The sequence below is a fragment of the Lottia gigantea genome (genome assembly GCF_000327385.1).
Source record: "Lottia gigantea unplaced genomic scaffold LOTGIsca_96, whole genome shotgun sequence".
NCBI classification, from domain to species: Eukaryota; Metazoa; Mollusca; class Gastropoda; family Lottiidae; genus Lottia; species Lottia gigantea.
This window is the reverse complement of record NW_008711113.1, coordinates 37,379-109,467: the sequence shown is the minus strand read 5'-3', so window position 1 is coordinate 109,467 and position 72,089 is coordinate 37,379. Positions and strand designations below refer to the sequence as shown.

The window sequence follows — 72,089 nt, the reverse complement described above, 5'->3', positions numbered from 1 at the left end:
TGTGCACAAAGATTTTTTTGTAAACAGTGTGTCAAGGTTTATTGTAGGCTTCAAATACGTATTGTGAAAAATTAAACCTTTTTTAAGTGGATGAATTAATTCGGGGTTAAGTGCAGTCCCGTAGCCAAGGGGGGGCTAAATCAAAACTTGCCTCCCCTAGAAAAATGTACCGGTCACTTTTTAAAATACACCTTTTCTTTTTCCTGAGTCAATAGAAGCGGCAGGTAACTGAGTCTGGTTGAAATGGTTCAACAAAATACTAAGTATTCCTATCTGTAGGCCTAATACAATACATCTGCGGGTGCATAAAAATTCATCACTGAAAGCTACACAGATTGGAAGCATGCTGTAGGTGATACAGAAAAGCAGGACTCCAATCTTGTTCTTCAAAAACTATACGAGCAGAAATTGGCTTTCCTTAAATTATATGCACTGGCTGCAAGCGTTGCCACATTCGGTTCTAATACCACTGTGTGTGAAAGCAGCTTTTCAACTCTTACTCGCGTTGACTCACCACAACGACGATCTATGACTCAGCTTTGCCAGCGCAATCTTGTTCTTCTTGACTTCAACAGGAAGCGTACCCAGAAAATTAACTTGGACGTATTTGTTCAAAGTTTTGCCATAAAACATACCCGACTACGTTTAAATTAAAACGGCATTAAAAATGTAACGTATTATAACTTGTGTGTTTTAACAAAAATAATCTTGAATCTAAAAAACTCCATGAAAGTCTGTTTCCCGACGTTTAATCGTCTGTCAAGGTGCTTTGCTAAATTGCCCCCCTCGATCGCACATTTGCCCCACCAGGAGTACTGGTCAGGCTACGGGCCTGGTTAAGTGTTCCGTATTTAAACTGTTTCACACTTTAAATAAACAGAATGGTGTGAAAATTAATCAACTTTATTAACAGTGGGTCAAGTGTAAAGGTGGACTTAAAATACAAATTATTTCATATCAATATCAATTTATATATATCAGATGTTTTTATAAACAGTGTGGGCTTAACATACAAACTATGGAGTGAAAATAGGTCAAATGACCATCTTAATAGGCGTATCTGTTAATGACAATGATGATATTAACACTTCATAGCTTCCATAGCAATGAGCCATTACAGCTCCTCTTTGACACATTTGTAACTGTTTCCAGGTGAACTTAGTGGAATGAAATCTCTTCAAGGATTTTTTATATTATTATTGAATCAATTTAAACCTCATGTGCAAGGTCTACTGTACCTGAGTGACCTGATTCAAGCCAATCATCATTATCTGACGTTGATGAACAAGTGGAAGAGACTGGATTATCTCCCTTCTCAGTTTGATTTTAAAGTATTTATTTCACAGTAAGTGGCCTTATTCTCATTATTTGCTCGTTGAAAATATTTTCGCTTTTCCAGCCCATAGTGCCCAGTTTCCTACAATCCATTTAAATTGAATTGCAATTTTGTATTATTTTTTTCTGATATTTTTGTCTCCATTGTGATCTAACAACTTTTGACCAGTGGCGGAGTCAAAGGAGGGGCTGCCGCGAAAGCAAGTTTTTCAGGCAAAAATCTCATAACTAGCTTAGATATTTGGGCAATCTCAGATATTTCGCCCCCTCTCGGACGTAAACCTGGCTCCACCACTGCTTTTGACTATGGTCCCATTCTAACTATTTTAATTTTGACCAATCAAAGCTTGTCAAGTGGAATACGTTTTTTTCTAACATTGAAGAATTGTGGGATATCAAAACCCAATAAGACTTCACTATCCCACATTTTTTTTTTATGTGTTTCTTTATTGTTCTGAACATCTGTTAAAATTCTTGACTTCAATTGAACGGTACATCCAAATATGTCTTTAAGGAATCTACTTAACATCTTCCCAATAAAAATCTTCCTGAATCTAATTATAATCTGGATGGTCTCTTGATTTCAGGTATGCCAACAAGCCTCTGATGAACACCTTATCTTATTCCTTGGCCAACTTTGAGAACAACCCAGCTGATTTGAACACCAGCATTCTGACGTTGATGCACCACATTGCTGGGGATGTTGGCAAGATTGAGGCCCTGTTGCAGCTACCCATTATCATCATTTTTGGACAAATGTGGGAAAAATCCTTCAGCCCTGTAAGTTGTCCTCACAATGTTAAGCTATGTCTTATACCTTGACATCGTTAAATACTTTACTTGGTGTACAATCAAATAAAATCGCTGCTTCTACAAAATTTTGCGCTACAGGAAGTGTGCGTGATGTCAAGATATTAGATGTTATTCAATTCAAGTTCATGGTCTCTTCAACATATCTGAAACTATTACATTTTCTATCGTGTTTCACTTTAGCAGGCAAATTTTGTATTTGTAACTGCATTACTAATTATTCATGTTCTTGTATTAGGACCTGAATTTATATATATTCATGATGACATATGATTTTCAAAACCAGCCAATCAACACACACTTACATGATCATTTTTACGGTTTGTTTTGTAAAAATGAACGTAATCATGCACTAAAGTCATGAATATAAGATAAATGGGCAATTCCTTTATTATAAAAAAATGTCATTTAGGTTGGTTGAAATAGATGACCTCAAGCTATTTGGATGTATTGAACCACAGTCATATCTGGTTATTGAAAAGGGGGGCATGGGTTTTTAATTACATGAACTTAATGATTCAAGTTATTCTCAAATCTGATTTTAATTACACATATAAATATTTTGTTTTGATTTTTTTCTGTTGGTTACTACCCTCACCATCCATGATCTGTTCAAATTTGTGTTTGACCATATTTTGATTTGTATGAAAATATTTTTTGTTTATTTTGCAGGATTTTATTGATTTGATAGAGACTGTTCTGACAACATTTTTAAGAATTTCATCTGGTAATCCTGACTCAATGGCTACCCAGTTGTTTGACCCTGGAGTCAAGGAGACTGAAAAAAGGTATGCAAAGATATTTATAGCAAAATTTCTTTCAATCATTGTGTCACTTGTCCATATTTGACATGTCAATATTTCACCTTGTCAATATTTCACATTGTTGATATTTCACCTTGTCAATATTTCACATTATCACTTAAGCCTACCTAGTACTCAATATTTCATCATGCCAATTAACCTTAATTGCCAATCTCCAATATTTATTTTTGTCAATATTTCACCTAGTCAATATTTCACCATGTCAATATTTCACATTATCAATATTTCACATTGTCACTTAAGCCTACCTAGTACTCAATATTTCATCATGCCAATTAACCTTAATTGCCAATCTCCAATATTTATTTTTGTCAATATTTCACCATGTCAATATTTCACCATGTCAATATTTCACTATGTCAGTATTTTGCCCAGTCATTATTTCACCATGTCAATATTTTACCCTGCCAATATTTCACCATGACAATATTTCACCATGTCAATATTTTTCCCTGTCAATATTTCACTATGTCAATATTTCACTACGTCAATATTTCAACTTGTCAATATTTCACCATGACAATATTTCACCATGTCAATATTTCACCATGTCAATATTTTTCCCTGTCAATATTTCAACTTGTCAATATTTCACCATGTCAATATTTCACCATGTCAATATTTCACCATGTCAATATTTCACCATGTCAATATTTTTCCCTGTCAATATTTCAACTTGTCAATATTTCACCATGTCAATATTTCACCATGTCAATATTTCACCATGTCAATATTTCGCCATGTCAATATTTTTCCCTGTCAATATTTCACCATGTCAATATTTCAACTTGTCAATATTTCACCATGTCAATATTTTTCCCTGTCAATATTTCAACTTGTCAATATTTCACGCTGTCAATATTTCAGTGAAATGGTAGCAGAGAAAGAAGAAGACACTTGGGAAGATGAAGATATGGTATTTAGCTATCTGGCTATGGAAGAGAATTGTACTATAACTGATATTGTTGATCATCTTAAAGAATACAACATTAATAAGACAGCTCTTCAGGTACCTCAAATATATCACAAAATAGTTCAACAAAATGTTATGTTAAAAAAAATTGGCAGTGAAAAATATGCATAAATACGCCTCTGAGGCCAAATCCCCAAAATAATTCTGTGGAATCAATTAAATCCATTGAACTTCAATGATGTTACATGTGTCCGCAAATTGATAAATGTCGATTGGCCCTCCAAATTAGAACAGGAGCCGCGGTGGCTCAATGAGTTAGACGCTTGCTCGCTAACCTGACGGTCCAGGGTTCATTCCTGGCATAAGTTGAGATAATACCTTTAGATTTTTCAACCCAGTTTCCCCTTGTCAGTGATGCAGGTACGAGGGGCTGATATGAAAAAAAGTCTAGTTACAATAAACGGAGGCCCCGTGTGCTACAGGCTGTGCACGTTAAAGATCCCTCGACAGTTGGAAATCAAAAAAGAACAGGCTAATGCTGCTCTCTTGGCCAAAATTTCCCTCATTGCACCCTGCATGGTGTTGCCCGTTTTTATTATCTTACATGGTGCAGAAAAGTAGGAAGTAAAACTCCATTCATTTCTTTTCACATCGAAGTACTATCAAAAAATGTTGTATCCCATGATATGACTAATGCCAATTTTGGTGCCATATTGTACTTAAATTTGTTTTGTTGCAGGTTGCTAAGTTACTGTCCACTACTGGAATGGTAACAGATAAAATGATGAATGAAATACAGTTCATACTTCTTGAGGTAAGATTGCTGAATACCTTATACCACTCCAAGATTGAGTTTTTCTACTCAGAATCTCTCGAGGAAAAATCAATAAATATGATTTTTTTGCATATTTTGGAAGGAGAGGGTCCACGATGGCGCTGGCTTTAAACAGCAATAAATTTCTAGTTAATTTGCACCCTCTTTGAATTGATAAAGCCATGTTATTATTTGATAACACTTTTTTGAATGAAAATCCGACACCAGATTTGTGTGCAATTAAATTAAAACCGATCGATTTAAGTGTTCTGTTAAATATTATATGCAAAACATCTGTCATAGTTCTTAGCACTTAATTTGAGAGTTTCCACACAGACGCCTCCTGATATTTTAGCATTTTTCCTGCAATTCTAGGAGAATGGAATGAAGGACATGACAGGAATAAAACAGGAAAATCCAATGGAGATGGATGATGTTCTACTATCAGCTGATAAAACTATTAAACATATTGATACAGAAAGACTGGCTTGGCTTCAAACTAGACTTCTTGATGTAGCCAAAGCTAAAGCTTGTAAGTTCATTTTAGAAATATTTCCTTTACCAGCCAATTATAGACCCCTCATTTCAGCCATCTGTATCTCTTTTCAAATTTAACATCTGACTTCAGGTTCCTGGTTAAATTTTAAAGTAGATTGATACAGAGAGATTTACATGGCTTCAAACTATGTTCTTGATGTTACCAAAGCTAAAACTTTTTTGAATTAAAACCTTTCTTTTCGGGTTCCCCACTTTTTTTTTGCAGAACAACGTCCAGATATCTGATTTAACATAACTTACATGATTGTTAAAGATGGGTTCCCTTTTTTCATTTACGAAAATGCTAATACTAATACTTATATTCTAATGACTTGGAAAAATACCAGTTTGTCTCACATGTCCATAATTAATTCATGATTAGCTAAATTAGAAGAGAATTACCAGCAGAATTTCAATGAGTGACCAATCAAGAAAGGTCAAAAGGTCTTTTTTTGTTTATCCAGACTGTACATTCATGGACATTTATGATTGGTTAAAATTATATTAATTATATGCAGTAAGAACATAATGATATGATTAAGAATACATGATAATTCACTAGAAACACCAATTAATCAAATAGTTTGCTTAATTTGACACTAAAAAATAAGGAAACCCATCTTTAATGTATGTAATAGACGCTTTGAGTTTCATTAAGTTTTAGGATAATTGATAATCCTCTTTTTCTAGATATTCAAGATGAATTTGGTGACAGTCCGGATTGTATTCCATTATGCTGTCAATGTAAGTTTACTATCTTAAAGGCTTCATTTGTTTGTAAAGGGGTATCAGTGTCATAGCTTGCTGAGGATGTTCTACAGATTTTTGCTGAAAATGTGCAAAATTTTACTTGTTTTGATGACATCTCTACTAAAGAGTCCAAATTTTGGCTTGCAATAAGACTTGGAGGCCAAAATATTGAAAAATCCATTCAATTTATGTAATGAACATTGTCTTGTTCGATAATCCAACTGCAATTCAATAAAAATTATATGGATCGAAGTGACAAAGACTAGAAGACTAGCTTATGCGGTATGCATGAAAAATGTTGGTATATTGATTCAGAGCTTGATTGAAAAGATGTGTATATCAAAATTTACCCTATTGTCTGAGCAAAATAAAGGTTTTTTTTTTAATTTTATCCATTAGTTTAATGAGAATTGGAATATCAGCCTCAAAGTAGTACTGTTAGTCTTAGCATGTCTTGATTATATGTTTTTGTTAGTTTACATTGAAAAGAAACACATTTCCCTCATAGAAATTTCAACCCAAAAAGTCACAAATTTTGGCTGAAAATTGTTCTTTGTAAAAACAAATTTTGAAGACATAATGTGTGTTTATGTTTATATTTTTATTACCGCAAGATATCCTAGACTAACAGTACTATTTTGTTATTCCAATTCTCTTAAAAATAGTGGAAAAAATTTTATTTTATTTTGCTCAGTTTGCTACAATGATTCACAGGGAAATAACAGGGTACATTTCGATGCATTGTTTTGTTTTCCCCTGCTTGGGAACAACTCTATTTGCCCTTATCACTTTCTCAGGATACTTATCAATTGTTTTTTACATTTGTAAGTGTTATTTTCAAATAAATTTTTTTTTTTGTCTTTCAGCATTAAAAAAATCAACTCCACTTACTTTGTTTACATCAAAAGAAGAAAATTACTTCAAAGATGACAACTTCCTGTTGCTTTTGGAGCTGATGGAATTTAAAATGGCTGCCACCAATATAGAGATATTTCCAAGGATACCATTTGATTGGAGTGTTGCTGTTATTTTAGAAAAGGCTGAGAAGCTAGGCGAGATTGATCCAGGTTGGTTATTCTTATTTTGTTTTGACTTTGATAAAGAGCTGCAAGAGATGTTTTAATGATTGAATCCTCCAAGGATTTGAGATTTGCATAGATATCTTAACCATTACTTCAAGTGCAGGGCTTAAATTCCAATGGCCATGTGACTCAGTGAGCTCGAAGCTTTCTTACAAACCTAAAGTTCCGAGCATAGGTTATGCCTAAAGATTTTTTCAGATAACGCATTAAGATTTTTCAGATAACGCATTAAGATTTTTCAGATATCGCATATAGATTTTTCAGATAAGGCATTCAGATTTTTCAGATAATGCATTCAGATTTTTCAGTTGCATGGAAAAGCAAGTCTTTCAGAGGGGACAAAAAACCTGACCACAAACTAAGATTCTTCATCAGTTGTAAAAAGAGGAAACTATAACAAAATTGTCCTTATTGCACACTGCATGGCATTGCCACTTTGTATTGCCTTACCTGGTGCAGAAATATTAGATATAGTTACTCCATTTAATTTTATGTGTGTATTACAATAGCACTCATGCATTATGCAACTTGAATCTTTTGCAGAAGATCTAGAGTATCTATCAATGTATACAGAAAACATGGAGATGGAAGGCATGACAGCATTACCAGACCTGAATCTCATGGGAACACAACTATCACAACTTCGGTAAGTACCTTCACATCATACTACAATTTCACCCATTGGACACTGCATGGCATCACCTATCTTCATTAGCACAATCCATAACACTAACAGAACAATTGAACATAATATTCCCTCATGTGAGAATATACAATGCACATTATATACATGTGCGCATTATACACAAGTGAGCATTATACACAAGTGGGCATTAGGCCTATATACAAGTGAGCATTATATGTACATGTGCGCATTATTCACATGTGCACATTTATGCAAGTGAGCATTATATACATGTAAGCATTATATACATGTGCGCAGTATACACAAGTGAGCATTATATACATGTGCACATTATACACATGTGTGCATTATATACATGTGTGAATTATATACATGTGCACATTATATACAAGTGTGCATTATACAGAAGTGAGCATTATTTACAGGTGTGCATTATACACGTGCACATTTACACACAAGTGAGTATTATATACATGTGTGCATTATACACAAGTGTGCATTATGCACATGTGCCAATTATACATGTGTGCAATTATACAGTATGTGTAATGTTTATCTTGCAGAATCAAGGACATGTTGACTCAAGGAAAAACAGAAGAAGTGTCGTGGCTAGATTACGTTAAACAGATGAACAAAATGTAGCAGTTTCTTCTTTATCATCATATTTAATCCCTTAATCATTGTCATTGTTTGAATTCAGTATGGTAAGCAAAAAATACCCTCTTGCCCAATGCCCATTTGTATGCTACCTGCAAAGGCTAATGTAATTCCCCATTGACTGCTTCCCAAAATGGCAAACAAGAAACTCTTAGACAAGATTCCAAAACGCATTCAAATGTGTTTTGTAGCCTTTGTATGATGCATTGGGAACTCTTATAGCTTTTGTTTGGCACCATTCCATCAAAGTTGCATGATCATGTCTCAATTGACGTCTGACAGATAATCGGATTTCTTCAAATGGAAACTATAATTGTCTGTTATACACAAACAAAATCTCTTATAATTGTTTATGTACAGAAGCAAAAACTAGGCAATGTTAAGGATTTTCTCTTTTCCATTAAAAAGGTATGTTCGGGCTGTTGATTTTGAATTCTTCCAAATGTCTTGCTGGATTTTTGCACTAGTATTTTGCTAATGGTTCGATTCTTTACCCACAGAATGTTGATGCGACTTATTTTTTTCTATCGGAGTGATTTTTGCTCCAGTGTTTTGCTAAAGTAAGCGTCTTTGTTAATGGGTTTGATATCATTAGATACCCGCTAAAGTGTCCAGCAAAAATCTTTTTGGAATCAGCAGCCCTGATTTTAAATTAATGGAACTTTGGCTGATCGTCAACTGAGTGAATTATAGAAAAGAACGCTATTATGAAAGGGCAAAGTGGGCAATGGGGTAATTTTCTTTTAAATGGACTCCAATCATAAATATTACTTTATGTTGTCATAAATATTGTTTCGAGTGGTTGATGTAAAAACTTATAAGATATTTATTGCCAATTTTAAAACTTTGTTGGTTTTTCGGAGCCTGATCAAAAAAAGTACTCTTCAAACAGTGAAGTATATTTGCAATGAAACATTTGTACACCATTTTTCATTTGTTTTTTTGCACACCACTTTCAAGAATTATTTGGCATGTTATAGACATTGAATCTAAATTAAAGGGACAGATGCGCCATTTAAATGTACGAAAATCGCAAAATTCCTTCGGGCAAGAAATTTTACCCTCTATTTCTATACATGTCTATATATCACAGAGTATATTAAAATGATGAGTCATCATTTTAACATTCAAACCTAGATAATTCTGGACACACATGTATTTGAAGGCTCGAATTTGGATGGTGATTTGTGAACACTATTACTGAATGATAAAAAAAAATTCCAGTTTCTGAGACTAAGGTACGATTGGACAAAAAATGGCGCATCTGTCCCTTTAAAAAAAACTCTCTCTCAAAAAAAGATACTTTTTTTACCCAAAATTAAATTGGGTAAGTAATTTACCAGCCAAATTCCTTCGATGTTGAATAGCACCACTTAAAGATTCTGATGGCCTAAATGTTTGCACAAAGCTGATAGAGCTCAATTTCAATTAACTGTAACACTTGTCTAAATCTAAAACTGGCACCTGCTTCCTATGCAATTCATTAAAAGTCTCCAATTCAGTGACCAATGAAAAATGATTAAAGTTATAGTATTGAATTCCATTGCTTTTGTTGAATTGTACCAAAACCCATTGTGGATTTCCAATTTTGATAAGTGATGCGGATAGCTGTAATTGAGCTCTACCAATTTTTGGTGTTCTATCCTTAATTCAATTTTGTTTATCTTGCCATTTCAACTATGTATTATGTGATAATTCATTTCTTTTGAAAAATTTGAATTGACCTTTAAGAGGTCAACGGGCGCCAATGGACTTTCAGTGGCTGTCATTTGAAGGTTTTTAGCCAGTGTGGTATAAAAGGGACACTTAAGGCATGTATTTGCATCATTTCAATTACTAAAAAATTCTGATGCGGGCTGCAGTGGCTCAGTGAGTTAGATACTTGCTAGCTAACCTGAAAGTTCCAGGTTCAGTGCAGATTTTTCAACCCAGTTTCCTCCTGTCAGATGGGATAATAAGCTCTGTCGAGATCTCTTAACAGTTGGGCATCGGAAAGCTTATGTCACTATTCTGACAAACTTTCCCTCATTGCACACTGCATTTCATTGTCTGTATTTAGAGTCTTAAACTTTTGAAATTCTTTTTGAGGGAGACTGTTGCTCATTCATATAGAGCGTTGGAATTAAAGGACAAAGTGGTGCAAATAGAAACTTTATGTATCTCCAAATCAACTAGTAGCCTTTAAACCATGTTTGAAACTAATGTCACTTGACCAGTTCTTTCTTTCATGTACATTTCAACAAAAACATTTGTAATTATTAAAGGGATTGTAAAGAGGTTTTATAAACTTTTTATGTGTATCGCGGACACTAATTTTCACAATACCAATGGTTCCTGCGATTCCACTATAACTATGTGCTCGATGATTTCACTAATCGCAAAATATAATTGTATTACATTAGGTCCTTCGTGATAATGACGTCATAAAACACTTAGTTTTAGAGGAATTGCAGGAACCGCAAACGTCTGATTGAAAATTGGTATGGTTCAAATTGATGCTTTCAGTGTCCCCAATACATATGAAAAATGTAGAAAACCTTTTTACAATCCCTTTAAACCAGAAATACATTCCATACTTTACACTAAAATAGCAAAGCAAATATTATTTTTCTTCTGCCAATTCTCAACAGAAGTTAGTTATACATTTTGATCAATGCTCAAACGCTAAAAGGCTTTATAAATGGTCACATATATGGCCTACTTTCATTTTGAATTGGGTTTTTATTTAAATTTCAACAAATTGCAGGTAAGATCAAAGCATAATCTTTTATTAAAAAGGGATAAAGGTGTCTAAATATCTGATTTACAAACATCGAACAAATGGGGGTTGTTGGTTCTAATCTTGATCGGCATGTCAACCCAGCTGTAAATAGGTGCGGATAATCCGAGAAAGATCAAAGCCAAGAGGTTTGGTCAAGGAAAAGCTGGTAGAAAGGATCCTTTATTGTGAACCTAAGTTGTTATCCTTGAAAAATATATTGGTTTGTTTGTTTCTATCTTTTAGACTGTTGTATAGAAATATCAAAAAGTAAAAAGTAAATTTGCGCATTCAACCCCTTTAATGTGAATATTTAGATGCCTATATACCTTTAAAAGTTTTAAAACAACAAGTAATATACTTTTCATTCATTTTTGTTCTCATATTGTTTTATTTGTTGTAAATTTAGTATACATAATATATCATTGTTTTCATTGTTAATATATTCAGTCATATCAATACCTTTATCAGCATAATATACTTAAAGGGGTGGTGTCTATAGAATTTGCTTCGTGTCTGAGCATTTAATATATTTAAAACATCCAAAGTATAGACATCTAAAACATTGAAGACATTTAATATATTTAAAACATCCGAAGTATAGACATCTAAAACATTGAAGACATTTAATATATTTAAAACATCCGAAATATAGACATCTAAAACATTGAAGACATTTAATATATTTAAGACATTTGAAATTTAGACTTCTAAAACATTGAAGACATTTAATATATTTAAGACATTTGAAATTTAAACATCTCATATATTTAAGACATTGCAAAAAATTGTTATTCAAAATATTTAGGACATTGGAAATATTGATATTTAAAAATATATGACAGTGGAAAAATTGATATTTGAAAATATAAGACAATGGAAATATTGATATTTAAAAAATATAAGACATTGGAAATATTGATATTTAAAAATATAAGACATTGGAAAAATTGATATTTTAAAATATAAGACATTGGAAATATTGATATTTTAAAATATAAGACATTGGAAATATTGATATTTTAAAATATATGACATTGGAAATATTGATATTTTAAAATATAAGACATTGGAAATATTGATATTTTAAAATAGTTATGACATTGGAAATATTGATATTTTAAAATAGTTATGACATTGGAAATATTGATATTTTAAAATAGTTATGACATTGGAAATATTGATATTTTAAAATATAAGACATTGGAAATATTGATATTTCAAGATATTTAAGAGTCTTGAATAAAGATTTGGATATATATATGTCATATTGGAGATTATTCATATCTATATAAGTCATTTATATTATATTTGAAGCATTTAATAAAAGAAAACAGCTAAAAACATAGTTCAGAGGATGGTTGGTGAGAAAATAAGAATGTCACTATTGAAATCTTTTAAAATCAGGATTAAAGAATATTAAGAATGTGATATTATGTAAGCATGTGAGATAGTGTGGAATATATTTAAGAATTGTAATTTCTAAGCATAATTTTAAAGGGATGTAGTCCCCCAATTATTTATTTTCATAATTTCCTTCCAATTTCCTCTATCACAAAAACAATAATAGAGGATTATGTCCCTTTAAGAGCTGATATTTAAGATTAAGAATTTTATTTGAATTTTTTAGATAATTTTAAGATAATTGACATTTGAAGCTACTTATGAGCTGATATTTAAGACTATTAATTTTATCTGAATTTTAAGATATTTAGAATTAAGAATTCAGATACTCTAAGCATTGGGCTTCTTAATAGTTGATATTTAAGACTATTAATTTTATCTGAATTTTAAGATAATTCAGGTATGAAGCTACATAAGAGCTTTTTTTAATATGGTATATATTTAAAATTAAGAATTAAGATATTTGACTACTTAAGAGGTGATTTTAGATGCTGAATTTTTAAATAATTCATGTATGAAGCTACTTAAGATCTTATATTCAAGATTTTGAATTTTATCTGAATTTTAAGATATTTATCAGAAACATACTGATATTTTACTATGATAATACTTATATTATCTGAATTTTAAGATCATTTCAAAGGTGTTTTTATACAGTCATTTTTTAGGTAAATCATGAAGGTCATTTACAAAGGTTATATATAAATAGCATTTACATATATATATATTTACAGGTTTAATCACTAAGGTCATTTATAAAGGTCATTCATCAAGTATTAACAAAGTCATTCACAAAGATCAGTTGGTAGAGTGTAATTATGGATCTGCAATGCCGTGGTTCATTCACAAAGGTCATTTAGAAAAGTCGTTTATAAAGGTCATTCTCAAGGGTAAGTTAAAATGCTAGCCTGTTGTATCAGGGAGACTCTGATTCAATTTTCTTTATTTACAAAGGTCATTATAATGCTAGCCTGTTGTGTCATTTGTGTGGTTCATTCATTCATTCAAAGGTCATTTACAAAAAGTATTTACAAAGGTCATTAACAAGTTATAAGGCTAGCTTGTTGTGTCATTTGTGTAGTTCGTTCACAAAGGTCATTTACAAAGGTCATTAACAAGTTATAAGGCTAGCCCTCTGTGTCATTCGTATAGTTTATTCGCAAAGGTCATTTACAAAGGTTACTCACAAAGGTCATTTACCAGTTATAAGGCTAGCCTTTTGTATCAGGGAGGCTGTGATTCGATTGTTGTTAGAGATATTATTGTTGTCCATGATATTCCATATTATCGTTATTGTTATTTATGTCATAAATAAATATTTTAAAATATGTTTGGAATTTGCATTTTCACCTATAGTGCACAGATATTACGAACTCTGTCTAATACCTTGAATGCAATAGTGAAGTCTGTGAATGCAGTCTTTCTATTAAGGGTCTGGTTGGCTGTATCCGGTAGCGTACAAACTAATGCATTTTCAAACTTCCATGATACAAGAAGAGTGCCTTTATGGTATCAAGGTGATAGACGTAGTTCGTAAGTCTCTTTTCAATGCCTGACCTGCACGTTTCAAAGTCTTGATTCCTCACTTGTACACGCATGGTTTCAAACCAATGGACTGTCAATTTCCTATTTACAGTTACCGAAGCCAATCATCCTCGACTATTTCAATCCACAACTTGACATTACCCAAATGGTGAATTCCCTTCTTGACATTCCCCAAATGGTGAGTTCCCATCTTGACATTCCCCAAATGGTGAATTCGCATCTTGACATTCCCCAAATGGTGAATTCCCTTCTTGACATTCCCCAAATGGTGAATTCCCATCTTGACATTCCCCAAATGGCGAATTCCCTTCTTGACATTCCCCAAATGGTGAATTCCCATCTTGACATTCCCCAAATGGCGAATTCCCATCTTGACATTCCCCACAGGTAACATTTCCTTTCTTGATGATGCTAGTGTCCAATGGGCTAGTGTCCAATGAGGGAAATTGGGCAAACAAAAAATAGCCAAGTTTTTTTTATATCAAGATTTTATTGATATCAAAAATGTTACAGTGTTGCAACAATCATGTCTTCTTCGCTAGGTAACACAACGTTGCTACGCACAATGGCAGTTCCCTATGGCCAGCATGCGATTTGGTTTAAATCTCCGAATAACCAGTTATGAAGACTTGCTTATTTTCCCTAGAATTGAACCCTTGTCAAAATTTCGATCAAAAATATCGCATTCCGTATCAAACAAGCGACAAGTATTTGTGGTTTGCGTCCATTGGAAATATCGGCATCGAAACCGCTCCATACATTTCGCAGCACATAGAAGTTTGGTGTGTATTTGTAAGGATACAGCGTCGGGTAGATTGCAGCGACTGTTCTTTACAACGTCATAGTTAGCATGGCTGGTTCCTGAAATGAATACATGGAAGAGTTACTGCCCTTGCTAACGAGAAATACCAGTTGAAGGTAAAGTACTCCGTGACCAACGTCCTTCAACTGATATGTGGGTACGAAAAATGCATATGACTCTGAGCCGCGTCTTTAAAATGTAACATGGATGCTTAAACCACAGAGAACCGTATCGGACTTAATGAGAGTCATCTGTGGTCAGAATGGGTAGATCTGTGAGAAAACGCAAACTGAAACTAACCCTTGTTCAGCTGGTAGCAAACACCAATGTAACAATGTTTATCAATGTTATTCCATACCAGTCCATAACGACATTGAAAATAAATGGCTGTATGAGATTTACATTGAATATAGGCGTAACATGTTGATTTATCTGGGTAATAACCATTATCAACTCCTTGGCAAGCGGCTACATTGTTTTCCATTAACATTCCGGTTCCGTGTCTGAAATTCAAACATTTTTCGTATTCATTTTAAAAAGAACTTTTCTATATAAAAAACGTGTATCGGGGACATTGATAGCATCAATTTGCACCATGCAAATCTGTGGTTCTTGCTATTCCAGTAAAACTGAGCGTTTTACGACATCACTATCGCTGGGCTTCTTATAACATCTTTTGTTATGTGTAGCCTACATCCACACATCTTCTTTTTCTCGTTGATATATTTTGCTATGAATAATTTAAGATAAAAAACTTAAAGCAGGATTGCTTAGTAGTCGAGAAAAGTATCAAGAAATTCTGGTGATGTAAATGTAAGAATTTGAATGGTTGAATATTTATGCAACTTGTAGAACTCGTGGTACATAAAAATTTCTTGAGATCATAGGTGGTAAGGGAAGCCTCCGAAATGCAAACATGAAACAATCTAGTTCCAGGAACCCACCTCCCCCCCCTCCCCCCCAAAAAAAAGAAAGAAAAGAAAAACAAACAGTACAAAAGACTTACCCAAAAAAATCCAAACAGAGGAGCGCAAAATTAAATTGCAATAATCTATTGAACCTGTTCATGTTTTTTTTTCAACTTAGAAGTCCTTTAACAATCAAAAAGACAGTATTTAAATCAGATTATCAAAATAGGTGTTATCCGAACATATAATTCTCATTCACTATGGAACTTTGCCATTGTCCAAAGTTAGTTAAAGGAGCATTGTCGTGTAATTGTATGGAGATCCATTGTAACTTCGTTGACATATTAGCTTTGTAACCTATCTTTCATCTTACAGAGAATTGTGGCAAATGTCCTTGTCTAATATTTGTCAACCTTTTGGGCGAGAAGTTATAATATGCATAATGGTTATGTGCGTTCGCTTTATTACCTAACTGTGGTCTGAAATTACTAAATCTGGATCGAGTTGTCTTCCCAAATTACAGATGGCGCTAGTTAGAGGCGAGTTCTCGGCCATTTTGGATACTTGCGTAGTTGAAGATTTTCATTAATTAGATTTTAAAACGTGGAATAAACCATATTTTCATGTAAGTCTCTTTGTCATCAAGGCACCAGCTAGTTGAAATATCTAAGAGTGTGTCTAAAGTCTCAAATCAGTATTGCGTTCGTCTGTCATTGGCGATTTGGCAATCAGAAAAAAATATAAATATGAAAAATTTCTGAAAAACCAGTCCCAATATTTTTTTGTGTTGTCACTTGTCAAATTATCTCTTATCTTTGTCTCATTTGGTAAATCACTTGATGTGTGAGAGTTACTTTAATTTGGAACTTGTCCATTTTCCCTAAAATCTCAGAATTGAAATTGAAGTCTTATGAAAGATGAACTTTTGCCCTGGCCAAAATTATTATCTATTTTTGCCTGATGATTCATTTGTTGACAAAATGGCTCCCCCTTCCACATGTCAAAATAATGTTTTGCACAATGATATCATATCCTTTTTATGACTATGACCTAATAAATTGATAAGCTGGCCATTCTTCCTTTCAGAAACAACCAAGAAGCTTAGAAAGATAGACATCAGTGGTCTGAGAATCTAATATTGGAAAAAAGGGGGTGGTTCCATCATAATTATTATTATAGCCATTTTGTTCTTAATACACCTATAAGATCTACAGAATTGTAAGTGAATTACCTAAATACTAAATATCGTGGATCACTTAGTTTTGAAGATATTAGGTAAAAATTTAATAAGGGTCATGACACAAGACTGAGAGCAGATAGTCCAGAAATTTGAACATGATAAAAAAGTATTCCATGAAAAACACAACATGAAAGATTAATCAATAATATATCAAAAATTTTTTCTTGTTCTGAGTGAATGTCCATGTACCCATTTGATTGACTGAAACAATTTATGTCATTTGAATGTAGACAAATTTAACACCAGACAATAAGCTATCAAATGACAAATAATTTGATTTTGATGTCATATTTTGTGAAGAAGTCCTGCTTGCCTTTCCTATGGACTGTTGGTTTGTCTGTAGGTCAATGACTGGCACTTCTACAATGTACTTGTATCCCCAAATTAAAAACTTTCAATTTTATTTCAGTGTTAAAGAAAAGAATCTAAAATGGCAGCTGGACCATATAATTATAGTTATATATTTAAATATATTATTATTGGAGATATGGGGGTAGGCAAATCCTGCCTTTTACATCAGTTTACAGAGAAAAAATGTAAGTATTATGCTGTCTTCAAAGGTTTTCAACCTCTTAGAATTATATAAACTTTAAATCTTATACTTAACCAATAAGAGTGTCAGTTCATAAGCTTACTTATCATTGAACTTACCTGGTGTCATAAATATACAACAGAATCCCTCTTTTATCCAATAAATCCATAAAACTAATTACCGGTAAATTTTAAAAAAACATTTTATCCAAGTTAGTGAATTGAACTCTATGTCCATTCCAAAATGTAGCATAATATTATAAACAGAAACTTATTTCCAAATACCGATATTTGTCCCGTTACAGTAACTATGATACTGGTATATTATGACATTGGTGAAAATTGTATGTGAGAATATTTTAATGGCTAATATATAATAATTATGTATAAATTGGTTTTATTTCAGTTATGGCAGACTGTCCTCACACAATTGGTGTTGAATTTGGTACCAGGTAAATTTAATTTTAAATTTCTCACCCACTTCTTGATTTTGATTTTTTGCTTTGACATCGATTTGAGATAGTAACCTTAAAAGTGTTGTGAAGAGGTATTTTTTATGTGTATCAAGGACTTTGATGGCTCCTAATTGCTACATTCAAATTTTCTATCAGATGTCTGTGATTCCTGTAAGTAAAGAAACACTTTACCTGTTTCTATCGCTTATATACGTTATAAAATGCTTAGTTTTAGTGGGATTGCAAGACCCACAGGCTTCTGACAATTGGAATGATGTATATCAATGCTATCAGTGTCTATAGTACACTTTGAAATTTATTAAAGCATGTTCAGTTCAGCAATTAAGCCTAAGCAATTTTTGTCAATAAGTGCTTTTGTATTATTACAGAATAATAGAAGTAGCTGGACAGAAGATTAAGCTACAGATATGGGACACAGCAGGTCAAGAAAGATTCCGAGCTGTAACCAGAAGTTACTATAGAGGAGCTGCAGGAGCTCTTATGGTGTATGACATCACAAGGTACAGACCTTTTCATTGCTTAATAATGCTTTAACAACAGTATTGCATAGTGCTGGGTATTGTCAATCATACCTTGATTTGATATGTCTGGCAATAGAAGGAATTTTCGAATTTCGAATTTTTTATGACTAACCTTATTTGATTTTTAAAGTTAAATAATTGAATCAATAGAATAGAATTTTAGGTCCTACTTTTTTTAATGACTAGACGCTTTTTCCATGTCAGCCCCTCTTACCTGCATCACTTACAGGAGGGAAACGGGGAATAATCTAGACATATGCTGGTATTTGGCCCTCATTCTTCAGGCTAACGACCAAGCATCTAACTCATTGAGCCATCACATGGAAAGGTTTTTCTAGTCTGACAGTTTATTTTTTATTTTTATAGGAGAAGTACATACAATCATTTAAGTAGTTGGCTGACAGATGCTAGAAACCTAACAAACCCCAATACAGTAAGTCACTATCTTCTAAGGCGTCTTAGGCAAAGCAAATGTTTATTGAATTCCAAGGTACATGGTAGTTGAATAATCTAGATGAGATATTATTTTTAGTGGAAAAGTCGTTCTAGGAACATTATATTTCTGTCAAACAAATGGTGGTTGTGGGTTCTAATCTTGGTTGGCTCTTTCCAACTTATACAGACCTAGCTGTAAATTGGTATGGATAATCTGACAATCAATGCCAAGAGGTTTGGCTTTGGGCCAAAGGGTAGACGGAATCCTCTTGAAGACTTGAACCTAAGTTGTTATCCTCATAAAAATTGGTTCTTATTCTTATCTCTACTACGCCATTATTAACATCTATTTTGCACAATTTACGGAAATCATGTGCCCCTAGGAGTTTCTGACTAGCTTTATACATTAAATCAATGATAAGATGTCCTTTTGGAAAGTAATATTTATAAGTTTTTCGAATACAACTAAATCTAGCACTGAAATCTTCAGGTACTTGAGCCCAAGCTAATACTCTGTTTTCATTTCTTATTCTTATTTTGACTATCGAAAAATTGCCCTTTCAAGGCTTTTCGATAGCAGAGTATCACAGATTACAGACAAAATGAGGAAGGATTACCGTAATTATCATAAATAATCAAAAACTCTTAAATTTGATATTTTTATCCTTGAACTGTTTTTTAGGTGATATTTTTGATTGGTAATAAGTGTGATTTAGATGCACAAAGAGACGTCACATTCGAAGAAGCCAAACAGTTTGCAGAAGAAAATGGTAATATAGTACAAATTATTTGCTATGCTTTTATTCAGAATAAAATGATATAAAATATTGGATAATCATATGTCTGATTGAAAATTGGAATGGTATAAATTGATGCTATCAACGTTCCCCGATACCCATATGAAGTTTAGAAAACAACTTATAAAAAATCTTTATCTTATTTTGTAGGTTTGATGTTTTTAGAATGTAGTGCTAAAACGTAAGTAGATCTTGTCAATCAAACAGTCCAGAATTTGAATATGTCACATTAAAAATTTCCCATCTATTTCCTTCCCCACCATTTTAAATTCTGTCTGCACCTACAATTTTTCGGCACACATGGAACACTTTCTGAACTCTGTTCCAACTTGTTTTGTTGAACTTCCATAAGTCCCGAATGTGTGGAAATCACCAATTGAGCGACCCCTTGATTAATAAGAGAAGGTGTCTTGTTAATCTTGTTATCCATTTTAACCACCATGTCTGGAATCTATTTCTAATATTTCTAAGGCAGAAATTATAACAATTAAAATCAGTTTTTTAATAAATCTGAATTATTGACTCTTCTCTCCACAGAGGTGAAAATGTTGAAGATGCCTTTTTAGACACAGCTAAGAAAATATATCAGAACATTCAAGATGGCAGGTAAGGTTTAAATTTGTTAGAAGGTTCATGGGAAGTCCCTTCTTCACTTTGTCAAGCTATTACCAAGGCTATCTAATACCTTGACATTTTTTGGCACTTTTCTTGTTTGAAAATCGCACAACACCTGTGTGCAATGATGGAAAGTTTGGAAATATAGTGCATCATCAAAAAAAACGGGAAAGATCAATTTTGTAATCTAGATTGCGAACATAAAAAACTTTTCTATTAGCAGTGTGCTATAAGGGAAATTGTCTAGGACAAGATCATTCTCTTCTAATATTTTGCATATGATATTCTTTATCAGAACAGATATTAATTGAATCAGTTTTGCTTGAGCTAATCAGAACATGCAATATCTAGAAGTAGTGTGCAATGAGGGAAATTTGGCTCGGACTAGGTCATCCTCTGCAAATTTGGGATATGGAATACTTAATCAGAACAACCAAAATTTTAATTGAATTAGTGTGCAATGAGGGAAATTTTTCCGAGACTCTTTTGAAATGGCCATAAATCATTTGTGTCTCATTTCAGCTTGGACCTAAATGCTGCCGAATCAGGGGTACAGCATAAACCTGCTACACCACGAAACCCTCTCAATACAGATACTCCCCCAAACAAGGAGGGATGTGCCTGCTAGTTAATAGGCGGCATCTAGAACATGTATTGTATTTAAAAATGACAGGACTCAAAAAGATTATTGGGTGGACAATAATTAACTTATCATGGTTTTAAAAAACCAAAAAATGTTTTGTTTTTTTTTCGGCAAGGGCACAAAATTTTTATATTTTTGTTGCCATGCCAACTAAATGAGCCATTCCACATCTGCCTCTTGATAATATTAATAATAATAATTTACTGTTTGCAATATGATCACCATGGTAACTGTTTGAGGAAATTTTTGATACTCGAAATTTAGAGTTTGATTTTTTGACCACATAAGATTTTTTTATTATATTGTTTCAAGCTTACTGGTTACCATTTTTGAATTTTTGCGATATTTGAGACAACACGAAATTAAAGATTTACTTTAAGAATTTGCCAGAAAATTTTTAGATTCCAAATTTGCTCTACATTTGTGCTTTAAAAAATTGAAATCAGTTCAAATATTTTCTTTTGGGTTGCCATGGTGATGCGGGGGCGAAGAAAAATATCTAAAAATTACTAATATTGGCGCGAGTTTCTGAAATGCTAATGATTTAGCTGTGATAAAAAAAGATTTCAATTTTAGAGGTAAAAAAAGTGATGATGTTATTTTTAGTAAATATTTATTATGTAAAAAATAATTGTTTAAAATTGTGTGCTCTTTTGTTTCTTTAGATTCATTTTCACTTTGTAATTGTTTGAATACCGAAAAATTTTGGAGACATTTGAACCAAAACTATCCTTTTAGTTATTCAAGACTATTTTCTTCTTGATCATCCAGTATTCAATAAGGGATGTTGTCTATTTATCTTATTAACCAGCAGATATATTTCAGTAACTGTGTCACTTACCAGAAAGAAAATTTGATTTGTCTGCAATCTAGTGAAAGTGAACTGAATTGCCGTAGGTAATGATGACAGTGTAATGTACTATACTATTGTAGTTTTTAGTCCAAAATTATGCAGTCAGTATTTACTTGCATGCAAAATAGATATCAAATTTCCATTTTGAATAGAGACACTGATGGCTACAATGTAGCTGGTAAACTGAATAATTAGACAATTTCATCTCTTTAAGAGTTTAATTTGCATAACAATTGTATAGCTAAACTTTCATTTTGAAAACTGAAGAGGTTAAAGAATTTATTCCTACAAAGAACATGGTTGCTTTAGAATTCTAAAACTGTTATTTTCATAGGCTTTAATGCTGCCATTTTGGTGGTGTCTAACATTCACAAACTAAATATAGTTCCAAAATACCCAATTATCATTTTTTGTGCTGAGACCAATCGAAAAGAACATAATTTGAGGATGGGGTGTGGCTCAGTCGATTAGAGCATTGGAACCTTGATTTCATTTCCTTGACTATGTTGAACGAATGGTGGTTTTGTGAGAAGCGCTGTAGACAGAAATTGTGTCCAAAGATCTATTTTCAAAGTCCATTTTCCAGTTTACAGTGTCGGCAAAAAAAGTTGCATTTTCGGCTATGTATTGAAAGTTCCACCATAAGTCTATTTCTAAAATGAAATTTTGCATGCAAAATTTTAGAATCTTTTGCATTGCATTGTGTATAAGGTTGTATCATAACTTAACCACTTTAAAAATTTTATTAAATGCAATTTATCATTTATTATAGTAGCTCAAAATCTAATTTGAATAAATTATGTTAATGAACTAATTTCTGAATATTAATGAGTGAATAAATTATAATATTTTTGTTTATATATAAATGTATAGTATAATATACTATTGTACAAATTTTTTATTGTAAATAATAAGTCAAACCCATTTTGTGTAGACCCAAATATTTTTCATATTTATTTCTGGTTGCTCTTAGGCTAAACCAAATTTTATCATTGTTTCATTTCATTCACAATTTTAAAACCTTTACCACCTTATTATATAGGGCTCTTTCGAAGGGAATACACCTACCACTTTCAGGGCTCAAAATAAATTGGATCATATCAGGTTTATTGAAATCATGCTAGGTTTGGTTGAAATAATCTTGGGTTTATTAAAATCATGCTTGGTTTGGTTGAATATTCTTAGGTTTATTGAAATCATGCTAGGTTTGGTTGAATAATCTTAGGTTTATTACAATCATGCTAGGTTTGGTTGAATAATCTTAGGTTTATTGAAATCATGCTAGGTTTGGTTGAATAATCTCAGGTTTATTGAAATCATGCTAGGTTTGGTTGAATGATCTTAGGTTTATTGAAATCATGCTAGGTTTTGTTGAATAATCTTAGGTTTATTACAATCATGCTAGGTTTGGTTGAATAATCTTAGGTTTATTGAAATCATGGTAGGTTTGGTTGAATAATCTCAGGTTTATTGAAGTCATGCTAGGTTTGGTTGAATAATCTCAGGTTTATTGAAATCATGCTAGGTTTGGTTGAATGATCTTAGGTTTATTGAAATCATGCTAGGTTTTGTTGAATAATCTTAGGTTTATTACAATCATGCTAGGTTTGGTTGAATAATCTTAGGTTTATTACAATCATGCTAGGTTTGGTTGAATAATCTCAGGTTTATTGAAGTCATGCTAGGTTTGGTTGAATGATCTTAGGTTTATTGAAATCATGCTAGGTTTGGTTGAATATTCTTAGGTTTATTGAAATCATGGTAGGTTTGGTTGAATGATTTTATGTTTATTTCAATCATGCTAGGTTTGGTTGAGTAATCTTAGGTTTATTACAATCATGCTAGGTTTGGTTGAATAATCTTAGGTTTATTGAAATCATGCTTGGTTTGGTTGAATAATTTTAGGTTTATTGAAATCATGCTTGGTTTGGTTGAATAATCTTAGGTTTATTGAAATCATGCTTGGTTTGGTTGAATAATCTTAGGTTTATTGAAATCATGCTTGGTTTGGTTGAATAATCTTAGGCTAATTGAAATCACCCTAGGTTTGGTTGAATAATCTAAAGGTTTATTGAAATCACCCTAGGTTTATTTCAAACATTAGAAATCACCCTAATATTAATTAAGATTAATAGTCTAGGTTAACTGTGCACTGATTAGATATTCCTATGATTTTCAAAACATCCTAGGTTTTATAAGAAAAGTTTAGGTTTAGTCTAGGATCATTGAAAAAAGTCTAAGTTTGATAAAATAATTCCTAGGTTTAAATTAAGATGCTTAGGTTTTATGAAATAATTTTCATTTCATAACCCTAGGTTTATAGAAAACATCCTAGGCTTAATTGAATAATTTAGGTTAAATTGAATAAGTCTAGGCTTAGTTAAAACTTGAAACAAAGTAAGAAATCTGGTTTAGCCGTTTGTTGTTTTTATTTTAGTACACTTTAGTAACATTAAGTATTTAGAATATGTTTTGTCTTTGTTTCAAATATGCTTAATAAACACATCAGGGTCAATTTCCTTTGTTTTTTCGTCAATTCAAGTCAAGATTTAGTCAAGGGTCTCGATTCAATTCAGAAATTCAACCCTAGAGTCTGCAGATTGATATTCCTGTTGATAAATTGAATTTTTACCGCTAGGTTGGAGGAGATTGCTGATGCAATATTGTTTTTAGAAACTGACTTGAATTAAAGTAGACTACACCTTTGGGTGTAACAGCAGTGTTGAGGTATTATGTAATGCCCTTAATTTGTCCATGCAGTGGTTTAAATAAAAGTTAGAAATCCATGTCGGTCTGTTTCACTCTCATCAATTTAGAGTTATGTCCCTTACCAAGATGGCTGCGCCCGGTTCTGCAAAGTGTGAAAATTTATTAGATATGAAAATTAATACAGTTCGTTCACAGTGATCTGATCTGACATAGCCGAATTTCCATCTATGTCCAATAAACTTTCTAACCCAACCGTTGTCACGTTCTGAAGTTGCCGAATATGATTCTACAGAGGCGTTTCCTAACTAACTTTTGGACGCTTCGAACTTTGTCATTGAAGAAATCTTTTGCGGCATGTTGTTATTCTTCTGAAAGAAATACGAACTTTTTTGTGACTACACCAATATTCTATGTCAATTCTTGTGAGTATTCCTTATTTTATTATTAACTTCAAAATCTGTTGAGACAGCATGGACAAGTTACATGAAGGTCCATAGAAATGAACACCCTTCCCTCAGGCCTATAGATATTACAAGCACAAATTAGGCCTTAGTACAGAGGAGCAAGATGTCCTCAGAATATCATCCTGAGAAACAGCAATTTGGCAATGATTTGAAAGGGAAAAAATGTTTTTGTTAAAAATGAGCCAATGTTTGGAGTAGGTGAAACAATGGAAAACTTCAAAAGATTTTAAGTTAAAATTCCTATCCTACGCCCTATTTATAACTTGGTATTTCACATATTTTCACGGCTTTGTAAACAAAGTAGGGCCGAGATACCTAAGCTGATCTAGTCATTAATAAATTTGAATGTATACTTTCAGCACCTCATATTGGTCATCTATATACAGTAGTCTTAGCTGATTTTCTATCTCGATGGAATGAGGTTAAAGGCCGGAAAGTTTTATTTTCAACAGGAGTTGATGAACATGGATTAAAGGTATTAATGTATATCCTAATACTTTTTGTAATTGTTGCTTTGATTCTGAACATGTAATGAGTATTTTTTTTATGTAACTTTTGTTCATGTATGGCATCCATTTGCCTCATCCAAATTTCCAATGTGATGTCTGTGGTTCTTGGACTTATGCTTAACAGTACATGTTGTAACTATAAGGGCTGGGTAAAATGATCGAAATAATTGATTATCATTGTAAGGAATTAATAATTTTGATTATCGATGATTAAATTTTATAAATTTGTTATTGTGGGTAAAATGTTTAATTTGAGATATTTTTGAAGGAATTCTGTTATTATGGGTTATTATGTTTTCGTACATTTCTAGTACTTCTGAAAATTATTTACATATTTTCAAGATTCAAATCAACACCCTAAAATGATGCAACTGTCACTTTAACAAAAGTGCACAAAGTGCTTGGCATCGCTAGTGAAATATAACAACTGCTCATCTGTTCAAGAGCTCTGAACTGATTTCAATAATATTTTTGTTTTTGTAGATCCAGCAAAGTGCAGCAGAATTGAACAAACGTCCAATAGAATTGTGTAATAAAAATTCTTCAAAATTTAAGGTATAGCATTCTCAAATCATCAAGTTTTCAAACTTACCGCTGGTACTTAAGGCCATAGGTAGTGCTAGCTAGTACATTGGTAAATTGATGCATTGCGATATTGTATATAACAATACATGTATCATATTGTGTGGTCATGTATCGATTCTTGACAATGTCAGGCATACTAGACAATTGTGTATACACATATAACTAGATGTTATCCAAATGCATGAAATGTTGAATTTGTAACTGTAAGCAAGGCAATAACAGGTAACTCTGTCAAAGCAATACTGTTTGTTACTATTGAACAATTTTTTTTTTCAGGACCTATTTAAATTGGCCAATATCAGTCATACTGATTTTATTAGGACAACTGAAGATAGACATAGACAGGCTGTAGAAACATTCTGGGTAAGTAACACTTATAGGAAGAATGGTTATATATATAAAGGTGTCTATGAGGGCTGGTATTCTATGTTATATTGTTTATTTGTAGGCACGGCTAGAGAAGAATGGTTATATATATATAAAGGTGTCTATGAGGGCTGGTATTCTATATTATATGTTATATTGTTTATTTGTAGACACTGCTAGAGAAGAATGGTTATATATATAAAGGTGTCTATGAGGGCTGGTATCCTATATTATATGTTATGTTGTTTATTTTAAGACACGGCTAGAGAAGAATGGTTATATATATAAAGATGTCTATGAGGGCTGGTATTCTATATTATATGTTATATTGTTTTATTTGTAGACACTGCTAGAGAAGAATGGTTATATATAAAGGTGTCTATGATGGCTGGTATTCTATATTATATGTTATATTGTTTATTTGTAGACACTGCTAGAGAAGAATGGTTATATATAAAGGTGTCTATGATGGCTGGTATTCTATATTATATGTTATATTGTTTATTTGTAGACACAGCTAGAGAAGAATGGTTATATATATAAAGGTGTCTATGAGGGCTGGTATTCTATATTATATTGTTTATTTGTAGACACTGCTAGAGAAGAATGGTTATATATAAAGGTGTCTATGATGGCTGGTATTCTATATTATATGTTATATTGTTTATTTGTAGACACTGCTAGAGAAGAATGGTTATATATAAAGGTGTCTATGATGGCTGGTATTCTATATTATATGTTATATTGTTTATTTGTAGACACTGCTAGAGAAGAATGGTTATATATAAAGGTGTCTATGATGGCTGGTATTCTATATTATATGTTATATTGTTTATTTGTAGACACTGCTAGAGAAGAATGGTTATATATATAAAGATGTCTTTGAGGGCTGGTATTCTATATGTTATATTGTTTATTTGTAGACACGGCTAGAGAAGAATGGTTATATATATAAAGGTGTCTATGAGGGCTGGTATTCTATATCAGATGAAGCTTTCCTATCAGACAATGATGTCACCGATATGGAAATAGAAGGCAAGATGTGCAAGGTACCTACTTTTACTCAAATTTTATACCAATTGCTAATTTTGTATTAGTTTTCATCAATATTCTAGATGACTTTGTGTAAATTAAATAGTGTTTTAGCAAATCGTCATTGTCTTAAAAGAACAGTTTGGAATCAGAATTAACGAAACCATTCCCAGTGAGCTAACTCCAATAATTTTACAAATCGGGCTTAACCAGTTCCTCAGACATGATATACACATGGGATATTTTCAAGGTTAGGGCCACTTTTTATGGGAGTTCATCCTGATCTGTGTTTAAGATCACTAGCTTTTGAGAATTTTCACCTTGACAAAAGCCAAATTTGGCAAGACTGTTAGACCATTAATGAATCCGTGGAGACAATACCAGATGTCCTACAATGTCCCTGTGCCCTGTTCCCACCATTGCTATTTTATTTATGCTAGAAAGTGGATCATGTGATTGAAGTCACATGGACATCATAGAATATCCTGATATGTTTTGATGGACTCTTTAATGGTTCAGCCAATTGTGCCAAATTTGGCAATTGAGATGAACTTCCATCAAAAGTGGTATCCTATGACAATTGTCACATCCATCTATCATGTCAGAGGAACTAAGTAGGGCTAGATTTGTCTAGCTAGACTTAGCCAAAAACTAGCGCATGGAGATAGGGAAAGAACCCCTGTCTATTTAAGTTCAATTTGAAATTCTTTCAGGTATCTGTTGAAAGTAAAAGACCAGTGACATGGATGACAGAAGAAAATTATAAATTTAAACTATCAAGTTTTAAAGATGGCATCAGAGACTGGTTAAACACTGGAGGTAGGCAATTGTGTTAATAAATGTTAGATGTACTTATGATGTAACATAAGGCCGAATCCTGTTACAATTTCAGCTGTTAATCCTGTTATTTATTATTTCAGCTGTTAATGCTGTTATTTATTATTTCAGCTGTTAATTCTGTTATTTTATGATTTCAGCTGTTAATCCTGTTATTTTATGATTTCAACTGTCAATCCTGTAATTTTATGATTTCAGCTGTTAATCCGGTAATTTTATTATTTCAGCTGTTAATCCTGTTATTTATTATTTCAGCTGTTAATCCTGTTATTTATTACTTCAGCTGTTAATCCTGTTATTTTATGATTTCAGCTGTCAATCCTGTAATTTTATGATTTCAGCTGTTAATCCGGTATTTTTATTATTTCAGCTGTTAATCCTGTACAGTTTGATGGTATAGTAAGGAGGATGTTAGAAGAACTACAAGATCTATCGGTATCCAGACAAGCGGACAGAATTTCCTGGGGTATAACAGTTCCTGGGGATTCTACACAAGTGGTTAGTTCAAACTTTCTTACTTTAATTAGCTTATGATTTTGACCCATTTGAGACGGCAATATCAAATTCTGATGCAAATTGGAGGGCTGAATTGACTTCGCTCCACACTAGTGTAAATCTATAGGCACTATTACTACTACTCAGGGGCAAACACAGCTTTAATATATATATTTTCAAACAGGAGATGGTTGAGGCATGTAGTTACTATAGGGTTTAAATCAAAACTATGATATTTTAGTTAGTGAAAATCTTTTTGTTTCTATTTTTTTTTCAGATATATGTATGGTTAGATGCTTTGGTAAATTATTTAACAGTAGCAGGCTATCCTAATAATCTCACTACTTGGCCACCAGATTGTCAAATTATAGGCAAAGATATCTTAAAGTAAGGTTCACTTATTATCAACCTTCACAATGAAGATATTACAAACAACTTCTAATACCTTGACATCATTTGGTACTTTTCTTGTATCACAGAAGTTTGTAAATGCAGCTATTTGATTTGTGAAGCGAAGACACTAGACAGCCAATAAAAGCCCTAGAGAGATAGATTCGTAACTTGGAGTTTCTAGGGTTTAATTGGCTGTATACACTTGCATATAATCCAATCAAATCGCTGCATTTGACTTGTGCCTAATGATGTCAAATATGAAGTTCATAAAACCTTGACATTGTGAAGATGTAATTTCATCTTGTATTTCAAGTTCAAGTCTTTGCATGTTCGTTGGTATATCAAATATTACTGGTTATTTTCACAAGCATTGGAATATCTACTTCAAAATAGTACCGTTAGTCTAAGAATGTCTTCAAAATTTGTTTTTACAGAGAAAATTGTTTGGTTGAAATTTCTAGGAGAGAAATTATGTGTTTCTTTTCAATGTAAATTTACAAAGAATTATAGCTTTATCAATGCAAAGACTAACAGTACTTTTTGAAGTAGGTATTTTCCGATTCTCTTAAAATACATGGAAAAAATACCATTTTTTTGTTCGCTTTGCTCCTAAAAACAGGATAAAAATTGTCGTTTTGTAAACTTAGATTTGTTCTTTTCAGGTTTCACGCTATTTATTGGCCAGCGTTCTTACTAGCATCTGAATTACCATTACCTACAAAACTATTCTGTCATTCTCATTGGTTGGTTAACAGAACTAAGGTAAGTTATTTTAACCCTTTCAACACAGAGTGCTCAAATTTCATATGCCCTATGTGTATGATATGAAAGATGAAAAGTTAACCCTTTCAATGCTTGTTGTATTAAAGGAATTGTAAAGAGGTTTTCTAGCGTTTTTATATGTATTGGGGATACTGATAGCATCAATTTGAACCATTCCAATTTTCAATCAGACGTCTGTGGTTCCTGCAATTCCACTAAAAGTGTTTGATAATGTCCCTTATCGTACAGGTGTCTGATTGAAAATTGGAATGGTGCAAAAGTTTTTCTTTTTGGCAAATATTTTTATTTCAAACTTAACTGAGAGTTATTTTGTTAATGTGTTTAGATGTCTAAAAGTATAGGTAATGTAGTAGATCCTATAGATAGAATAGAAAGATATACAGTTGATGGTTTACGATATTTCTTACTCAGAATTGGTGTTCCTGGTAGTGATGGAAGTAAGTTGTCTTTCCTTTGTTTTATATGAACCTATCAACCACTGGAAGGCTTCAAAGAGCTTGAATGAACATCTACAGATGCCAAGAAGTTCAGCATCAATTTGGTATCCCACATAGAAATGTGTTCAGTAAAATAGAAGACACACAAAACATTTCACAAAGTTTTTTACTGGTCCATTTGTAATTGATCCCAATACTGTTGATAATATATACTCTGCCCCTAAGGGCTCCTTTGTGCTCTTGAAACATGTTGGAAATTAGGACTACTTAGTTTTTCTATAGCAGATTATTATTTTTGAATGTTTAAACACATGAAAATGTAGACATATATTGCCATCATCTGTTCTGTCTGTCCACAATAGACATTGCCGATCTTATCCAATCTTGATGAAATTTAGTATGAGATCTCGGACAAATTCATAATTTTGGCAAATATGAGAAATTATTGTTCATGGGTGTTTCAAGAAATTGCCTGAAGTGGGGGTCGAAAATGAGAAACTCTTTAGATCAGTGGTCTGGAGACTGTGCGGGCCAGCAGAAGTCAACAGGTTTGATCTAAGATGAATTTTGAGCCTTTGGAGGTCATAATTTTCACTTTTCACTTCAGAATATGACATTTGCTCATTTGCTGCTTTGTGGGTGTATAACCTTTTGGGAACTACTTACTGTGTTAGTGTTTTACTGTATATGCTGTCTGACATTCATGATTCTATTTCAGATTACAATGATGAATTGGCAGTTGACTGTATCAATTCAGAATTAGTCAATACCCTGGGGAATCTCTTAAATCGTGTCACATCGTACAGTATTAACCGTAGTCAAGTCTGTCCAGCCTCCTCTCAAGAAAACATAGAAAAATATCTGACTAAAGAACAACTTGAGGAATTCCAAAGCTTACGGAATTTGCCAGGTAAGTGGTTTTGTTATTTTTGAAATTCAAAAATATAAAAGATATATATCACCTATAGACTTATTGGTTAATGTTTGTAAACTCCTTTAATAAATATTAAAAGAATTAAAGGCCATACTACAATAATATAATAATAAACATTTATATTTTAATCTTAAAGATGGGTTTCCTTATTATTTAATGTCAAATTAGGCAAACTATTTGATTAATTGGTGTTTCTAATGAATTATCATGTATTCTTAATCATATCATTATGTTCTTATTGCAAATGATTAAGAGTTTTAACCAATCATAAATGTCCATATATTTACAGTCTGGATAAACAAAAAAAGACTTTTTGACCTTTCTTGATTGGTCATTCTCTTTGACCATTCTAATTTAGCTAATTATGAATTAATTATGGACATGTGAGGCAAACTGGTATTTTTCCAAGTCATTAGAACACCTCTACTTTCTATTCATATAAGTATTAGCATTTTCATTTTCATAAATGAAGATATGGGAACCCATCTTTAAGTTCATTTGATGATTATACACATACATTTTCATCAAAATCTGTTAAAAAAAACTGTAGGCTCTAGATCCTTTTTTCCGCAATTGTGAACAGATGGACATGGGTGCCAACAATACCAATCAAATTACTGCATTCCGTGACACAAGAAAGGTGGCTATTACAGTCAAGGTATTAGACACAGTTCGTAATTTTAGCGACAATATAGATAGATGTTAGGTAGTAAGAGTGGAGGCAATCCAACTTTAATTTTCTTGGAATATTTCAGATATTGTAGGTGAGTGCTATGAGGATCTCAATGTGTACAAAGGACTTGAAAAAATCATGAGCTACCTTCATTGGGTCAATACTTTTATTCAGGAACACAAACCATGGCAACTAGCAAAACAAAGCAAATCATTGGACCATTTAAATACTGTTATTTTCGTTGCCATGGTTTCCATGAGGACTTGTGGGATATTATTACAACCTGTGGTTCCAGATCTTTCAAACAAATTGTTGGACAAATTGAATGTGCCAAAATCTCAAAGACACTTCCAGGATGCCACGGACATTGTGTTTTCAAATAAGGATGTGCCGTTAGGGAAAGATAACTCTGTTTTAATAAAGAAACTTACTTAGTAATGGTTTGAATTTTTGGGGATTATAGCGGTTTTAAATTTTCTTCTACCAGGTGATAGAATTGAATTTCAGTTGCCTGTACCACTTTTCGGAATGGAAATTTGACTTAAGTTTTGTGTAATTATTAAATGATACTGAATGCTTGAAGAGGCGAAAAGAGGACAATAGGACAGTCCACGTCTCCAAGCAATTGCTATTTATCAAAGCAGATAGAACAGATATCACTACACAATTGTTAATTTATTTACTTAGTTGCAATTGCAGACAAACTAGAATTCAGATGTTCATTATGAAAAGTGACACAGATAACGGGAATTGAGTTCTATCAGCTGTTAAATAGAATAAAAATATAAGCTGTAAATCTTAGGATAATTATCCAGTTTTATTGCCGAATTTTAAACTCTCATTGCCATTGATTCACCAGTCAAATGTGACTCTTCCGGAGGATCATAAGTTAGTAGATATAACAAATGCTTTTCAATTCAGTCTCGAATTCCTTCAATTGCCAAAGATCTCACAGGCCACTAACCCCTAATCATATGAATTATGATAAACTTATACAAGCTGAATAAATAGAAAAGCACAAATATATGTATTAAAAGTAATGTGTATTTATAGTATCTTTTAACGAAATCGAAAGTAAAGAACTAAATAATACTGCATGAAATGAGTATCTCTCAGAAATGTCTGATCTGATGCCATTGACGAACGATACATGAAACACGTTTTTACACATTGACTCCCAGCACGACTTCAAGAATCTCTAACGTCTTTGTCATCTCTCAATGAAACCATTCAACAACAAAAAGTGAAATGGACAACCAAATATGTACAAGGATGCTTTACATTGTGCATTGTTTTTAGATAACACTACTTTTAAAAGAAGAAAAATCCAAAAGGCTTCTCCGGGATCCTTTGGAGTTTCTCGCTACTTAGATTGGACATCAGGGTTTAAAATTTGAGAGTTTACCATCACATCATCTTTAAGGAAAGTCCAAACAACCAAACTTCTCGTTTAAGAGTCATTCATTAGCAAATGGCTTAAAAAGTCACTTCTTTTTGAAGCAGCAAAATCACCTGAAACACTGATCCTTTATATGGACAAACATCAAAGAATACCAGTGTCCAAAAGACCATGCGATTATTTGATCAAGTTCATGAGAATGCAACTATGTAGTAGGGATCCGATAGTCAGGGAAAGGTCAATGCCAAGGACCAGCTGGTTGTCCGGATCCTCGTGAACCTAAGATATATTCTTTGTAAAAAAAGGTTGTCTCTTTCTTACTATAAAACAACGAATCAGTTCTTCACAGTCCACGACACCAGCACTTGTATTTTTTACTTTACCCACAGCCATTTTGAACGATCCAACCTACCAAACAGATTTGGGAATTCGTATTCTGTATTGTGGAGGAATAGCAGTATAAGGTCTCTTAGTTGTCCTTTTAAAAGATTCCCGAACAGCTCCTTCTGGAGTGTAGATCATACCGTGGTGTTCTTTAAAACTGGACATCCTGTTCCAATTATAGTAGTCCATACTCACGAACGTCACTTTTGGTCGAAATCGCGCGTTTTTCATCCTTGACGACATAGTCGATCTGGATAATCGATCCACAATACCGCCAAGTTCATGTTCAAAGACAACGGTGTTGAGAAGTTTGGGTTTCGTGGGTGAAATCGGTCTGAATGACAAAAGGTCCACTTCTGTATTAAATGAACGTGCTGATGCTGGTCTGGAATTACTTTTGATTGGTACGGACACCGGAAGTGACGGCAGATACACTGAACCGGGATCCAAACGGAATGAATTCTCCATCTTCTTCAAATAACTGACTGAAAGACAAGGAACAAATTCTGATCAAACGTGAGGTTGGACACGTTTTTATCCAGAGCGCTGCACTCTCTTTTCAGTTACCTGAAGGTCAAGGGTTCATTCTTACCACTGGTACCTTTGGTTGCCACCTTGAGGCCTTGTTAGTTACGCAAAGAAAAGACATTTGGTTGGAAAGAAAAGCCTGATCTGTACGTTAGAGATACCTCTACAGTTGTATTTGCTTAATTTTGTCATTCGCTCTTAAGTTTTATAGCCGTCCTGAGACGCGGCAAATAACCTTCCAAAAATCCAGAAGGGATCATGGGTTTCATCTATTTTTATGGTTCGCAATAGTTCCGACTTACCTTCTATGGATTCGAACACACTGTTATGTGTATGACCATTACCCCTATAAATCTTCAAATTGTGTTGGTGATTTACTAGGATTGATGTATTGATCGAGTCTTTTCGGCTGTGAACACGTCTATTAAATTACACTGTATATTGGAGTTAAGGATTTGGTTAATCTTAATCTACCCGTATTATAAATAATACTCATTTATTAATATATTCATCGCAACTGTTGAGTTTGCCGATTGCCAGAAAGTAACTCGAAAACAATGCGCGAGTCTTAGGTTGAGACCAACTTACATCGTTCCAAAAGGTTGCTTGGTAAGCATTCCAAAAGATTACTTAATAAGCATTCTAAAAGATTACCTGGTAAGCATTCCAAAAGATTACCTGGTAAGCATTCCACAACTTTGCTTGGTAAGCATTCCAAAAGATTACTTGCTAAGCAATCTAAAATATGGCTTAGACAGCATTCCAAAAGATTCTAATTTTGGCCTTTTACATATTATTCCAATCAATTCAGCCGCAGCCCTTAATTGGTAGGGTAACTGAAAAAGTATCACTTCCATGCAGCCAAGAGGTTCTGTATGACAGTTTCACCATTCATTTCCTTGTATCCCTCCTTCCCTCCCTGAGATTTTTTCAAACTAAACTGTTTAAGACGGTTTCGATTGTATGGTTATGATGACCGTAAAGTCTTATGGATAATTTCAAGTTTTATAGACATTGGAAATTTGATCTGAATATTAGTCCTAATTATTGTGTCAGCTATAATCCTTTTCAACAATACACCTACTGGGCCCATAATTACTCTGTTCATAATGCCAAAACAGGCCGGATTTATCGAGACTAATCCCAGTACTAGCATGGGTCACCTTGCATGCTTTCGACGTGAGATGGAAATCGTAGAACAGAACACTCCCCCCCCCCCCCTTTTTTTTCAATCGCAAAATCTGGCGATGTCAAGACGCAAAAAGGTTGAAGAAAAGTGGATTTTCATCAAAGTCAGAAGGGTGGATTCTCATTGAAGTCATAAAGTTGGATTCTCATTGAATTCACAAGGGTGGATTCTCATTGAAGTCATAATGTCGGATTTTCAGCAAAGTCAGACGGGTGGATTCTCATTGAACTCATAATGTTGGATTCTCATTGAATTCAGAAAGTCGATCCTCATTGAAGTCATTGAGCAGATTCTTATTTAAGTCCAAAGATGGATTCTCATATATATTCCGATTGAAGTCAGAGGACAGATTCTCGTTGAAATCAGAAGGGTGGATTCTCATTGAAATCCAACGATGGATTCTCATTTAGACCAAACCGGTCGTCACACAATGCGTAATCCTATTACGGGGTTAACTTCCAGTATTGTGGAGTCGACACCTTTACAGAATAATCTGATTAGTTTGGACTTAGTTCTTACATAAGAGACATATTAACCTTAGAGTTGTGTTTCTCACTATTGCTTGTTGCATTGTCTAGTTCGACATCTAGAGGAAAGGTCGGACAACTTATGGTAAGTTTTGGTTTGATTTGCCTCTTATTGGGTATGACAGACTGAATTACACCGATTCATCGTTTTCATCGCTGGAAACTTTTTCCTTGATTCTCACGATGCCTGCTTCTCATTGAAGTCACGATGTTGTTTCTTATTGGAAGTCGTGATACTTCGAGTTCGATTCTCATTTAAGACAGGACTGATTTTCATTGCCATTGTTACAATGATTCTGTTTGAAGTCACGATGTTCTATTCTCATTGAAATGACGATGTTTGATTCTGATTGAAGTCACTATGCATCAATTCTCATTGAAGTCACAATGTTTCAATTCTCATTGAATTCATACCTTATTCTTGATTCTGATTGAAGTCATATTGATTTGTCTTTACGGAAGTCATCCTTTATCCTGAAACTAGTTTACGTCTGCATTAGCGCTGTCAGGTGGCAAAAAGTAGGGCGTAAAACTCAATTTCGTTGCATTTTCATTTCTTTAGTTAGTTGCACTTGATTCTCTTCTAAGACAGAAGTCAAAGCTACCTCGTGCCATAGAGTAACGCACCAGAAGTTGATGCAAACCTGTTAAATCATATCTTTTCCCAAAATTGGGACTTCTGCGAGGATTGTTAACACTTGTCATTTATTGCAGATACGAAAATCGACGTATTTGAATCCTGCAAAAACATTAGAAAACATTTGACGGACATTGAATTTTGCAGTTAAGACCAAGTGAAATATACTTCAGTGTATACTTAAAACATCAATTTTCGTGTGTATTTTCCAACATGGATATCGAACAATCGCGGGTGACTCCTGCCAAGCAAGAGACATTTGTGCACCAAGCACCTTTACCGATGTCCTTAAACCATGTAGCTATCGTGAGATCCAGTCAAAACAAATTGCCAGTGGACAGAGTCAAATCTATAGTTGGAAGAGTCGGCAGACCAACCATCTCTAGCGACCAGAAGCTAGGCATATGGTACCGTTCACCAAGTTACATCGATGAACAGAATTTCACATGGAAGAACATGCCACTGTATAAGGACTACCATACCCACATGTGGACGGATCTCGGAAGTGTTAGAGATTCTTTAAAGAAATAAACACAAACCTATTTAGGTCATGTAGCATTATGCACGTGCGTTTTATTATTATATAATATACATATTTATGGAAACGAAGAGTCTTTTGCTTAACCTTTGATATTCCAAAGATCCCAATAAGCAGAGGAAGGGGCTGAGATAATCATAGCTATTGATTAGGTAATAGGGTTGGCAGTCACAATCGTGGAGGGTCATCAGGTATCATGTCTGGACAGCTTTTGGATATGAAGGGTAAATTTCAAATATGTGTTCAGAGGAAAAGTCTAGGATAATTTTAGCAGCCCATTAGGTAACCAAGTTGACAATTGCAATCGTCGAAGGTCATCTAGTGCAACGACAGGAATGGCACATGCTTTGAGTATACAGTCCATCATTGGTACAGCTGTTGGGAATGAGGGTAAATTTCCAAAAGGTGGATTAAATAGTTGACAGGTACAATCGTACAGGGTTACCTGGTATTTTAACACTTGCTTCATGACAAATGCTTCGAGTATACATTATCAGGATAGCTGTTGGAAATAATCACAAAAAGGTACCGGCATTGATGTTCTCTTTGGAAGTTGGGTAGAGGGCGATTGGGTGAAAGGTAAACCCAATGTATGAATATCAATTTCTTTAATTATAATTTACATTTTCTCTCTACTACAATATACATATATTATTATGCTAATCTCGTGAACAATGACTTATGCTTGGTGATTTAAACCTTAAGCAGGATTAGCCTTAAAATGGCTTAACTAGGCTTTTTGTATTGGTCCTTTTGTGTATGTTATGATTTAGTCTTTGAACAAGCATTCGGGAGGGTTGCACAGAGGTTTCGGTTATGGGGGAGATTTTTTGTGAAATCTTTGGAAGTTTTGGCAACTATACAAGGAGTTTTTGTTGCTATGTTAAGAGGTTTTTTTGCTATGCAAGAAGTCGTGCCATAGGTTTTTTATTACTATACACACCACTATGCTATGCAATTTACATGAGGCCTTTTTAAGTTCAGTCAGTTGGCATGAAGCAGCATGAAGGTAGCATGAAAGTTTTGAAGTAGCATGAAGGTTATGTTCCTATTTAAGTAGGTTTCACAACTTAGTAAGGAGCTATGGTCATCAGTGACCAGTGCCCAGCTCTGAGTATCCTGCTGAAGGTTCCTAGCCACATATAAATTAGACAATATATTTCTATGATAACTAAAGCCAATTAAAATCTCATGAACGTGAAAATGATACGATAAAATATGAAAAATGTAAGAATAAAGCAAAATAAATAACAAAAATTTAACCATAATAATACCATAAATTAACAAAGATTAGACAAAATCTCCCACAAAGTTAGAAAAAAAAATTATAAAAAATTTAATAAATAACATAACAATGCCAATGCAAGGGATTTCTACAGTAAAGGCATTAGGTTTTTTAGACAGAATTTAAGACATTGCAGTGCTTATATACCCATAAACCAAACAATATACAGAGGCCCAAGTATATTACAGGCTAACATTAACATTTTTTCCATAAAATTTCCCTAATTTACCACTGCTTGGCAATGCACAATTCATTAACCTAATCTAGAGCAAAAAATTAGGACATAAAACATTTTATTTCCTTGCTTGCTAATAGTATATCCATTGAAGACATTTATTCATATCAATATCTTTAACTAGCTCACAATTTCACTATCTGTATCACTTATCAAATGCAAAATCTGATACCTAGTTCTCTAACAATTCAGAGATCTGTAATGCCAGTTTTGAAATAAATAAGGCAAGAAAAAATTAACAAACAAACATAAATAAAATACAAGAAAAAGTCAAAACTTATCGCCTTGCCCTATAAGGTTGTTTATAAATTGTTTACTCCATGAAACAACCCTTGTCATGGCTTGGCGTTAAATGAGTTAAAATATTGAAATGAGATTATGGTCCTATGTCATTAATTTATAATAATTGTGGAATGATGAATAAATATAATTTTGCTGGTAAATATAAATGCTATTTTTTTGTGATAGAAACCAAACATCCCTTATTGTATATTGAATCACCTAGCAATATGTCATAACATAAGCCAAAGCAGAAATCAAAAATAAAGTGTTGGTTTTGCTTTGTTTTGGGCAAAAACCATTAAAAACTTTCCTTTGAATGAAAAGAGTAAATTTTAACCATTTTTTCCCAAAATTTCTTTAATATTTCAGTTAATTTCAATCCATATTTTATAGTTTTAGATTATTTTCTTCAAGAATTTTGAAGTAGCTTTTAAATAAACATAATGCATGGCAAACATAACACAGAATTCTGCCTCATTGATATGAGCCACAAATTTTGAAAGATTACATTAGCTTGCTCTACACTATTTAATAAATCCCACATTATATACAAATAAATACTAAATATAACTCTAAGTTAATATCACTTTATGACTTTTGGGGGCACCAAAATATATTTTCCTTAAAAGCATATTCATGGTGAGGTTTATTTGGGAATTCATATTTTTCAAAGTATTTTTTGATAGTAACCAATTTTTGGTTAGATTTTTTATGTACTAATTGCCTGGTCTAATCTTATTGTTTTAATACTTGGTTACTAACCAAAACATTGTTATTCAAAGTCAGGGATGTGTTGATTTATTTGGTATATTTTGAGATAGCTATGAATGTTATGGTTAATTTCATTATTGCAGCAAAGGGACAAAATTTCAAGGAACACAATTTAAAGAAGAATTTTGTCAGATCATCGATGGCAAGTGTAGTAACCTGCAGTAATAGCACGAAACAAAATTTTAGATATTGAGATCTGCATTTTAATATCTAGTACACATATCTACATTATATAGCTAGCTAATTTATATAACTAAGTAGGATTTCTATCACATAGTCACAAAACACTCCACCAAACTAACTGAACACAATTTTACAGATTTGATAATTAGAATTTTTGGATTGGTTAAATTGCTTAGCCAATTTACAGTATTTTTTGCGGTTAAATTTTAAAATTTACTAAAAGGATTGTAAAGAGGTTTTCTAAATTTTTAATGTGTATCAGGAACACTGATAGCATCGATTTATACCATTCCAATTTCTAATCAGACGTCTGTGGTGCCTTCAATTCCACTAAAAATAAGTGTTAGATCACGTCACTAATCTCAAAATATGTTTGTATCACCTAAGACACTTCATGATTAATGACATCATCAATACCGCTACACATAAAATTTTAGAAAATCTCTTTACAATCCCTTTAAATAGTCTTGACTAATAAGCAAAATTGGGTTCAGATATTCACAGTTTATCCAAATCGGCATCCAAATATATTTCTCATAACCACAATAAAAATTTCCGAAGAATTTAAAGAACCAATTATGGTCACTTTAAACAAATAATTTCACACATGTGACTAGAATAAATCCATATATCCCTTCCAAATATGTTCACTGATATTTTAGAGGAATTGGCATGCACCCTCCTGAATAAGTCTACAGGAATTTGAAGGTGTATATGTATATCCCTTTATAATCCTTCTGGCTTATATTTACGGAGGTGGGTAGAGATCAGGATGAGCCTCGTTAGTGATTAATGTCTCTTTCATTTCCACGTCATCTGATTTGACCGTTCCTGTCGAGGCATTGAACATCATAGTCTGTCTGTCGGCCCTGAAAAGGTAATATATAATATTGAAGAATGCAAAATTTTCACTTTTGATCGGAAAATGTGAACAATTAAGTGAGTCGTCTCATTCAATTGACTTGTATCTTTAGAAGTCAGTGATATAGGATGGAGGAGCTGACATTGAAAACTGTCTTGTTGTTCGGATGGGATAATTTGTGCTATAAGCTGTGCACGTTAAAGATTCCTTGACAGTTGGAAATTCAAATAGAAGAGGCTTGTGCCGCTGTCCAGCCAAAATTTCACACATTGCACACTGCACATGGAATTATAGTAAGAAAATCCAAATAGTACTCCCAATTCCGTCAGTTTCTTACAACATAAATACAAATAGCGTAATTTTTGAAAAAAGAAAAAAATTTGACTCACTTTTTACCCAGTGCCATCATACCATATAGAACAGCACAAACCATAATCAGAGCACACCCAAAAAATGTAGTTACAGAGATACACAGAAAAAATGGAAGCAAAGCAGGTCTGAAAAGAAATTGAGTAAAAAAACTGGTTTAAATGCTGGAAAAAGCCATCAACACATTATTTGAAAGAAAAGCAGAGTTATAATTTGAATTCGAGATTTCAACCTAACGTGGCAATTAAGGTGGGCATTACTTTTGCCAGAATGTGCACAGCCTTTTGCACACAAGATCTAACCCTGAACCTTCATTTTAGAGAGCAAGCATCCAACTCACTAGGCACTGCAAAATGGGTACCGATAGAGTATGTGTATGACAAAAATATGTGCTTCTTGGAGGACCTTACTGCAGATCACTACTAGATCCTTAATCAGCTTCCCATAATTAATGTCAAAGGGTTCACTTACGGTCCATAAAGTAAAGCTTTCTGCCAGGGTGGTCTGCGTTCAGAGAAAGCACTAATTTGATTGATAAAATCTAACCAAGGACAACAACATGGTGCTTCAAACATAATCACAAACATTCCTATACACCTAAAAAAAAAAGCAAAAAAACTGAATTTTAATTTAATTTAACAAAACTTTATAGATAACAACAGCTACTGCCATTTGCCCTATACAAGTCTTAACATATTATGCCAATTTCGACCATTTAGTTCTTGTTCAATTTTTGATAAATTATTGACAAATCAGATGTTGTTTGACAAGCACATAAGGTCAAAACTGATCACAATCCAAGCAAAGCTACACTAGTAATAACTTACATCATTAAAATACCAGCAACTAAACACAATGGAGTTAAAGTTATACATGATAGTATACCAGTTATCATTGCCACTGAAAATAGGAAAAGTAGAAATTCGCATAAAAACATGTAGGCTCAAAATCATAGAACCCACAGAACTGTTGTCTCGAACAGGGAATATGGTGTTCCACATCCATCTTTTTTACAACTGATTGAGTTAATGAAGACAGGTATATGCCATGTAGTTTGCAATGAGGGAAATTTGTCCAAGTTGAGGGATCTGAAAAGTGCACAGCCTGTAGGAGACAGGGCCAAGCATCTGGTGGCCTTCCTTGAATGGAACAGAATTCTTTCAGCTAGCAACAGATATTAGAAATTCCATTAAGCTATGACTTTGAAGCAAAGCCATGTTCATATCCATGACCATTGACCATGTTATCTATCGAAATTAACATAAATTGGATATTCATTACAATCAATCAATATTACTATCAATGTTGGAAAATATCCTTTTTTTACATTTTGAGAGAAAACTTAACATATTACCGATGCCACCAATTACTCCAGAACCTTTCAGTAAAAGTTTAAACCACCACGTCGGTGCATTTGGATCTGTTGTTGTTTGAGATTGTAACGTTTGTTGTTCCACCGATGACAGAGGGAAATTTCTACTTCCAGCAGCACCCATTTTCACAATTTTTCAGACGTCTGCGTGTCAACTGAAGCTTTCGGCCATAACTCAACAGATTAAAGGGATTAGGGGCTAAACTTTGACGAATTTGCGTATGATTTGTCATAAAATATCAACGTGTACAAATTTTAATGTTGTCATTCTCACATTACCGGAAGTTCATAATAATTATTCAAGGGACGCAACTCTTGGAATTTGAAAATTCAGACCACAACAAATTTGTTTGTTTGGAAATTGTATCAAAGTACGGTTCTAAAACAACCTAATCTTGTGTATTTAACCTGTGATTGATGCCAATAGGCCTACTATTATCACCGAAAATTTTTTTTATTTCCCTGCAAAACTTGGTGGGATAGTTCTACAAACTTGCAAAACTCAGTCAAAAGTGAAAACATTGTTTGACATATGTCATGTATTCATTCCTTGAGAGCCAGGACTTCTTGATTCAATATGCTCTTAGCTAAATCCATTCCTTTGGATGGATATTTTGAAAGATATATTTATGCCTAAATTATAGGCCTATCAAATTCACACTTTGATGACAAGCTAGGTATTAACTACGTTGACTAGTCCTCTTATGAGGAAATTTGATCCTTAGCCCGAAATAATAGCGTTCAAAAATGGGCTCAAACTCAAGTCGACCAACCCTTACGACAAGTGGTATATTTTCAATATCTGTATCATTGCTGAAGTGAACGCCGGAAAGTACTGGAATTTTGTTGTACATCAGCGGAGATGTTGACCAGAGAAAATGAAAACATTGCTATAAATAAATAAGCCAACTTTATTGTTTCAACTCGTGTTCGACAGGCTACATAAATAGATAATAGTACAGATCACAAAACGTTTGTTTTAAAAGCATCTACATATTCGGATCATTTAAAAGCAGAAACGGTATAACAGAACGAAAGAACGGGTAGCAGTAAACGAAGTTATATGAAAAATATTTGGAAATTTGTAAATATATTGTTTTGCATTTCTACAACTAAGGTTCATATCTACACATCGATTGTTATTCAAGCAAAATTATCAGCGTCACGTGACCTAGCTCAATTTCAAATTCGAGTTTTTCGAATTATGGAAAATTGTTCTTCGGCTTTAAACGAATTTAGGCATTTTCAGCTTCGTACACCCTCGACCAATAATTTTCTTTCATTCGAAAAAAAAAACATTGAAAAGTAACAAAAGAAAAAGTTAATTAAAAAATGAAAATAAATCTAGAAACCAGATCTTATCTTTGCATCCAGCTTCACCTAAATCGTGGACCTACTAGGCTGCAATCAAGGGCAATAACTCTTAAAATATTACGGTAGGCAAAAATTCATTCATCCAAACATGTTGAGATATAAGAGGTGAAAATAAGAGAATGTACAAAATTTATGACAAACGAAAACATTAATATTTCGTTTCTTATTGAAGAGTCATGATCTTTAATTTTAGTTGTATCGGCCACCGGAAGAAGAAGATGATGATTTCACGGTTGTGGTAGTTGTCTTGACGACAGAGCTTCCACTTCCTCCACCTCCAATACTTCTGGTTGATTCGGTTCTGGTTTCAGATCGTCCACCGCTTGAACCTCCACCGACGATGCTGGCCAAGTTGGTGCTTCCTTTAGTTTGGATTCCCATAGCTTGTTCAACGATGTTCTTGAGTCCCAGTCTGAAACGAACAAAATGTTTCCGATTACTTTTGATCTGTGTAACGGGATGATCACTTCGTATCCAAATTTCTTAAGAAGGGCCTTGTCTAAGAGATTCTCGCACTCTCCTGCCCAATAAGGGACAGGAAATAGAACGTACCAATATAAGAATCAAGCTCATGTAAGAAATTCAGAGGAACGAATGATGGGTCTACGTTTCTTTATTTCGCTAGCTTTACAATTACTTCAAAATTTATTGCTCATGTAAGCACTGCACCAGTTTCTTGACTAAGCCTGCTTTGCTCAGTTTCAATTCCTCCCAATAGTCCTGATGATGTCTTCCATTTCCGAATTGACTGAACCAGTGTTCAACTAGAAAGTCCATTATGACCAAATTCCAAAAGAAACTAAAGCTACTAACCTGTTTTCTTCACCCTCCAAGAGTTGTCTGTAGCATGAAATTTCCAATTCCAGGGAAAGTTTGGCATCGGTGATCATTCTAAGTTCTTCAAGACAGGCTTCGAGTTCGGATTGCAGTCTCTGTTTATCGGTCATATGGGCGTGTTTAGCTTCATCTAATTCCAATTCCAAGCTCTTGACTAAACCTCTCTGTTCGTTGAGTTCAGCTTGGAGAGATGCATTCTGAAAAAAGAGGAATTGTCGTTAAGGGAAGGAATCTTGGTAAGCACGAGAATTGGAAAATGCTGGATGTATTACAATTTTAAGCTCTTGCATAAGGTACATAATTAATTTCGTTCGGCCCGAAGGACCTGTTCGGTATATGTTCAAGCACAGGCGAACAATTATATTGGGTCTCCATCATCCAAAACTGAGAAGTACTATTCAAGGCACCTGTACGAACACGATCTATGATGTAGTTGCAAATAGCGATTGAACGACTGAAGCTCGTGTTTCTAGCAAAAGGGAACCATATGGACAACCAGCCAACGATTTTATAATACACAACGACGACTGCAGATGATGCATAAGATTCCAATTCCTTGTGATCAAACGGAAATTATGAGAGGATCTACTTATGTTACTTACTCTGGCTTCTAAGTCGGCAATTCTAGCATTGGTGCTGTTCAAAGTGGTTTTCAATTTCTTGATTTCTTCTTTAGCTTGTTGGGTTTCGAAGTTGTCTCGGACAGCTCCACTCTGGACTTGTCGGATCTGAAATTGACAAAGAGAAATTGTTATTGAACGATCCATTGATGGTTAATAAACAGAACACTGTCACTGTTTGAAGCACCTACAAGCTGTATCAAACGTCATCGCAAAGAACATGCACCAGTATTGAAATCAGCGTCTTTGTACTTCCGTCCTAATCATCCGGTGACTCGTTCAAGATTTTTTTGTTGCGGGGTTGCTCTTTGTTGGATAAGGTTTTGTGAATTTGGAAATAAACCCACCTGGGCAGAGTATCTGGTTTCACAATCTTGTCTCATCAGATCAAGTTTATTGTCATATTCGTTCTGGATATCTCGGATAGCCTTGGACATGTTGTTCTGCCAGAAGTCCTTTAAGTCAAGACCCTTGATTTTAACAGGTTGGGGTTCAGCTGGCATCTTGTCGAGCAGAGCTCTCAAGAATTCAACTTCTTCTTCTAAACCGGAAGCTCTGCAGTCAGCTTCGATATGGGCAGCGGTTTCGTTGTCCAAATCCTTAAAAAATAAAACAAAAGGATTCATTTGAGTTGGTAGTTACATCTTTCTGTATCGATGGCATCTCAACTTGGTATCACCTTTGAATGTGGACATCTTTATGAGACTTTGCATTCATCTGATTGTGTCCTAAAAATGTCAGAATGCCCTGAAAATATAGTTTTTAGATTACAAAACACGACAATGAAATTCAGATGGTGGATCAGATGAAATATAAACGTACGGTTCTGAGTCTTCTGTTTTCTTCGCTTCGTTGGTTGTTGAGTTGTCGAACCTTATCATTTTCATTTTCCAAGTTGGCGATTCTGTTTCTCAAGGTTTGGAGTTCTCCTTCGAATCCGCCGATCTGGGCAGCCTGGTTGTCGATGGTTGCTCGGTAATCTTTAGCATGACTTTCAAGAATTTCGATTCTGAAATAAAGCAATGATTGATTTTTATAGTAAAGGCAAGTTGAGTAGACAGGAACTGTCGCAGAGAACTACAAGTACAAGGATTTATTAGTAAAGTCAATAAAAATAGTATTTATGAAGTATTTCAATGGGAGTAAGACAAGGCGCCACTTTGTGACTTACGTTGTTTTTATTTTGTGCAGATGTATTTAGCCCAGTCAAGCAGGATACATGCAGATTATTATTATGATTATTATTATTATCCTCACCTAGCAACCTCCTAAAAATTAAAAGCTCATCATTTTTATGACAACTCGTAAAAACGATATCTCATAAACATATTAACATGTTGGTGTGCGCCCATTGGTCCTGTTTTTCCAGTTGTTAATTTATTGTTGAACTTGTTTTTACCGAGTGCAAGGACATCAGAAAAGAATCAGACTTTTATCAAGTCGTGATTATCCAGTCAGACAGGTTTTTTTAAGTGTCTTGCCTATTGAGTGGGATATGATTTTGGTCATGATATATTAGTAAATAAAACTTAAAAGAAATCGAAAGTGAAGGACTTGAAACGAAAATGAAAGTAGCGGACGTTTTGAAAATGACATGTATTGCCCACTTGAATTGCGTACAAACATTACACAGGATCGGCCGGTTAAAATACTGTTCAACTTTACCATCCACTATTATTCATAAGTTTGCTGAAGGCGTGAAAAATTGCATATTGTGTATTTTGTTAAAATAAATGCAATACACGCTTTCTCTCTCACGTTCGACGTAACCGGATTTGAAAAATTTAACAAATTAAATGAAACATTATTAGTTATTTGATAAAATGAAGTTTTATTCCTTATTTAATAATTTAATTTTGTATTTTAGATTTCTTTCTTGCCAAAAGCTGCTTGCGACCCATATAATGTTTTCCTTATTTAAGGTAGACCCATTGTTTTCCGTCACCCAATTTTAATTTGGGTCTCCAAAGCCAATTGCCATTCTTTGATCAATTTACAAAACGACCCATTGAAAGATCAAATACCCATCCAATTCATATACCCATTGAATTATTTTTGGGTATCTCTACTCGAATTTTAATTTCAAATTCCCCTAGGTATGTTGCAAACCGGATCATTTGACCAAGTAAACGGTTGACTCAGCTTGGTTTGTGCAGGAATAGGCATAAAATTCGACCTATATTTAACGCTTTTCACACACCACTACAATGGCAGGGATCAAATTAATGCCCACCGACCCCCACCCCACTCTTTTGTCTTCTGAAGATCGTGTTAAGAAAGCTATATTTTATTGTAACAATATCGTTTTATGCCTATTCATATTTCTCTGCCGTATGAGCAAATAGTTTATATTATATTTTCGCCTTAGAAATATACTTTGCATTGTGTTCATTGAAACGATTTGCCCCTCTTTACAAATTGAAATACGAATTCAAATTGGATACAAAAAGGGGCAATTGTTATATTTTTTTGGCTACTACCCAATATGAATACTAATATGTAACGGTGTATTTACAAATTATGTTATAATGACTCATAATGGGTTAATACATACAAAGAATAAGTTTTGCCTATTGTTACTATTCGCCTATTACCAGGCACTAGCGAATGTTAACTACAAAAATGCAATTAACTCTTTACACGCCTATTCTTGTTTCTTTAATGGCGGTTTTTGGTCGCCGTCAGCAAGTTTTAATACCGGCCGGCACATTTTACTATTATAGTATTGCATTTTTGATGACTTGCTAGAAATGTAATATGCTAATTTGCACCTAAATTTCCTATTTATATTGATGAAAGGTTTTAAGATAATTTTAAGCTTTTGTCTTGCAGTCGTAGCTTTTTAGACTGATTATGGAAAAGTAATAACTAAAATATGAAGCTAATAGAATAAGGCTTACTACCTATAGTGACGTTAATCGAAAACCAAAATTCTCATTCTTGATCAAAATTAATATATTGAAAACAAGATTATATTGGAAACTGGCACTCCTCCTTTACCTAATTCACAACAATCTAGTGTAACGAACATGCGAATTGCTACACTTTTAAATAAGCCCATTCCTATTCGTTGCCTCCTTAAGACAATTTTGAGAGACGCATACAGGAGTCCAAAGTATGAAATGGAATAAATGTCTCTTTTGCCCTCTAATATTGCGTCGTTGGGCTTACTGAGCCACCAACACAGACAAGTCTATTCTTCTACAATTTCAATTTAAACAAATAGTCTATTTTTAGCTGGGAGTCTTTGAAGGGTATTTTGAAAGTCAATCTGGCTAGCTTATAACATGAATTACCTGTTTAAGATAAATATTGACTCTTGTCTACACAATTACAACACACCTATACATTTTATATTATCACCGTTTTTCGTTTTATCATTCTGAAATTTATTACTTTTGTACGCGACCCTTTTGACATCGTATGCAGTTCTTTGCGGTAAGTGACCATGCAAAGACTCATCGAACTTCCAAGCTACAAAGCTTATAGCATATTTCATCAAGTGCTTTTTAGAATTAAAACACGTCTATACTTTTTATGATGCAATTTCGTTTTATCATTCCAAAATATTATTTTTGTACGTGGCCACTATCTTTCCAGGAAGCTGCCAAAGCTACTACAGTTTAGTGACCATTGAGTTTATTGGCCTGTCTACAGACACTTAACCCTGTGCCAGTGTCTTCTTGTAACAATCGTGACGTTTAGTTCTTTGCAGTTATTATCTTGTACGAGATCAAAATTTTCGAAGAACTGCGGTTAAAATGTGCCAACCAAAAATTGCCCATAGTTGCTTGTGGAGAAGCTCTTCAATTGTTGGAGCTCTGTACCGACAGTACTATTTTCAAAATAGGGTCAAGTGTAATTCAGCCGGGTCAAACGAAATTAAGCTGAGTCATACGAAATCTAAATGTTTAATGCAAAACGTAGGCGTTTATAAACTCAACTAGTTATTCTTGATACAGACGAAATTGAATCTAAATTCAACCCAAATACCAGTAACACAACTAGTTACTAATTCCCATATTTGGTAAAACAGTTAGTTCAAACACTTATCACCTTCTACAGGTTCTTAGCGCGGTTTTAACGACCTTTCCCAAGTCCTTATTGTGCCTTGAACAAATTTCCATTGTGAGTGATACATCCTTCAAAACTTTTCAACGATTTGCCAAATTGGATTGAGATGTATTCAATTAGACACGACCACAAGCCTTGTTCGTGAGATATTGACCTTTAAGATGCAAACACTCCTATGTAAAATAATATTAGAATTTGAAGTAAATCCCAAAAGGTTCTTGTTTGACCTTCAAACGTCTTTGGGCAATACCTTTTGAGCATAACGTTTTATACCACGACCCCATCGCAGAGATGTTAATGTTTCTAATTTTTTTTTAATTGATACAATTGCCAGATATAGTCGCTGTGGTTTTGCCTCTTGCTTTAACTTAAATGTGCATCAAAGTACTTTGTGTTATTAACAATATCATCCATGTACTAGCATAAAATGTATAGACGCAATAGTTCTCCCTGCTTGACCACATTCACTAAAATAATTTGTAATGGAGACGCAGACTGATGCCTCTTATAGACGAATAGTACCTTAATGACTCGCCTTGTCTTATTCCATGGGACTGAAGAGAATTGTGTTGGACTGAATGGACTTACTTTGCAATTGTGCTTATTTCCTACTTAGTTCCAGTAGCTCAATGTGTTGCATTAACATAGAACGTACGAGTACATTCCTTCATGTGCGCTTGTAAGCTGTGCTCACTTTGAAAGAGAATACTCATGACACTGTGCTATTGTGCTTTTCAGCGTTCACTTTGGAAGAGCTCTAGATAAGAATACTCAAAACACTGTACACTTGTGCTCGGTAGCTTCACTTTTAAGTCTTTGATGCCTCTACAACTCAACCTGTTTGTATAGTAAAAAATAAATGTACTCACTCTTTTCTCAAAGTGTCGACTAAATCTTGAAGTCCAGCCATTTTAGCATCGTAGCCACCTTTTTCAGCAGACAATTCATCGATCACCTTTCTGGCTTGAGCCAATTCATTTTCATACATATCCCGAATTGGTTTGAAATCGGTGTGTTTCTGGTTTCTGTAAGCTTCCAATTCATTTTCCAATTGAGCGTTGAAGGTTTCCAAAAATCGCACTTTTTCGATGTAATTACCAAATCTCTCGTTCAAGTTTTGCATCTCTTTCTTTTCATGTTGTCGTTTGCCTTTCATATCGTTGACTCCCTCATGGGAAATGGTGGAATAGGTACCGGGAGCGAGTCCGATATTTCCAAAACTCATGGATTGTCTGGAATATCCATAGCTGTTGCTGGCAGGAGCACCACCTCTCTGGATCACGACGGTTTTCCTCTTGATGAATCCAGAATCTCCCTCTTGGGATCTTGATAAGGATTGCTTACTCATGTTGACTGGTAATGATTAGCTATAGCTGACTACGGGCAGTGAGAAACAGAAGCACGACGATGTGAACAGTAGAGCTATCCAGGTATCTACTGACTGTAACTGGCGAGCTCGCTAGTATTTAAACTCCTCCAGAAACCGGCACGGTTGGTAGGTAGGTTGTCATCAAGCCTCGTTTAAGGAATGCATATAAAAGTCGTTCGACTTGTTATTGAGCTTTGTTTCTTTACAATTTCTCTTTGAATGGCCCTAGAATGACTAATAGACGACGAGTTTCTCTCGATTTTGACAACCCCGCGGTTTATGGAAAAGTCACAGACAAGATTGGGCAAATATGAAATAATCTTTTTGTCCTTCAATAATATATTAGATAAACATTTCGTTGAAGCGATCTTGATAATATGTTCTGTTTTTGACAGAAGTGGGCAATGTTACGAAAGTGACTTTCTGGTATACCCCTTGCGCTTTCGTTTTTCCCCCTTTCCCCCCACCCCCATAAATCAAGGTGGAAGCTATGAAAGTTATTCGATATGCATGTATTCGATCGTTTGATCTTGGTAATATGTTCTGTTGTTAAAATGATAACTGGGACAATGTTACGGACGTGATTTGCTTGTATTCCCTTTCAGGTTATAGTAACCCCCCAATCGGTACCGCTGATGCCATTTATTTGATCGGTTTCATTAAAGAAATGCCAGTTTGATTCTTATCTTTTTATTCTTGATCTTCAGTCCACCGAACCTTAAGGTGCAAGTATCTAAACCCTAGCATAAATTTCATAGTTTTAACATTTTGTCAGTTTGGGATCCACCTCAATTTGCATAATGAATGTCGACCATATGGTGTTCTCTGAATCTGGTGGGAAGTTTTGATACCGGCTTCCAGTGGCATTGAAGCTGTTGGAAAACTCTTAGGCTCACCATTCAACAATTCGGTATTTTTGTGAACGAAGTGCATCGGTTTTTTCAGAACTGACGGATTTATTTGTACATTGAGTTGTCATATTTTGAGTTAGGTAATCCTCCCCTACCTCTTCCAGGCTAATCTACCGAGTAACCTATATGTGGTCAGTCAACTCAGTGCTACAACCATTTATGGCAAGAATGGACTCTGTTCTAAAAATAGTAACAGGAATCATAATATGACGTCAAAGAACGAGTTTTCCAGAATGTTCGTTGCATCCCGAGTTACATAGAGTTAGTCAAAGTAAATATTTGAATTTTTCATTCATGAATTACGTCAAGGACAGTTTATAACTATACACCTTCTATTGCCAGGTTTCAAAAGCAAACATTTCAATTTGGATTCAAATTTAGATAAATCAGTAACTTAACAATTTAGTAACATGATACTTGTGATAAATACTAACAATCGATGATAAAACAACTATGTACTTAATAAAGCATCATTTGACAAAACAAAACGAAACATCATTTCCGTGCCAAAACAAAATACGGTGCAATACAGGATAATTCCTTAAAAAAGGTAACAGAAAATTATAATAGAAGGACTCACAGGAATTATGCGCCAACCACACAAATTTGTTTTGTGGAAATGCAATGGGGTTTCACGCTTTCAAACTTCTTATGGATGTATGAATGCATATGCATAAATAGAATTTTGAATCGAAAAGTTTACAATGTCCATGACCGTAAACGTGCTTAAACATATTCACATCGTAACATTTATTTTAAATCATTTATATTCAACTGTGTTAAATTCATTTCCACATTATACAAACAAGTAAGGGCATAATAGCGCACCTTGTCGAGTACCGTTATTATTACACGTAACGTGTGAAAACTATCTTTTAAAGGGATTTTGCAGTTTAGCATTTTACAAATTCATTAAACGGATACCGTCAGTTAAGTATCCAATTTACCTGCTGGTAGATCTCAACAAGGGTTTGTCGTTAAAAGATTTGATGAATCATTGAACAAAAACGACGCTAGCTTCATCCAATATCGGTCGACTTGGTCTATTTTGTTTGTTTTCGATGTGAGAATGCCATTCCAGAACACCCGATGTCCATCTTTTTGGGTTTGTCAACTCAGCATTTCTTTCCAAGCAGTTATGATTGTTATATACTTCATAAAGAAGTAAAACATTGTAAATTCATTCAATTATTAACATTTTTTGTATTATGATTAAAAGGGGTTTCGGTTGGCTTAAAATTTGTTCTGTTACCTTCTTCTCGAATATGGTTTTGTATTTGATTTTCTGTAAATCAACTTTTTATGGTGTTTGGCTGTCAATACTTATTTGTACCCTTTAGACACTTCATTTTTGTCCAAAATCCCTTTAAATCGAATCAGTATAATATTGCAAGTGTCAGAGGGGGTCGAATAGTTGTAATAAAAATCACAAGATGACTAATGGATTGAATAGCTTCAATTGAAATTTCTTTTTAAACATTTTTGTACACAGGTAACACATCTATTGAAAATATCACGGATATGTGCCACTGCAGAGCCCTTTATTCATATATACATTAGAAAATATGCCATCGTGGGACTTGTGATATAAAAATACAAAAATGAATATTTTTTTATTTGATCCATTCAGAATCTGTTTTCTTTGTATATTTTAAGTCGAAACTAAAGCCCCTTGCATCGTTTTGATGTCGATGGTGCGTCCTTTTCTACCATAAGCACAGGAGTCAATATTTTATCTCAATTCCATGAATTATTTGCTCAGCGAGACATACAATCTTGAGACCTTTGGGGCTCAATGTACCCCACTTTGAGATCTACTGCTTTATTTCAATCAAACAGATTGACTTTACAAAGAGATGCTCATTTGCAAAGTGGAATCAGTAGTTTTAGAAGAATGAGATGTACCCATTCGTTTTGGTGACAAAATATGATATCATTATTGGTTCTAATTATCAAGAGTGACCATCTTATGCCTTTGACCCATGTTTCTGATATAAAATCCTCACCAGGACAGCTGAGTAATTTAAATTGAAGTAAAGTCCACGGGGACGCAAAAAATACAACTCCGAAATAGGCCAAGGTTGGTATGCACGATTTACACTGTCAATCATCATATTACAGCGTTCAATAATGCGCATTATTATACCATTATTGATTCATTATTATAAATAAACCAAACGTTAAATCGCTATCGTATGACACCATAATGCTCACAAGATTAAACAAGATAGCCTAATATATCTATCAAATCGTCATATTCTTTCGCCAGGGGCAATCTTTTCACTGCACTTTCTATAGACCTACAATTCTTTGTAATGCAAATAGGATCATACAATAAAAACTTAGCTTACTAAGAAAATTCCACGTTCTAGAAAGACTTATATTTCGTTCAAGAGATATGACGAATGAGGTCAACTTTTGGACATTGCTCTAAATCAATTGGCCCTATTCCAAATTTGGAAATTGTACTAACTTTCCTTCAAAATGATCCTTAACATAGTTGTATCATATGTTCCAGATTTGTGACCCGATTTGGTCAATTGGTCAATGCCCGATAACTTCTGCATCAACAATCTTTTGAGATACGTCTTCAGGGTCTTTGGTTCTTTAGCTGGGTTTATTTCCCATACCAGCCATTTATAGCCATCAATACTAAATTGAAATCCCGTATGATACAGGCTGAGCACATTAAAGATCCCTCGATAGTTGGAAATCGAAAAAGGATAGGCTAATAAATACCACTGCCCTGGCAGAATGTACACATTGTGCGGTGCGCTTTCTAAATGGAATGAAATGAATGGAGTTTTACGTCCTACTTTTCTGCACCATGTAGGGTTAATGAAGGCGGACAACGCCACGCAGGGTGCAATGAGGGAAATTTTGCCAGGACAGCGGCATTAGCCTGCTCTTTTTCGATTTTCAACTGTCGAGGGATCCTTAGCGTGCACAGCCTGTAGCACATGGGGCCTCGGTTTATTGTCCCATCCGAACGCCTAGACGCTTTTTCCATGTCAGCCCCTCTTACCTGCATCAATGACAGGGGGAAACCGGGTTGAAAAATCCGAAGGTATTATCTCGACCTATGACGGGATTGAACCCTGGACCTTCAGGTTAGCGAGCAAGCGTCTAACTCACTGAGCCATCGCGGCTCCCTGTGCGCTTTCTAAGATCGATCGGGTGCAGAAAGGTAAAACGTAAAACTCCATTTCATTTCATAGTAAATCTTTGTAACAAAAAATTCAAAAGCCTGTTCAAAAAACTCGGACAAGAAATCTACAGAGAAACAGAAATAGTAGGCGTTTAATATTTGTCAAACGTGTCCTTTCTTATGCATATCATTGTGCACTGGATATACAAGGATATAGTACAGGGCAGTTTACCGACATATTCGTAAGGTAGCTCTCTAAATTACAATCAAAGATCCTTGACAAATGTGTAAAAAAATTTCCAGTGTTATACAGTTTCCATTCGTATTATATAGGGACGCATTTAGCCCTTATGTAATTTACAATTATGTTAGCTTGAAACACGTTTGAACTTGATCCTTCTAATTTCATTTTCAAATATATATATTTTGTATATGTTCGAGCTCTGACCATTTGAATAAATGCAATTGCAAATTGCTTCCGTCATCCATTTAAGTGCATGGTTCACAAGCTTTAAGAACATGCCCCAAGTATATTGCAAAGAAAACCAATGAACAATCCCTTTAAGAACATGACCGAAATAAATAATAATGAAAGCTTATGAACAATCCCTTTAAGAACATGACCGAAATAAATAATAATGAAAGCTAATGAACAATCCCTTTAAGAACATGCCCCTAGTATATGACAAAGAAAAACCCTCTGTACAATCCCTTTAAGAAAATGGTCCAGTACCATCACGAATATGACAGAAAATATCATTTTTTACATGCGTCAATAAAATAAACTACGACATGCTTTCGGCTACGTAGAAACGCCATAAAAAATAACATAGCTCTTTAAGTTAACAACCTTCACAAAGACCAGCTGAGAGTTTCATTTCATCTGTGACGGTCGAACTGGTTTGGCCGGCTTGGAAACGTCTTGTAAGCATGGACATTACATCGTTTGCCTGCACTAAAAATCCGTCATAAAGACTGAACTTCAAATATCAACTCGGCTACTACAAGGTGGGGGTCTATTCGACGTTCTTCGTCTTTCATCTTGTATCTAGCCTCGGGCGAGGGTTAAAACGAATAGGATGATTTCCGAATGAAATGATGAGACGTCGTGTGCCACCGCCCTCAATGATTTAATAACACCTACTTAGACACAAAGAGATTCATCACTTGTCATGTCCGAGAAAGTCGACTTTCATATTTTCCTTATATGGGTATAGATCAGCGACTGGACATGACGTCATTTCATTTGAAGAAGTATTAAGTACAGTCAAACTTGTTTTAAGTGAATGGGAATGCTTAAAAATTGACTGGACACAAACACTTGGATAACAATTACTTTAAAAAGTGAACTTGCGATGTTTCGTCTATGATTCTCTTTTCTTTATCAAGAATCGATGAAGCAGCCCTTAGAAAAAAGGGAAACGTTATGTGCAGAATTTTCATTCAACCAGGTTATTGAATTTGTCGATCTATAGTCTGGATCATTATTGTCCCAACCCCTAGCGAAACACAGGTTCCACTATGCCACTGGTTTTTTTCAACTGGGCATCCATGTTTATATATGTAAATGATATGTATTGAATATACCCAATTTTATATGGAAAGGGTTATCTTTGTAATTCGAGACATGCATATTGCCTAATTCATGTGCACATCTTTATAAGAGTATAGGGCATAAATGTTCGCCCTGTATAACTCCTAATTTGATTCTTCAATATCCTTCGTTTAATATAAAAAGATCTAGTCGCTTGCTTGGCCATATTTGAGAGAACTACATTTCTTTAAAATACTCCAAAAGGAACATTTTCTTTTTAAGTTGCGAGTTTCTAAAACAGGATGAACATCTCATTCAAATTTAAAGGAAAAAGGTCGAAATGTCCTCGTTCATATTCAAATCCTTGAAAAACACATTAAATTAAACATAAGTTCTTTTCAATTTTAATTTCACTAAGTTCACAGAAGGACGCCGGTATTGTACAAAATTCTAAATTTGGAGTGTAGCGTTATTGCATCTATATTGTATTGTATTGTATTTGTTTAAATCGTCGAGTATTTACATAATTGTACATACATACAGGCAGAGGTGTGAATTTATTTTAAAGCCCCTGTATGTTGTACCTGACTCTTTACTTCATGGAATATAGGCAATCCATGCCCATTCTTCTGGAACACCCGGTACTAGTCTGCGACTGAATTTGTCAACTTGGCATCTCTTGCAGAGAATAAGCATAAGTGATATGTGTATTTAGTAAACCATTACTAAACTTCCAGCCCTGCAATAACGTCACTTCCGTTATACGACCACAATTTCTAAACTTCCAGCTTCAACGACACTTGGATGGTGTAAACGACTGTATGCCTGTCATCTTTCGACGACATTTTGTTCAAAAACGACGGACTTGTGCCCTCTGATTTGAAATTGACGTTTGATTGATAGATAACGTTCGCTACCAGTGGATACTGATATTGCAAACTAAGTAGTTGGTAGTCGTAGTAGTTGGTGGCTGGTTGGAATGGATTACTCTGTGCTCTTGGTTTGGTTGACATTGCTAAAGGCATCTATAATAGTGGCTTTAAATTCATATTGCATTAAAACCGGTTAACTAGGTGTGTTTAATTAAATATATACATTTCTTCTACTTACACGCACTCAAACATATGGCTTTAGAGTGAAATTTTACTATGAAATGTAACCCAACATTTTCTATGTACAAAATCCATTGAAATACTGTTCCAATTTGTTGCAAATTCTGAGCTAGTAAAGAATTGTTATAGCCTTCTATTCCGCCAAAATTTGAATAGATTTAAAATGGTATTTTCGATAGTGACGTTAGATTCCTTTAAGTACCAAGTCATTTGGTGAAGAATTGAAATTTCGAGATTGGAGCTAAGGAGGGTCTCGGAAATTCACCTGAGGTACCATTAACATAAATATCTCTTTCGTTTACCTATATATTTGACCTTATTGTATTATAGAATAGCAATGTATAAGTCATAATATACAATTGAAAGCCTAATAACTAATATGACGGTTCTATATTCACATGGGGTTATTCACATGGGGTTTTCATTGAATTTGTTATAGACCATGCCTATATAAGGTATTGTGCTAAATAAAGCCTTTAGATTGACTCATGACTTATTCAACTATATATATCCTATTGGCCCAATTCCACTCTGTCACCCTGTATGCCTATCCTACGCGTCGAACCAGTACAGCACTGCGGATAGAGTATCGATATGGAAACCTATACGTTTTAGAATAGTAAATCGGCCGATAAATATTATTTTGGGTCCACCTGAACACCTGAAACACCTAACGTTACTCAACGATTGCATATTTCAACTGCTTTAACAAACCCCATTCCCAAAACCTGTTAAACTAATTTTGCTATGTCAGTATTAATTCTTAGGTTATCCCATACTTCGAGCAATATGAACGCCATTTTAACTCAAAACCAACTCAATCCTTAGCAAAAATAAATGAAATATCTAAAGAGACCCTTACACCATAGCAATAAACAGTTGCGTATGGTTCCAAATAAGAATTTCGATCATAAGTTTCGAATGCAACGCTCGTGCAACTGAGGTGTAAGTTCTAAACTCATGACCACTTACATTATTTGCAAGCATACGTAACTGTTAATCGCGAGGGCACCTTAACACATTGACGACGTAAAACTCTTTAATTTCAATTCACACACATTAATAGGTAATCATTATTCATTCAAACCGCAATAAAAGTCAAAAAATGAAATACAGTTATAATAGCGGCTTTAGTATTGAATGGTATTTGCTAAGCTCTCACGGCGAGCCTTACACGCCTGTTTAATAACGCGTTAGGCATACAATATAACAAATTGAACCCCAATTTTCCCTTTCAAACGCGCTCAACCGTGCAAACGAGACCATAAATTATCATATACAACGGTTTGAATAGACATAACGGTAAATGCAGAGTCGTATTTTTACTACTTGAATAACGAATTTAAACTTGCATGTTATCTTTATTATATGCAATACATGCTTTTTCTTTTCAAGAATTTTTTACTACCCAATTTCAAACAAAACGGCACATTGAATATAACCCACCTCTGCCCGGAGGTGCCCTGAAATGGAGACTTAGTCTATGCACTAAATATCAGTTTTAGGGTATTCGTTGCAATTTCAATATCGAACCCGAACTGTTGTGAATACAATAAAATGGACACTTTTCTGCACCTAATTAGGCTATAAGCAACGCGATGCAGTGTGCAATTAGGGAAAGTTGCCAGAAAGGCGACATTAGCTTACTCTTTTTTAGGTTTTTAACTTTCGAGGGGTCTTCAACATACACGGTCTGTAGCACACGGGCCTCGGTTATTGTCTTATACGACGAATAGACGCTTTGACCATGTCAGCCCCTCCGACCTGTATCACGGACAGTGGGTAACCGGATTGCTATGATTCCCGCTCATCAGATAGATTCTTTGCGAAACACCAAAAATATTCCAATTTTCAATTGCACTCCAATGAGTAGTACGGTTACTGAAAATACATTTAAAGGGGTGGGTCTGACTAATTAATTAAATGTACCCAGTGCACCGTACAGGAAGCAATATTTAATTACATTCTTTAAAGTTAGACCTACAAGCTACTTCAAAAGCTGACATTGTCCGTCGTGTTGACAAAATAGAATTAGAGGTTTGTAACTTTAAATGGAGATTTTTTTTTATCTCAAAATCCTATTTTCAGACACATTGTTAAAGGACGGTTTGTTTATTCGTACGTCTTGTTTAGTTAGGTACCATTTTATTTGCTTAAATAATCCAAGACGCATAGCAAACATTTTGTAGTAGGCGGTTTGTTAAATTTCTAATTATGTAGGCAGTACTATAATTACGAAATAAATCAAAGCCATCCAATCGACTTCGCAGAGATTACCGTATCCAATCACAAAAACCAAGACTATAAAATTATTGGACTACAGACTACAACTACCTTACCTTTGAGTGAACCTCAAAAGGGTCATTCAATGTAAGGATGGGAATGGTTGATTTATGGGATATAAAATGAAATTAAATATATGGGGGCTACAGACAACACTCATAGGAAATTATCTCCTCTTGACCACACGATTTCACACTTAAAGGGATATAACGAGGTTACTTTGTATTTTCAGACAACGTTATAAATCTATCGTACGATCTACATCTTTGAATATTAAAAACGGCTGGATGATTTCAGAGTATTAGCACTCTCTAATGTCTAATTACACTCTGCATGATGTTGCCAGCTGCCATCAGGAGCCGTAAAGAGGGACGGAAAACTCCATTTATTTTTTTTTTAATTGTACCCTTGGAAAAAATGTAAAATATCATTTCGACTGTGTCTGAATAGAGTGAATCCAAAATACTTAATCTATCTCTCGTACTTCATTAGCCCACATGGTGCAGAAATGTAGGACGTAAAACTCCATTCATTTCATTTCATTTTCTCGTACTCGTAATATACACCAACTACTATACGTAACACAGGTCATTTGTCTTCAACAAGATTAGATGATTTTACATTTGAAATATACTTCACTCCAAAAATATTCACAAGTAAATTCCCCTCTGTACAATCCAAATAACAACTTTTTTATCGGCATTTTCATCATCCCAAAGGCAATCTTAAACAGTCAGTACTTTTTTGAGTTTGGAAAATGCGTTTGTTTAATTTTGTAGTCGTACAGTCCGCACTGGTCCGAGAGGTCTGGCATAGACTGAAATCTAAAACTTTTTTTTTAAAAATCTGACCTAACTTTGAGTGATGAAAAATATCTTTAGCCCGCTAGTTTGCTATTTTAGGGACGCCGGCTTAAAACTGTGAAAAAATTCTTTTTAACTTTGAAGTATTTATTGTTTATTACGGATTATTATCTTTATATCCGACCACAATAATATTGAAATTATCCACCTTTGATGACATGCAAATGCATGCTGCACGTGCCAGATAATAAAAGCATTGGCGGAGCCAAAGGGGGGGGGGGAGGGGGCAGCCGCCCCCCTCCCCTCGCAGCCCCGAGAGCAAGTTTTTGGGGCAAAAATCTCACAACTATATTAGAAATTCGGGCAATCTCAGATATTACGCCCCCCTCGGACATAAACCTGGCTCCGCCACTGAATAAAAGATGGTTGCTATAGGCGATGGAAATATTATGATTGAAAGAAATTGCGTATTTGAACGTCGGGAAAGCAAAATGAAAATGAAATGAATCGAGTTTTACGTCCTACTCTTCTGCACCTTGTGGGCATTTTCATCAACCCAAAGACAATCCGAGACTCTCAGTAGTAATTTTTAATTGATATTTCAATTCATATGAAAATGATTGCTTATTGCAATTCGGAAAATGGTGTTGTCACGAGAGTAATGTCTAATTCCCCTAACATCCCACCACAGTATATTTTGAAATAAAAATTATGTGTGGAAATGACCCGATGAGAAATTGCATTGTATTGGGAATGAAGAGTACAAAGGACAATAAAACAGCATTCCCTTGAAAGATTTCAGAACACATATGATTTTTCTACTACGGACAACACAAAATTGAAATACCTGCATAAAGTGCCGCCAGCATGATGTAAGCCATTGTCAATTCGAGTCGAAACTTTGCGCTGCAAATGGTTGAGTGGTATAGTTATAGATTATGGTTTTGAATACTCATAGATAATGGTCAAGAAAAATAGTTATAGATAATGGCCAAGAAGAATAGTTATAGATAATGGCCAAGAAGAATAGTTATAGATAATGGTCAAGAGTAGTTATAGATAATGGTTTAGAAGTATAGTTAAAGATAATGGTTTAGAATAGTTATAGATAATGGTTTAGATTTCGGGGAAGGGAGGGTTTGATTCTTCCAAATGTACAGGCCTAGGTTGGAGCAGACACTTTATTTAGAAATTAGGATTAATGGTCTTGATATTGGGTTTTCTTCTGTTCTTATTCTGATCTGAAATTAGAAAAAATAACTCGCCCGATGGGCGAGAAGTATAGTATCTGTTATATACTGATTGTTTTTAGTTTACTATGAACAATATTATATTATATTATATTATTCTTATTTTTTGAATATGCAACTATCATTTTCTGCTTATAAACATGGGGGAATTTCTCTTGAAGGCTCTTATAGTGGGCATGAACTATCTTGCTTGCTCGATTGCTGGTTGTATTAAACGGGACAACAAAGGGTGCTAAGCCTACATTATGATGAATATTTAGTCCTATAGGTCTTGCTGTATTCAATGTCTCAATCCAATGGGCCTCCCTAGATTGACGGAATTTGATAGTTTCATCTTCGGGCAAGTCAATTTCTATACGCTCAATTGGGATTAGGGTGAGATCGTCTATTGAATGGTCGTCGAGGTTGAAATGATTAGAAACAGGCTTGTCTTTATTTAATTTGATGTCTGACCTATGAGCATTAACGCGAGTTCGTAAATTATTCTTAGTTTCTCCTACATATTGTTTGGGGCATTTCTTGCATGAAATTAAATATATTACATTCGAATGTTCACATGTTAGATGTTCCTGGATCCGGTACCTTTTATTCGTAGAGTTGCTTACAAAATAATGAGTTTCTGATATGAAGGGACATGTTTTGCATCTACTGGACAAACATGGAGCACTTCTTAAACCTGGAGGTACTTCGGCATATAGTCTGTTTTTAGCTGCTATCTGTGCTAAGGTGGATTTTTTTATGTTTCGTAAAAATCGTTTAGAGTACCCAAGCTCTTTCAGTTTTGAGAAAACAATCGTACAGGCTTGGTTGAAATCAGAAGATCTTGTACAAATTCGATGAAATCGTAAAACTTGTGACTTAATTATACCAGAAAAGGTATGTTTTGGGTGAAAGGGGCTCTTGTGCAAGAGTTGATGAGTATCAGTTTCTTTGAAATACACTTTAATATCCAGTTTATTTTTTTCTGCTATGGAATCTCCCTTAAAGACTGTGGTATCGAGAAAGTCTATGCTTTTGTCACTCACGTTTGTGGTTAGTTTGATAGAAGGATGGTGGTTGTTGAGAATTTCAAAGAATTCCCAAAACTGTTCGATAGAATAAGTCCAAACCATAAAAATGTCATCCAAAAAGCGTCCGTAAAAAAGTGGGTCAAATGGACAGAGGGGCAACACCTCACGTTCCCACTCTGCCATGAAAAGGTTTGAGTACGAAGGGGCGAATCGTTTGCCCATTGCTGTCCCTGAAGTAAATATGTTTTACCATTAAATGTGAAATCATTTCGACTAAGACAAATCTCTAAAAGCTGTAGAATTGCATCGTCGGGTCTGTTTGGATCTGGGTTTCTATTAAAAGCTTTACGAACTGCCGTTAAACCAGTAGAGTTATCGATATTGGTATACATAGAAGAAACGTCGATAGAAATTAAAATAGCATTAGAGTGAACTCGAAGATTTTTTATTTTATTGACAAAATCGGTTGTGTCTTTAAGGTAGGCGCGATGTTGGCATGCTAGCGGTAGTAAGAAATGATCAATGTATTCTGACACTGCATATGACTCACTACCACAGTCAGATATAATCGGGCGGCCTTTAGGGATTTTATTCGAGATAAACCACTCCTTGGTTGGATTCTTATGGATTTTAGGCAAGGTGTACAAATGTCTCTCGCGACAATCAGGTTTGGCAGACAGATAGTCATATTGTTTCTGTTTGAGATAACTAGTTTTGACTAAATCGGCAAGAATATTATTAATCATGTTAGCAGTTTCTTTGAAAATTGGTTTTGGTAAAATGGCATAATGTTTAGGATTATTCAATTGATTCTCTGCTTCTGAAACGTAATCCTCCCTATTCAGAATGACACAACACGAACCTTTGTCACTCTTTTTAATAACAATGCTATCGTCTTTCTTAAGTAAGTTTAACGCTTCACGTTCCACTCGTGTGAGATTAGGCTTTTCGTGTGTTATGGAAAGGTTCACTGTTTGGATATTCATACTCGCAAATGCTTCCAATATTTCAGGATGGATGGCGGCCTGAGGGGGTGTCCACGTGGATTTAGGAATAAACATTGTTCTAGCACCACGTGGGGGGTGGTTTCGAAAAAAATATGTGCAGCTAAGATTTCGTCGAAATCGTTCAATGGATGGTCGGAGATAATTCAAGTTAGCTATCTTTGGTGTGGGAATAAACTTAAGTCCGCGGTCTAAGATTGAATGCTGAAGTGGTGTGAGAATTTTGCGGCTCGACTTAACTACAGTTTGGCCTAGCGGTGGCCTCTCAGTATTTTTATCCCCAGTAATTAGTTTAAAGACTTACTCGATGCTTGAAGCTGGTGTATCCAAAACAAATAGATGCTGTTTGCTGTTTCTGGAGACCAATGAAGATTATCAACTGGTTCGAATTCTTCTTCGTAGGGTGGTAAGATTGTTGCGCTGTTGATACTGGACTCCATCATCATGTTGTTGAGAGTGCTGAGGTTCTGTTGTGCTTTCTTCGAGATTTTATTTGAAATGGGTATACATGTGAAGAGGATCTTGGAGTTTGGGAAGGTTTTGTTGGCTGTGGCGATTAATTTCTGGGCTTGGTTAAAGGAGGTCTTTGGTAGCTGATCACGGTTGTTGAGGCCTACATGAAGGATAATGGTAGTAGGTTTGGGATCATGGTCGTATGATTCCAGGATTGACTGTATGTGATGGATTTGGGCACCGGGGTAGATAATTGTCAAGAAGAATAGTTATAGATAATGTAAAGAAGAATAGTTATAGATAATGGTTAAGAAGAATAGTTATAGATAATGTAAAGAAGAATAGTTATAGATAATTGTCAAGAAGAATAGTTATAGATAATGGTTAAGAAGAATAGTTATAGATAATGGTAAAGAACAATAGTTATAGATAATGGTTGAGAACATTAGTTATAGATAATGGTAAAGAAGAATAGTTATAGTGTATACATACTCATAAAACGAAGATCAAGTTCGAATTTGAGCTATTTGTCGACCGTTAGAAGCAGAGTTATTGTCCTTACCCCGAAAATCTTGAATATGCTATTACTCTTTGTTTTCAACCGATTTTGATGAAACTTGTTGTTATTGGACCTAAACCTAAGGTTTGAGAAAGTTTAGTTTACTTCTGATTAAATTTAAGGCTTTTTCAAGATTTAGGCCTCTTACGTCAGTTTTGAGGAGTTATCGCCCTCTGTACAGTAAGTGCTTCTATGTATTTGGAAAAGTTGACTTTTAGCCATAATTCCCTCTATGCCCAATATGCATTAAAACTGTAAAAAATTATTTTCTGTTCTATGGCAGAGTTCTGTTTTTTCTGAAATGTGCAGATAGTCCATGTAAATATTGGTGCATTGTACTTTTGTAAGTTTTCACGCAATATATTTATTTGTGTTTGAGCACTTCTTGTGCACCACTGTGCAGACTACAGATAGCTAGATTGAAAACTGACAGATTTTACTTTGATTTCTTGTGTTTTTTAAGTCCTTGGAATGTAATATATAGGAAAAAACAATTCTTGATCGAAATAGGGTTAATTGTCGAAAATGGGTAATAGTCGTATTTGATTCTATGGCTTGTGATTGTAATTTGGTGCTTTTTATTTTAATAGGTGGAAAATAGCAAATATTTAGCAAAATTGAGTTCCTATGAAAACTTTGGTCATTTTTTTGGTTCTATGGTCTTTTTTCGGGAATAACGCCCATAATTCTTTTATTAGGGCAGATTTTTTTTAGAGATTATTTTAGAGATTGTTTTAATGAATTTTCCCTGAAACATTATGGATACTATTGTAGTTTGGTATTCTAGGTTCTATGGTTATTAGAAATGATTGTTTTTCTAATTTGATTTGAACCATTTTTAAAAATTATGCGACTATTGCCTTTACCAGAGGCAAGAAAGAAACAGCACGTTTCGGACTATGTAGAAGGTTAATTGAATAGTAATCAAGACAATTAGTAACTGGTTACTAGTGACTACTCGCTCAGTCAGTCTGCTTTGTTTATAGCAACCGGTAAGTCGTCTTTTTTAAATTCGCTGAAATTTTCGACAAATTTGAATAAATGCCCCCTTCCTCTCGATTTGAAAAAAGTAATATTTATTGTATTAAATATGTTAATGTAAGATTCATTGCAAAAGTCCATTGCAAATTTTTTTTGAGATAAAAATGAAGCAAAGCTTGGCTTTTAACTAGGACTCAAAATAAGGAGGAATATGAAGACGGCATTCTTTGGCTCTCTTTTTCAAATTACTTTTATACGTTTTATTAAAATAAAGGAAAGTGATTGCCTTATTTTGTTTATCCCTCCCCACCCCTCCGGCCTCCGGCCTCCTAAACTAATTAATCGTAGTTCATTCACCCCTTCGGATGAGAGAATAAGGCAACCCAGACACCGATAGACTGCTGATAAACATATGCCGATGACAATTTCAGCTCAATATGATATTGTGGTATTTTCAGAATGCTGTACCCTTTAGTTAGAAAATAATGTAATTCACAAATAATCCACTTCATAACATCTCTTCATCATAATTCCCTAAATGTCTATATAAATAGTCCAAGTTTCTTTATGTGCCTGACGACCATGGGGGAAACCATTTTAACCAGTGTAATGGTTAAGTTAAAATGTAATTACAGAAGAACAGTTTTTTTCAAAAAGGATGCGTATAACTATTCAACATAATATTAATATGTTACACATCTTCGCCACTATCTGTCAAATGAACACATCGATAACATTTAGATTTTGATGATTTTGTCTTTTCGTTTCAGGCCAGGGTGCTCAATAGTGGCTTTTACTATTGAGTTAATACACCATAGTTGGGATACCATCCCCGTGGAGGTTAGTATATCATAGATGTACATTATAAGGGTATAAACTTGAGCACTATACAAATAAACCGTGCGCGTATAATCCTTTCTTTAAATGATGTATCAAGAATGTTCAATGTAGCCTGATAACCTTTGATGCAACAGATATCATGAAAAGGTCATATGATACTAGCTACATGTGAGGGTTTTACTAGACACCTGCAAGTGATAACAACTGAATCTTCCATTGGTACAATTTTGCTTACTAAATGATTGAACCAACCTTTTAGATTGTGATTCTGAAAAGTATTACAGATAGTTTGAAGTGAGTTTGATCAGAAAAGAAAAATAATGAATTATATCCTGGTCAGTACCACTGACATTTATGTTCATACATCAGTTTTAATGAGCAAATTTATTACACATGTAAAACAAAAAGTTTATTTTATTATTTTCTTATATTTCAGGGTTTCAAGTATAGTAGCTCGTCTTTAGCTACGGACGACATGGTTAGATTTGGTGTACAACCTAGGTTTTTTGAGGTAGCTTTCAAGGAGCAAAATTTTCGCGTTTATGGGTTGGGCTCGCGTGTAGTTTAGTTGTGGCAGCCTGTGGGCTACCTTGCTAGGGCCACCTAGGTTGTACTCGGCTAAGCTGCCATATCATGTCCACCCAGCCTCTCTTGAAACAAAGGGCGGTAAGTCAATTTCATTTTATAATATTCAGATATTTGTTGACTTCTACCTAGTTGATTTAGAAAAGGTGTGCGAGTTCTCTTTATATATAACCTTTGATTTAGTAGAAATAAATCCCACTTTCTGAAGCCAATTACAAGTCGTGTCTCATATGGTATAGCTATACAGAATCATCTCTTTCACAATTTTCCAATGAATCTGGTTGAGAATTAATTTAAATCATTGATGGGATTAAGGACTTGAAGGATCAGGGGTTAGATAAGCAAATTAAATCACCTTTATTCAATAAAGATGAGTCGGATCAGTTAGCATAAGCTAGTAAAATTACGTTTTTTATGTGGAGGAATTTCCCCGCAGGGGTGTTGCGCAACTTGAAACATAGACAATGAAATGCCAAGTATGGGGATCAGTTCTTGATTGGTTTCAGATGAAAACACCTTGACTATGGCAATGAGAAAAAATCCTAATTTTTTTTCTGAATTGTCCCTATTAAAACTAGGTAGAAATCAACAGGTCTCAGACTATTACTTGATAAAAAAAAAACCTGCACAAGCCCGCCATGATGTTGATTGCAACAAACTATCTAATTGCGGACTGTCAAGATTGATTAGGGTGAAAATGTACAGTATATTGTATTCTGTGATAAAATAAATAACATATTAAATATCTAATTTTAGGAGTGCATTTCTAGATCGCTATACAATTGAAATATTGAGCACTATTTCAACAGTGAAAGTATTTTGTTATTGTATTGAAACGACATGATTTTTGAGGTTCTGTTTAATTTTTCTAATTTTAGGTGTATACAGATAGAGCTTCAATATATATGAATAAAGTGCTTATGGTGTGGCATGGAAGCTCCTCGTGTAAGTTTCAAATTATCATATTTTAGAAATTCTGTTAACGCCTGTTCTGGCATATCATTCATAATGTCAAATGGTTAAAACATGACGCGGGACGCTTGGTGAATCAGTGTGCTACAGTTTGTGCATCCGAAAGATCGGTCGACTGTTGAACATGGAAAACATGTACTACTTCCCTGACAAAATTACATTACACACTACATGTTGTTGTATGTTCACATTAGCCCTATCAGATGCAGAAACGAAAAACGTAAAACATCACCTTATTCCATGTTTTCAATCTAGAACACGTTATGACAACTCGGTATCCCTTGAAGAGTACACTTTTAGGGAACTCTGAACTAAGAGTGGGTGGTATTCCATTCTTAAATACATTTTTTCTCGACCCTTTAATCTTTAGTGTAGGTTATTATCCGATACACCTCCACTTTTTGTGATACACCTACACTTTTCTGATACACCTACACTTTTTGTTCCGCTGAGTATCGGAAAAGTCCAGGTTACACTAAAAATGACGAGATGCAATAACAACAACAGTTCATAATTTTATTACAAGTTATCGTTGAAAGATTCTATTCGTCGTCTGTCTTTGAGCAAAGTGCTTCTATTTTCTGAAAAACACAAAATGTATTTACATAGTATAAATTTGCATAATTTCATAAAGTTTCAAATAATTTTCTTTAAGATTTATCTAAATGTTATCAATATTTAGTTCTCGAAAAAGTTATACTATTATATAAACAGATGTATGGACCGTAGTTACATTAGTTATGACATCAATTCAGTACATCTATGTAATCAACAAAAAATTACGAAAATAAGCTGTCATCTGATATAAATAAAGTGATAGAAAAACAATATGATAATTGTTTAAGATAAAGTAAGAGTTTATCTACAAATTTTGTAGAAGTAATATTTAACTCAACAGGGTTTATATAACAATTAGTAATTTATATATTTTGAAATGGAAATTAAAAGTTGTTTATCAGTCGATGAACAGAATTAGTAAAATCTAATGTAATGTAATGAAATATGACACATATTTATATCCGAAATTAGCTCATGTTTTACAAACACGCTTAAAATAAAGCGTATCTTCAACTTGTATTTTATGGACTAAGTGGACTATATCTATATTGTAAGTCAATGTTCTTTGTGAACATTCCAGAATGATAAGTACTAGCAAGTTTCGGTGTTTGGAAAATAATTTTAAAGTCTAAAGTAGTTTTGAATTATTTTGATGAAACGTGGCTGAAGAACACTGCTGTGTTGGCTACAGCTAGTTGTTTCCTTGTTATGGCAACAGATCTGTGATGTGAAGGTTCGTTACTATTATTGTTTCAATCCATTTCAGGTTAGAAAGGGTGAATCTTCTGGTAATTTACCTACCCACTATAGCACTGCCACAATAGGAGTGTTCTGGGGCCATGGCCTGTATGACCCTACAGATCCTCCTACTCACAGATGAAGAACAGAAGAAGCGGCGCGCGCCAACAGATGAAGAGGAACAGATGAAGAACAGATGAAGAGGAACAGATGAAGAACAGATGAAGAGGAACAGATGAAGATGTAGGGCGAATCCTCCACCCATTTTTGGTAAGTTGATCTTACACACCTTTTTAGACTGAATGTAGCTCATTTAGTTAAAGTTTTGGAATCTTGACGTAAATGTTACTAATCTAACAAATGGTACTAAATGGAAGCCTTAAATATTGTTTAGTAAGATCTCAAATTTCAAACATTGTGAGGACTGTACTTCATTCTTTAGAGTGTTGGAATCTTGACTTCATTGGTTTTCTCTCAAACAAATGATGGCTATTGGTTGTATGTTAAAATGGCAAAAACAATACTGATGATTTTTAAGAATTGATTCTAGTCAACCTTTCTGTAAATATGAAGTTAACAAGATCTTCAAGAACCTGGGTTGTTACTCTTGAAAAAAATAGTCTTGACTTTTGTATTTTCACAAGGATTTATCACACCGAGACTACTGTTTCTGTCTGATTTTCACAAAACTTGGACAGGTTAGATTTGATGGATTTGGTGATTTGTATAGAAATGGCCATTGCCACTCGCCAAGCAGGCCAGACCAATATACAGTGAGCAAGGACCAGTAAGTTGACAAGATCTGCAAGAACCTGAATTGTTACTCTTGAATAAAATAGTCTTGACTTTTGTATTTTCACACAGAGATTACTGTTTCTGTTTGATTTTCACAAAACTTGGACAGGTTGGATATGATTTTTTTGATGATTTGTATAGGTAGGTTCTTGATGCCTTGGACAGGTTTGAGGTTTGATCGATGAATATGTTAGGCCAATCGTATTGTGCAAGTCGTAGTGATTACTGTGACAGCTTGGTTGAATCTCCAGTCGCTCAGTGACATAGCCCCCTTCAATGCCCATGAAGTCAGTCTTTTCCCTTTTTGAACCCATATTTGTACTTTGGAAGGCTGACACAGCCACTGTAACTCCTAGTTAGCTAAGTTGCTAAACTCTCACTTCTGTTTACTATGGCTTCGTGCAGTTTTAGATTAAAAAGTATGAATTAATTAAATGAAAATTGGGGAATATTTGTATACAGCAGTAAACCATGTATTCTTTTAAAAAAAAAAGTTAAATTCAAACGAACAGAAACTTTGACAGTTATCATGAATTAGAAATGAAGTGTGATTGGAGTTTTACATCCTACTTTTCATCACATGTCATGAATAAGAGATATGTACTTGTAATTATAATTGTGAGCGGCGAGTGATGACCTCTTCCCATATTAAACTAGTGCAGTTTAAGAAAAATATTCATCTCCTGTTATTACCAAATTTATCGGAATTCTAGTTTCGATTTTGATGTATTTTTTATGAGGTCAATTCTGAAAATTTGTTCGGACCATTACATCCACCGGTTTCGAAGGTCAAGAGTGACTTACGGTGGTTAGCTAAATAAACGTATCCAAGAGATAAATTAACTGTGATCTGAAGCATTGTGGTTAGACTGTATACTAGTAAAGGGAGATAATTACTCTTCTGCTTAGGACACTCATTCAGTTTCTTCTGATTTAAAAAAAAATAGACCTTTTCTTGTAATTTAACGTTTTATTTCTCTCTCCACAGGTAAATAATCGGTTTTATTTATCTTAATTCTATATCAGATTGTTTACTAACTATCCATGTTCATGTTCAAAATAGGAATAGTTGTTGACAGTTCTTGTCATGTGAAAAATATTCAAACTATCGCGTGTAGAATTTGGCTTTATTGTATGACATGAAGGTAATAATGATAAGAATAATATTCACTCTTTATTAGGGTAAGAAATTAGGTTAAATAAAGTTATTTCCTCTCATGAATATGAGTGAGTAGTCAATTTGTATAGTGTACTATGCCTTGTAAATTTCAGCTTTCTGGGATGCATTTAAAATTGAATGTCCCTATGGTCTCATTGGAAGGAAATGAACAAGATGTGGGTGATATACTGTAGTGGTATAACCTATAGGCCTATGCGTGCATATAAGGATTCAAAACCGAATTTTGTCGAAGTTAAAAAACGCAAATTTTTGTTTTATGTCTTAGAAGGTTCCTCAGATATTCTACAAATTAATTGAATTGGTTTGTTTCAATTTTCTTTATGAATCTCCCCACTTTGGCCCATATTTCATGAGTAACCAACTCGACAACGGCGGCAAAATGCGTCACCTATTTTCATGTACAATGTTTGATCTATAAATAAGTC

At 34.2% G+C, this 72,089-nt stretch overlaps 6 protein-coding genes across 6 annotated transcripts; 4 read left to right on the top strand and 2 right to left on the bottom strand.

Annotated features, from left to right (window-relative positions):
- Positions 1 to 3,278: 3,278 nt before the first annotated feature.
- Positions 3,279 to 3,839, top strand: LOTGIDRAFT_135258 (hypothetical protein; the record flags this gene model as incomplete). The annotated part of the gene is made up of 1 exon (XM_009068905.1): positions 3,279 to 3,839. A coding segment is annotated over one exon (561 nt), but the record flags the coding sequence as incomplete, so codon positions are not given.
- Positions 3,840 to 16,348: 12,509 nt separating this feature from the next.
- On the top strand, positions 16,349 to 21,289 carry LOTGIDRAFT_198201 (hypothetical protein). Its single transcript, XM_009068904.1, has 10 exons — positions 16,349 to 16,410; positions 16,872 to 17,003; positions 17,435 to 17,561; positions 17,963 to 18,008; positions 18,401 to 18,532; positions 18,920 to 18,986; positions 19,671 to 19,758; positions 19,936 to 19,966; positions 20,323 to 20,391; positions 20,923 to 21,289. The coding sequence occupies exons 3-10, from the start codon at positions 17,456 to 17,458 to the stop codon at positions 21,026 to 21,028; spliced, it is 645 nt and encodes a 214-aa protein (XP_009067152.1). The 5' UTR covers positions 16,349 to 16,410; positions 16,872 to 17,003; positions 17,435 to 17,455; the 3' UTR covers positions 21,029 to 21,289.
- Positions 21,290 to 24,720: 3,431 nt separating this feature from the next.
- Positions 24,721 to 32,548, top strand: LOTGIDRAFT_223492 (hypothetical protein; the record flags this gene model as incomplete). The annotated part of the gene is made up of 12 exons (XM_009068903.1): positions 24,721 to 25,027; positions 25,429 to 25,544; positions 26,062 to 26,133; positions 26,440 to 26,526; positions 27,453 to 27,578; positions 28,275 to 28,380; positions 28,769 to 28,896; positions 29,171 to 29,280; positions 29,949 to 30,048; positions 30,395 to 30,506; positions 31,225 to 31,416; positions 32,196 to 32,548. Exons 1-12 carry the CDS (start codon positions 24,886 to 24,888, stop codon positions 32,546 to 32,548), a joined length of 1,644 nt encoding a protein of 547 aa, XP_009067151.1. The 5' UTR covers positions 24,721 to 24,885.
- An 8,770-nt stretch (positions 32,549 to 41,318) lies between these two features.
- On the bottom strand, positions 41,319 to 42,798 carry LOTGIDRAFT_135243 (hypothetical protein; the record flags this gene model as incomplete). The annotated part of the gene is made up of 4 exons (XM_009068902.1): positions 41,319 to 41,430; positions 41,774 to 41,899; positions 42,130 to 42,202; positions 42,657 to 42,798. The coding sequence occupies 4 exons, from the start codon at positions 42,796 to 42,798 to the stop codon at positions 41,319 to 41,321; spliced, it is 453 nt and encodes a 150-aa protein (XP_009067150.1).
- Positions 42,799 to 43,565: 767 nt separating this feature from the next.
- Positions 43,566 to 51,008, bottom strand: LOTGIDRAFT_204921 (hypothetical protein). The gene is made up of 6 exons (XM_009068901.1): positions 50,449 to 51,008; positions 46,328 to 46,514; positions 45,853 to 46,104; positions 45,488 to 45,613; positions 44,862 to 45,082; positions 43,566 to 44,460 (listed from the first exon to the last, which is right to left on the bottom strand). The coding sequence occupies exons 1-6, from the start codon at positions 50,925 to 50,927 to the stop codon at positions 44,238 to 44,240; spliced, it is 1,488 nt and encodes a 495-aa protein (XP_009067149.1). The 5' UTR covers positions 50,928 to 51,008; the 3' UTR covers positions 43,566 to 44,237.
- Positions 51,009 to 64,368: 13,360 nt separating this feature from the next.
- LOTGIDRAFT_170264 (hypothetical protein) lies at positions 64,369 to 69,831 on the top strand (the record flags this gene model as incomplete). The annotated part of the gene is made up of 6 exons (XM_009068900.1): positions 64,369 to 64,409; positions 66,767 to 66,836; positions 67,273 to 67,347; positions 68,300 to 68,366; positions 69,239 to 69,243; positions 69,718 to 69,831. The coding sequence occupies 6 exons, from the start codon at positions 64,369 to 64,371 to the stop codon at positions 69,829 to 69,831; spliced, it is 372 nt and encodes a 123-aa protein (XP_009067148.1).
- Positions 69,832 to 72,089: the final 2,258 nt, after the last annotated feature.

Bases quoted from the DNA above. Each gene is read 5' to 3' on its own strand.
- LOTGIDRAFT_198201 (XM_009068904.1), top strand. From the start codon at position 17,456: ATGGCAGCTGGACCATATAATTATAGTTATATATTTAAATATATTATT. The intron at 19,967-20,322 runs GTAAGTAGATCT...TTCTCTCCACAG, and splicing joins TTAGAATGTAGTGCTAAAAC to AGGTGAAAATGTTGAAGATG. The intron at 20,392-20,922 runs GTAAGGTTTAAA...GTCTCATTTCAG, and splicing joins CAGAACATTCAAGATGGCAG to CTTGGACCTAAATGCTGCCG.
- LOTGIDRAFT_204921 (XM_009068901.1), bottom strand. From the start codon at position 50,927: ATGAGTAAGCAATCCTTATCAAGATCCCAAGAGGGAGATTCTGGATTC. The intron at 46,515-50,448 runs GTGAGTACATTT...GCTTTATTTCAG, and splicing joins GTCGACACTTTGAGAAAAGA to AATCGAAATTCTTGAAAGTC. The intron at 45,614-45,852 runs GTGGGTTTATTT...TGTCAATTTCAG, and splicing joins AAACCAGATACTCTGCCCAG to ATCCGACAAGTCCAGAGTGG.